General features: G+C 38.7%; 6 protein-coding genes and 1 pseudogene across 6 annotated transcripts; 5 read left to right on the top strand and 2 right to left on the bottom strand.

The window, feature by feature from the left end:
* Positions 1–4,097: 4,097 nt before the first annotated feature.
* Positions 4,098–5,958, top strand: LOC104441284 (probable mannitol dehydrogenase). Its single transcript, XM_010054358.3, has 5 exons — positions 4,098–4,281; positions 4,399–4,512; positions 4,607–5,120; positions 5,214–5,367; positions 5,524–5,958. The coding sequence occupies exons 1-5, from the start codon at positions 4,184–4,186 to the stop codon at positions 5,724–5,726; spliced, it is 1,083 nt and encodes a 360-aa protein (XP_010052660.2). The 5' UTR covers positions 4,098–4,183; the 3' UTR covers positions 5,727–5,958.
* A 21,514-nt stretch (positions 5,959–27,472) lies between these two features.
* Positions 27,473–29,350, top strand: LOC120292878 (annotated as a pseudogene).
* Positions 29,351–33,707: 4,357 nt separating this feature from the next.
* Positions 33,708–35,122, top strand: LOC104442824 (probable mannitol dehydrogenase). Its single transcript, XM_039310814.1, has 3 exons — positions 33,708–33,906; positions 34,446–34,840; positions 34,937–35,122. The coding sequence occupies exons 1-3, from the start codon at positions 33,708–33,710 to the stop codon at positions 35,120–35,122; spliced, it is 780 nt and encodes a 259-aa protein (XP_039166748.1).
* A 3,130-nt stretch (positions 35,123–38,252) lies between these two features.
* Positions 38,253–41,145, top strand: LOC104441283 (cytosolic Fe-S cluster assembly factor NBP35). Its single transcript, XM_010054357.2, has 3 exons — positions 38,253–38,409; positions 38,506–38,607; positions 40,068–41,145. Exons 1-3 carry the CDS (start codon positions 38,373–38,375, stop codon positions 41,003–41,005), a joined length of 1,077 nt encoding a protein of 358 aa, XP_010052659.2. The 5' UTR covers positions 38,253–38,372; the 3' UTR covers positions 41,006–41,145.
* Positions 41,146–51,588: 10,443 nt separating this feature from the next.
* LOC104442822 (E3 ubiquitin-protein ligase BIG BROTHER-like) lies at positions 51,589–52,242 on the top strand. Its single transcript, XM_010056207.3, has one exon. The coding sequence runs from the start codon at positions 51,589–51,591 to the stop codon at positions 52,240–52,242; it is 654 nt and encodes a 217-aa protein (XP_010054509.2).
* Positions 52,243–52,670: 428 nt separating this feature from the next.
* On the bottom strand, positions 52,671–56,710 carry LOC104441282. The gene is made up of 7 exons (XM_010054355.3): positions 56,445–56,710; positions 56,187–56,359; positions 56,055–56,107; positions 55,514–55,628; positions 55,220–55,342; positions 53,877–54,048; positions 52,671–53,701 (listed from the first exon to the last, which is right to left on the bottom strand). The coding sequence occupies exons 1-7, from the start codon at positions 56,562–56,564 to the stop codon at positions 53,516–53,518; spliced, it is 942 nt and encodes a 313-aa protein (XP_010052657.2). The 5' UTR covers positions 56,565–56,710; the 3' UTR covers positions 52,671–53,515.
* A 3,565-nt stretch (positions 56,711–60,275) lies between these two features.
* LOC104441280 (uncharacterized protein At2g24330) lies at positions 60,276–66,174 on the bottom strand. Its single transcript, XM_010054354.3, has 6 exons — positions 65,785–66,174; positions 65,392–65,664; positions 65,144–65,288; positions 62,632–62,741; positions 61,022–61,427; positions 60,276–60,889 (listed from the first exon to the last, which is right to left on the bottom strand). The coding sequence occupies exons 2-6, from the start codon at positions 65,659–65,661 to the stop codon at positions 60,618–60,620; spliced, it is 1,203 nt and encodes a 400-aa protein (XP_010052656.2). The 5' UTR covers positions 65,662–65,664; positions 65,785–66,174; the 3' UTR covers positions 60,276–60,617.
* Between the last annotated feature and the right edge of the window lie 5,168 nt (positions 66,175–71,342).

Genomic DNA, 71,342 nt, shown 5'->3' with positions numbered 1-71,342 from the left:
CCTTGACTTCATAGTGTAGAAACTCTACTACACTTTTCCAAAGTCTCATAAGCGTCTGTTCTCTCTCTTGAGTACAAGTTAAACTTGACAAATGAAATAGCAAAGAACAAGGTAGCTTCAGACTTTGAAATTTTTCTTTCACGCGCTCTATCGAACAACTAGAGAGTCCACCTTAAATACTCCTTCATACCTTCACGGCCGTTGGCACTTTCCAAATGAATTCTTCCAATCTATCCGTTGGACAGAATCAATTAAGGAGATCTCAAGTCATTTTAGGAATGTGATAAAAGCACATCAATCCTGCTCGCCCATACAATCAGGATCTTGGTTTCCATAAATTGAACCTTCTAAGTATACTTCGCATTTCAAGAGATTTGATTATCCGAATTGATTTCAATAAGAATAATTGATCATAAGATGCTATATCCAGCCATAAGATCTTCCACGAACCATACGAACCGAATCATTAAGGATAAAGCCACATCTGGATAAGTCTTCACTCTTCGGTCTGGAATCTGTTAGTTAGGTCAGACTTTAAGATTAAAGTCTAGCTGTTTTCAGACTTTGACAAAAGAGTCTGGAGTTCTTCAGACTATAATACTTGAGTCTGCAAGTCTTCCGACTAGAATTTTAGAAACGTTTTGTCAACTTCAAAATAGTAAATGAGTTTTCTCCAACAGATAGTACAATTAATGTGGAATCATAATAACAATAATTTTAGATTTTTTTATAATAAAGTCAAACTTCTATCACGTAAATATATACATCTCTGCTTGTATAGCATAACACTTAATTTGTGCCCCATATATTACTAATTCACATTTTTGTCTTCATCAAGCATACCCACCTTTCCCGACTGAACTAGATTGCAAATTTTATTAGAAAAAATGAAATAAAAAGCGAGAAAAGAAAACAAAAGCAAGCAGCCGATCGTCACCAACTCAAATCGAACGTGGGGGAGGTGTTCATCAATATCTAGAAAATTATAAGTAAATGTCACGACTCTTGAGTGATTGCATTACTTTGAGTCACAACCATCTAAAATTCATGGTCACTTCCTTTCAAGTCTAATCCTCTTTTAATTATTTAAAACGCGGTAAAATATTCCTCGAGTGAGTCGTTTTGAAAGATGACACAAGATGCATGTGGCAAACGATTGACGCATTACAAAGACACTTGTATATGGACTATGATTGTGCTTGGTGCGGGAGAGTGTATTTTGCTGTGTAATCATACCATTGATCTCACAGTGCTTAAAGATCGTTGGACATGCGACCATGTGGGGATTCAATTTTAGGATGATAATAAAAAGAACCCTTTAGTGTCAGTGCCATAATCATAGGCGCATGTCAGAAGCAAGAATAGGGTCAACATGGGCGAGCATGGGTGCCTGACACAGAGTAGGTGAACAACTCCAGGTTGTGCAAGGGCTGGCCGAGCATTGATAAGGAGTTGGTCACTGGTCATGCAGGGATCATCTCCTGTATTGCGCATGGACGGATCGGGCATTGTTTCATGGATTGGTCAGGGACGGATTAGTGATCGATCAGGGTTGTCCGCAGCAAAGCCCTGGTGCGTGACACGGTCGAATCACGGACGATCTTGGATCATGCTTCATCTGCGGGCCGTGTCACTTGGCTATCGACTAGCATGGGTATAAATGCCTAGTGATAGATGACTAGGCAGGGGATTGCCACGTGTCCAATTATTGAAGTACGATGATGGATCGTGGTCACCCGAATAAGTAATGTGGGCAAGGTCAGAAGCGGTTAAAGGATGATACACAACTACCAAGCAGTTACAAAATTTTTCTATAAATACCACCAGTCATCTGACGAGTGGCCCTCAAAAAATCAATCAAAGTGTTATCTCTTTATATTTCACGTACTACACTTTAATATTCTTAACTGTAGCTTATCGTTGATTAGATTCCTATGTGTATCTATATCCCAGTGCATCGTCGCTAATTAAATTCTAACATTGTGTTCTCCTATTTACACGCATTTCCGTAGATTAAATTCTAGTATTGTATCTCAGTACATTGGAGTAGTGCCATTGATTAGATTCCGGCATTGTATTTAACTATCCTCAATTTGTTTTGTTGATTGAATTCTGACATAGTTCAAATCTGGACATATAATCTTTGGGCATTGTTGTTGATTAAATTCTAACTTAACTCAGTATTATATAGTTTTGTTTGGACCTAAGAAGTAAATTTAACATTACATTTGATATCTTTTGTCCGGAGTTGGTGTAGAACCTTGGTCCGTTCTAAAAAAAATCGAAGAACAACCTTCAATGAAAGATATTTCGTTCTTATAGAAATTCTAACGAAACACGACCTATCAAGGCATTGTAAGTGAACGAACTAGGCTTGCAATCCTGCAAGAGAAATTTATCATGCAATCTACGGGCACCCTCAAGTTTGTCCCGATTCGCAACAGCCATCAACTAACGATGTACCGATCACTTGATATGCTTCGATACCTTTCTCATGCAATGAATCCAACAAATCAAAATCTCCCCACATCAGGATCTAAACCACTTTCTTCCATCATTTTAAGCAGCCTATGAGCATCATCCAGCTCCCCAATTCTACCGTGACCACGAATTAGAGAATCGCACGTGATGAGGGATGGAGGGAGCTAGTGCTCGCAAAAGAGTTCTCCGAAATGATATTCTCCTCCCGGTTCAAAGGTTAGGGCCATTTGACCGGGCGCTATATTGCTTTGTTTTTTATCCCAAGCCTGCGTGTCAGATTTCATTCTTCAGGAGTCTTCTTATTGTGTCGGATATTTCAATACATGTTCAATACTCTCCGATACTCTTCGATGCTCTCTGACAATCGGTCAATATGTGTCAAAAAATTCAACACTTGATTATCTCTCCCGCCACTTAATCAACTCTTGCGACATTTTTCGACACGCGAGTCGAGAATTTCAACATGAGAATTCAAAATTCCAACACGCATAGAGTTGATTTTTAAAATTTTCAATAAATAGATGGTCAAAATGTAAATATGTAAGAAAATAGAAAATAATAAAAATAATAAATAGGGATAAAAAGAAAAACTCGGTATTCTCTTTTCTTCCGACTCTCACTTCCGGTAACAAACAATTTACTCCAAAGTTTGTTTTTTCTCCAAGTTTTATGGCATATTTAAGTGAAGTTGAAATTTTCAAATTAAAACAATAAATGATATTAACAAATAATTTTTAATTTTTTAATGCAAATTCGTATTAGGCTCTTCTAATTATTTATTTATTTTTGAATTTGAATTAAATTAATTTAATTTTAATAATAATTTATCATGTAAATATAAAAATATATGTTTAATATATAATATGTCTCAACGTGTCAGAATTCTCTATTTTTTTAGAAACAACGTATTAGCATGTCACGTCACATGTCGACGTCAGTACTATTGATAGTGTAACATCTAAACAATGTCGGAAGACCGTCTTTTAGGATCCGAGAAGCGGGTTGGGACATTTGTGGTGACACGGAAACCATAATCTCTATCAAGAGGGGCGTGTGCAAAAGCCAGGGTCCGCTAGCCAAGTGTTATTACAAAATACTAGAGTTCAGCTATGTATTGTCATTAATATTGGAAAAAAAATTATCGTATTCACATTTTAGGCAACTTTCTTTCAAAAAATATCGATTTTTCAAAAATCATCCTTTTGGATTTTGTGGAATTCCTACCTTTTGTTGGAATATTTTAAGGTATAGAATTTTATATTTAAAATAAGTAAAAAAGAAAAATAGGCTCTGGGTATAACGTGGCCGAATTTGGCACGTCACAGACTACGCTAAACTTTCATCTATTAATTAATTGGTATGGGAATGCTTTAATTAACTGCGAAAAAAGGACGCCTACAAGATTTTATATATTATCTTCTTGGGCTGCAAGCAGGCAAACGGTTGACTGGTCAACCAAACGGGAATAGATGATGACGCACAACGTCCGCTTCAATTCGCTCACTAAGCACGTCACCACCTGGTTCAGTTCGCTCACCAAGTGCGTCATCACCACCGCTTCCAGTACCGTCACAAGCCCTATATAAGTACCAACGCTTCTCGCCTCCCCTCTCATCAGCGTTCTCTTCGCATCTCAAAACACACAGATAACCCGGTTCTCTTCCAGTTTGAGATTTAAGCCGTGCTCGTCAAGCTCAGTGAAATGGCAATGTCCACAGAGAATGAACATCCAGTGAAGGCTTTTGGATGGGCAGCCAGAGACACTACAGGGCATCTCTCTCCCTTTAGGTTCTCAAGAAGGTAACATCTTTTGGTTTTCTTTTTCTTTTCGTTGATTCTCATTTTGGGTGGTGCACCAAAAAATTCAACAGAGGGGAACATCTTTCTTTTCAAATTCACTGATTTTATGTTTTATAGGGCCACCGGAGAAAAGGATGTAACTTTTCAGATATTGTATTGTGGTATATGCCATTCCGATCTCCATAATATCAAGAACGAGTGGGGAATAACTTCTTATCCTGTAGTGCCCGGGTATGAGTTTTCTAAAACATCATCCCTTTCGATTCTCTTAGATAAATAATACAATTTTAAGCCGATAATGACACAGATTGACCACTGTATGCAGGCATGAGATTGTAGGAATGGTCACCGAAGTAGGCACCAAAGTGAAAAAATTTAAAGTTGGGGACAAAGTGGGTGTTGGGTGTATGGTCGGATCATGTCGCTCTTGTGCAAATTGCAAAGAGGATCTTGAGAATTACTGCCCTGAAATGATCTTAACCTATGGTGCAAAGTACTATGATGGAAGCACCACCCATGGTGGCTATTCAGACATCATGGTATCGGACGAGCACTTCGTGATCAAAATCCCCGACAATTTGCCTCTTGACGGTAGTGCTCCTCTCCTCTGTGCCGGGATCACTGTCTATAGTCCATTGAAGTACTATGGGCTTGATAAGGCCGGAATGCATTTAGGGGTAGTTGGGCTTGGTGGGCTCGGGCATATGGCTGTAAAGTTTGCTAAGGCCATGGGTCTCAAAGTGACCGTCATCGGTACCTCACCTAATAAAAAGAAGGAAGCCATGGACCATTTGGGAGCTGATGCATTCTTGGTTAGCCGTAACACAAAAGAGATGGAAGTAAGTTATAGTCACAACATATTATTTTCTTTGATGATGTATAGGGATGAGGACTGAATGTAGATTTATGTTATTATCTTTTATTAACTGCAGCTTGCAATGGGTACAATAGATGGTATCATTGACACAGTCTCAGCTGTACATGCTCTTTTGCCTGTAATCGGTCTCTTGAAAACTAATGGAAAGCTTGTCATGGTTGGTGCACCAGAGAAGCCACTAGAGCTACTTGCTTTTCCACTCCTCATGGGTAAGCCTAAGCATGTCTTTTGTGTTCTATAGTGCTTTGGAAAAGAAAACTACCTTCGTAATTGGTGTTTATAATTGAAACAATTTTAGTTTTAGTAGAAGACAAATTCAGAGTTTCATGAATGTGAAAAATAGTAACAAATAAGACCAATGACAGGTAGAAAGATGGTGGGAGGAAGTTGCATTGGAGGGATAAAAGAGACGCAAGAGATGATTGATTTTGCAGCGAAGCACAACATAGTCGCAGATATTGAGCTTATTCCCATGGATTATGTGAACACTGCCATGGAGCGTCTATCAAAAGCAGATGTTAAGTACCGATTTGTCATTGACATCGTCAATTCATTGAAGCCTTCTTAATGATGATTTTGATGGATTACTACTTGGCTGAGTGTGGATGAAGATTAGCCTTTGCCTACATTGTTATCTCAAAATCATGTTTTACAACTAAGATTTTGCTTCTACTTAGTATGGTGATATTACTTCATTGTCCCTTTTGGAATAAGGTCGACTCTTTGTATTGATAGTAGCCTTGTTTCAGGTTGTTATCCTCAAAAAGTATGCAATTTACATAATCACAGGAGTTTCTTTATGTGTTGCAAGTAAATTAAGCACTCAAGGTCAGTACCCTTCCTCAACAATCTTTTTGTGACTGTAAAAAAAAAAGCTAAACAATTTCATCGCATAACAATAAGTTTCAAGATCCAATATCACATTTGATGGTACGAGTTGAAGGATGATTAGGCCACTTAAATGATAGCCCGTTATTTTGAGCCAATGATAGGGTCCCGTATTTTCCATACAGGAAACTAGAAACACATTGGCTTGAAAATAATTCAAAGATTTTGGGAACTAGATTTAAGTAGACCCCACAAAAACCAACTTGAACCCGATAGTCCACCCAAACCCGCTTTGAAAATAGGAAAGGGGTGGTCCTTTTCCAATGCACAAAACAACTGAGTTAACGTGCCATGACCTCTAAATTTCCGAGTTGGGTTGGGTCAAGTCAACCTGTGTTTAACCCAATTTTATCCGACATGAAAGTAAGTTTCAGTATCTTTTTCTATTTGAATCATTATTAAAAATTTGAAACATTCAAAATTACACAATATCCCATCTTATTTGCCATGGAAGAAGTATAAAATTTCTATGATGCCGCATTATAAATGCGATGAATGGAAATAATTTCAACATTTAAGACATTACGATTCATCTCCTAAATTTGTTCCTGACAAAATTTGGTTCAGTGCTTGAAAGGCCATTGACTTAAACAAAAACTTACAGAGCATTGCTTCACTTAATAAATTAATTTAGTAGACGAATCTTATTATCTTTGACAATGCTCAAATAATTCACTAGTTGGGTCAGATCAACTATGATTGACCTGAGTTTACCTGAAAAATGAAGATTTTTTTTTTTTTTTTTGGGTGATTTTGCTAGAACCATCACAATCATAGTTGAAAATCGGGAGTAGTTAAAATTATACAATGATTGATATTGCTAGTTAAGATATATTTAATATCACAAAAAAAATATATAATTTATAAAATATCAAAGGATTGTTACTTTTTTGGTTGAAAGCTGAAATTGGATAGAGCTTTATAAGTATAATTTTTTCTTTATTACGAAAAAGTATAACGTTTTCATTGTAAGATACTCTTTACGTGATTCGCCTTATTATGATTTTTAAACATTCTTTTCTTCAATTGATAATTTATATAACCATAGCCATTCTAAGAGTTTTCCAATTTCTGTTTAATCTGTTATTATGATGTATCAAGCAAATTAATTTTGTGGTCATTTAAAAACTTCATAAGGTCGCGGTCATTAGACATGTTAAATTTATTCACTTGTCAAAGATATTTTTCCTAGAAATATTTGCACTTGAAAAACGTGACTCATTTTCTAAAGCGCAAAATAGGGTAAAAAATGCATTAACTTGATTTAACTCGGGATTGTGTCACCTATATAGAACGACTCATTTTTTGGCTTAGACCCAAACACCTTTCAGGATCCGAGCCCGCCAAAATCCATTCGACGTGGAGACTCCATAATGATTCACATCTTTTTATGTTTTTCTAAACATCAGGATCCTAATTGCTGACTTTACAACTTGATAAATCACCATATAGGATTTTTTTTTCACTAAAAAGAACACGAAAATCCAAAATCCGAGGCATCAGAAACCTGCGTAAAAAATTCGATTCTCTATTAGAAATATACTTGTGTTTTTAATAAATTACACGGATGTACGTTATTTTCAATAAAGCTTCGGTCTTCCAAACATTGTTGAACTTACAGAAGAATATTCATTCGTTTGGGCTCCATTTGTTTCATGGAAAATAACTTCCACGAAAACGTTTTCCGAATTTTTCGTATATTAGTTTCACGGAAAATGAATTAATTGTAGAAAACATTTTCCGTGAAGGAAAAAAATCTTCTAAAATAAGGAAAAATGTTTTCCACTTTAAAAGAGAAAAATATTTTCCTCATTCACTTTCTCTTATCTCACACCCACGTGAACCTCTTGCTTGATTGGCAACAAGCTTGAGCCCCAACTTGCCGCTCGCTGCTCGCCCGATCGATGGCGAGCTAGGGCTCCAGGCTTGCCGCTCGCCAAGCTTACTGATTTGCGAGCAACGAGCTCGGGCCTCACCAAATCGACAAGCGCGATCCTCTGGCTCGCCAATCTGGCGGTGATAGCTGGCGACCGATCAAAGAAGAAGAAGACAAAACAAAGAAAATAAAAATTAAAAATTAAAAATTAAAAATAAATAATTTAAAATTGATTTTTAAAATATAAAATATTATAGAAAAAGAATGCATGAAAGAAAAAAATTATTATTGAGCAACATAAAATATTTTCCACTTCTTTTTAGGTTTCAATTGAACACAAAAAAATAATTACATTCTCTTGGAAAATGGCTTATTGGAAAACATTTTCCAAAAACGCAACATTTTCTACATGAATAAAACACACAACTTATTAGACTTGTGTAGAAAAGCTTTATTTTTTACTTATTATCTTCAATTTCACTTTTCAGTTAATCTCTCTCTCTCTCTCTCTCTCTCTCTCTCTCTCTCTCTCTCTAATGATTATATCATGCTATATTCATGAGAATATATTGGGTACCACTTGGATTTCATGCTATCAAAATCTTAGTCCACTCATCCGGCAACACGTGTCACTCGGGCCCCACCATGCCAGAACCATTCCCTTAGTGCCTCGACTTTCCCTTTCCTCTTTTTTTTTTTACTTTGTTTTTTCTTTTCCTTCCCTTTCACTTCGATGGGAATGACAACAGACATTCATCCCCTTCCACCACCACCACCTCACCGCCGTCTCAATCCATCACCTTGCTGCCGTTTCAGTCCTTTTGTCATCAAGCTCGAGTTCAACCGGTAAACTTGGGCCTTAGATTTTGGACTAAGGTCGAGCGAGTCCTAGATTTGTGATCTAGAGCTCAGCTCAACCAAGGTCGGCTTTGGCAATGAACAAGGTGGAGGAGTGGTTCGTTGGCGCGACGTGAGGCCTTGACCTCTTAGTCGACACGGGCACGAACGCAAAGGGCGCCGGAGTAATTGGATTGGAGGCGGCAACGCTGAAGGTTAAAGAAGGAGTGGGCAAAGATGGAGGCAGAGATGGAGGTGATGTGTCAACGGCGGCAAGGGGTCGGAGGTCTGACTCGAGGTTGAGGTTGGAGAAAGGAAAATGGGCCAAGTGGAGGAGAGAGAAAGAAGAAGATCATGGACAGGAAGAAGAAGAAAAAACAAAGGAAAAAAGAAGAGAGGGAAGAGAGAGGTGAGATGATGAGGGAGCGTAAGAGGGGTTATGGTGTGGTGGGGCCCGGGTGACATATGTCGCCAATTGAATGGATAGGGATTTTAACAACATGGAATCTAAGTAATACTCAATATTTTCTTCTATATTCATATAGGCAAGCATGATATTCTTTTGTTTCATCATTAGATAGTATGAAAATAGTAACAAAATTCAAATGCCAAATCAATATTTTCGTTAAATACTTACGTAGGTAAACTTTTATAATGCAATTTCACTCCTTGATAGAACAATTACTATAAACTCACAATAACAATAATTTTAGATTTTATCATAACAATGTCAAAATTTTATTGCATAAATATATATTTGTTCATATAGCATATCATTTAATTTTCACCCCGTATATTAATAACATACATTTTAATCGCATCAAGCTGATCCACCTTTCCTGGTGAGATTGATTACAAATTTTGTCTGAGAAATGAAAGAAAAAGGAAAATAAAAGCAAGCAGGCGGTGTCACCGACTCAAATCAAACGTGGGGGAGATGTTCATCAATATCTAGAAAATTATAAGTAAAAGTCATGACTCTTGAGTGATTACAATTATCTAAAATTCATGGTCACTTCCTTTCAAGTCCACTCCTCTTTTAATTATTAAAAACACGGTAAAATACTCATCAAATGAGTTGTTTAGAAAGTAAGCTATATGAAACAATTATAGACTTTGCGCATGTCATGAGACCCCGATGCTTTTGGCAAAACTTCTATACAAACGATTGACGCATTATAGGCTGGGCTGAACTTTCATCCATTAATTAATTGGTATGGGAATGCTTTAAATAATTGTGAGAAAACGGTGCCCGCAGGATTTTATGTTGTCTCTTCTTGGGCTGCTAGAAGGCAGAGGAGACACAAGTAGAGAGAGAACTTTCGTGCAACGGTTGACTGGTCAAACAAACGGGAATAGATGATGACGCACAACGTCCGGTTCAGTTCGCTCACTAAGTACGTCATCACCGTCTCTTTCTGTATCTCCTGGAACCCGACACATGTACTGACGCAAGCTGTCGGGTTCAGTTCGCTCAGTAAGCACGTCATCACCGCCTCTTCCTGTATCTTCTCGAGCCCTACGTGTATACCGACGCACACTGGTTCAGTTCGCTCACCAAGTGCCTCAAGCCCTATAGCTGTACCAACGCTTCTCGCTCCCCTCTCATCACCGTTCTCTTCACATCTCAAAACACACAGGTTACGCCATTCTCTTCCAGTTTAGTTCGAAGCTGTGCTCGTCAAGCTCAGTGAAATGGCAATGTCCCCAGAGAATGAACATCCAGTGAAGGCTTTTGGATGGGCCGCCAGAGATACTACGGGACATCATCTCTCTCCCTTCAAGTTCTCAAGAAGGTAACGTCCCTTCGTTTTTTCAGTTTCGTTGATTCTTATTTTCGGTGATGCATCCAAAAGTTCAACAGAGGGGAACATCTTTTCCTCAATATGCGTTGATTTTCCTTTTCACACGGCCATTGGAGAAAATGATGTAACTTTTAAGGTGTTGTATTGCAGTATATGCCTTTACGATCTCCATAGTATCAAGAACGAAATGGGATTAACTTCTTATCCCATTGTGCCTGGGTATGAGTTTTCAAAAACATCATCCTTTTCATTTCTCTTAGATAAATAAGACATTTTTGAGCCAATAATAACACAAATTGGACATTGTGTGTAGGCAGGGTCACTGAAATCGGCACCAAAGTGACAAAATTCAAAGTCGGGGACAAAGTAGGTGTTGGGTGTATGGTTGGATCATGTCGCTCTTGTCCAAATTGTAAAGATGACCTTGAGAATTACTGCCCCAAGATGATCTTGTTCTATGGTGCAAAGTACAATGATGGAACCACTATAACATCCTGAAATTAAAATCCTGTTTTTAATTTAATAAATCGGGCTTTTCATCAATGTGTCTACAGCACTATTTTCTAAGCTAATTACTCATGAGATTACTAGACTATCTAGGAAAGCCATTAAAGAATTTTAATGCAATAGATTTGAGAATTCGACCAATAATTGACTGCTTGACCGTGTTCATCTGCAGAGATCATTATGGCATAGTTAAAAATCGATCAAAGATCAGAGATAAGTCATTTCGACTGAGATAGATGATCAAAGTGTGGGTGATGCCACCAAATCACAAAATTCTCGTCGATCGGCACTAGGCCGATTTTTTTGTCTTTTTGGTACCTTGTATCCGTATTTGAAGCCAATTCATTGAAGCCTTTTTGATGATGAGCCCGATGAATTACTATTTGGCTAATGGTGTTATCTCAAAATCATGTTTTACCACTATGATTTCGCTTCTATCTAGTATGGTGATATTACTTCTTTGTCCCCTTTGGAATAATGTCGACTACTTTGTTTAGATACCAGCCTTGTTTTAGGTTGTTATCCTTTGAAAGTATGTAAACTACATAATCACAAGTGTTCCTTTATGTGTTGTAAGTAAATCACGTACTCAAAGCCAATACGCTTCCTTAACAATCTTTTTGTGACTTCAAAAGAAAAAAACTAAACAATTGGATCACATAACAAGAAGTTTCAAGATCTAGTATGTGACATTTAGGTCCTCGCTTAACACAAAACCAATTGCTCTTGGGTACCAAGCTTGTCGTGGCCTCATCACTAAACTCGTCACCATACCACGCCAACCTGCCACACAACGCTGCCTTGCCACCACCATCGTCTCAAGCCCGTGCACGCACCACCAAACCACGTCTTCCCATGGCCGCTCACCCTCCATGACACATTCACAATAACCACATCACTTTCTTCATGAGGCGTGGCTGATAATTAAGGGAGAATGAACCCAAAGTTAGCCACGTTTTTCCCTTCCCCAGCAGGCCAATCCTCCATGTTTTGCCAAGTTGATCAGGACGTGTCACCCAAAACTCAAGTCTGGTCATGCAAAGGCGGTGGCCATCTGCTCTCCCTTGGGAGTGACACGCATGGCCAGCCAGTCCTCTCTCCTGTTGACAGCGTCCAACGAGCCGCTCAAAGTTAACAGCGGTGGTATGCTTGAAGACCATGGCCGCATCACCGAAAACGCGGCTCGCTCATTCATTTTAATCCCAGACGACCATTGTTCCCCCTTCATTCTATGAGACCGAACGTTTGCCTCACCTTACAATTCCCTCCGCTTCATCAACATCTTCAGCGAGAATCACCTCCATCAAGACTCTCACTGCTGACCAGGAACCCCACAGCTGCACCCTCGTTCAGCTCGCGTTGTCTTTTCGCTCCACCACCAGCTCGCACCACCGAGGATTCAAGGCAAGTTGAAGTCCTATTCTTCTATAATATGTGGTGATGTGTTACCTGGGTTTCCCTTATAGGAATAGGCGAACTAGGACCCGAATGTGTCAAGTTGCCGCTGTATCGTAGTGTATCTCTTGTCAACTAAGTTGAGTTCTACCTTGACTAGTATAGTCGTGTACCGCGACGACCATTGGCACGGTCAATGTTGGTTTTGGTTCGGGGGGTTGTGAATCACGTAGATAGCTGGAGAAGCTAGCATCGGACTTCAATAGGTTGTGTTGTTGTGGGTCGGTCCAATGCGGAACCTTTTCAGACCCGAGGTGATGCGTGATGGGGTGAGTGATTCAAGAACGGAAATTTTTATTAGGGGATTTTTGTGGTTAAGTGTATGGAGTAGTGTATATGATAAACACACAAAAAGGAATAAGAAAATAAAAGCAATCTCCTTCCAAGGTATAAAGGCAGCGCCACCAACCGAGGATGAGGATCGAGATCTACGAAGTTCACCACCAAGGCCTAAAGCTTCCACCAGCCAAGGATAAAGGACTTCGGGATAGGAGAAGCTCACCACCAAGGCCTAAAGATTCCACCAGCCAAGGATAAAGGGCTTCTTGGCCACCACCAAGGAGTGATCTACGCTCCAAGGATAAAGAAACCGAAAGGAGTTATCCACTCTCCAAAGGAATTCACTCAAGCAGAGGAAATCTCACCATTCTCATTCATGAAATTCGTATCTCCTCTACATTGGATAGTTTCATCTATTTATAGGAGGATTTCAGCACTAGGAAATATTAAAAACAAATCTTAATGACCTAGGAACTTAAACGTTTGACTCTTCAGCTACATAAAATAAAAACATCTAGGAACTTAATAAAAAGCCATTATTAACACGGGAACTAAATGCCTTTAATCGTCGGCCTTCCACATTCTCGAACCGTTAGCTTTCCGTGTTCTTGAACCTTTGGCTTTCCATATTCTTGAACCGCAGTCGTCACCCTTTAGCCTTCCCAGAATTCGAGCTCCTCCCTTGACCAGAAAATAATCCTCTTGAAACTTCATCAATTGGTCATACAAGACATCTAAAATGGCCACCCATTGATACCTATCGATATACCACAAAGTACCGATAAGTAATTAACATTATTCATTCAAAATGATCCATCGAAGAACATAATGCCCAACTTCTTTATTGGCTTGGATAAGCATCGATGGTTCTGAGTTGGTCGATGGAGCTACGTTGGATGCACCCGCATCATCCTCCCGGGGTTGTTTGAGATTTTTCGTCAAATCTAGAAGGTTTTCATCCTCTAAGTAAGGAGAAAGGTCTCCCACGTTGAATGTTGCTGAAACTCCAAACTCTCCTGGAAGGTCAATCTTGTAAGCATTGTCACCAATTCGTTGAATAACTTTAAAGGGACCATCAGCTCTAGGCATGAGCTTGTTCTTTCGAAGAAATGGAAATCTCTCCTTCCTCAAGTGAAGCCATACAAGATCGCCCGGTTGAAATTGAGTCTTCTTGTGATGTTGATTAGCTTTCTTCTTGTAAGATTCATTGGCCTTTTGAATGTTGGATCGAATCTGCTCATGGAGCTTCTTCATTGATTCAGCTCTTTTCTTACCATCAAAGCTCACTTGAGAGTTAGACGGAATTGGAATCAAATCAATAGGTGTGAGAGGATTAATTCCATACACAACTTCAAATGGCGATCGACCAGTAGTATAACTTGGTGATCGATTGTAAGCAAATTCAGCATGCGCAAGCTTTAAATCCCAATCTTTCAACGATTTACTCACCATACCACGAAGAAGAGTGGTTAGAGTACGATTTGTTACCTCCGTTTGGCCATCCGTTTGGGGATGACAAGCTGTGCTGAATAAGAGCCTTGTACCAAGCATTCTCCATAGAGTCCTCCAAAAGTGGCTTAAGAACTTGGAATCACGATCCCACACAATGGTCTTTGATACTCCATGAATGCGGATAATCTCTTTGAAATATAATTCAGCAATATGAGATGCATCATCGGTCTTGTGACATGGCACGAAATGAGCCATTTTAGAGAACCGATCGATGACCACCATGATAGCATCTTTTCCTCTTTGAGTTTTAGGTAGAGCCACAATGAAATCCATGCTAACATCTTCCCAGGGCTGCAATGGTACCGGAAGTGGAGTATACAAACCTTGATGGAAATGGCTTTTTGATCTTTGACAAGTTGCACACCTTGAGATGATAGCATGCACATCTCCACTCATCTTTGGCCAATAGAAATGCTCTTGAAGAACCTCAAGAGTTTTGTTAATACCAAAATGACCGGCCAATCCTCCACCGTGCGCTTCTCAAATTAGCAATTCGCAAAAAGAACTCTTCGGCACACATAATTGATTTCCTTTAAAAAGAAACCCATCTTGCAAAGAATATATACCTTGAACTCCCGCTTGCAATTGTTGATGATGGATGAGAACTCCGCATCTTCAGAATAAAGTTCTTTCATTGATTGAAATCCAAGAATCCTAGAGTCGAACCGCAAGCATAGAATATCTTCTCGATAAAGCATCTGCTACAATATTAGTGTGCCCCGGTTTATATTTTGAGACGAAAGAAAATGATTGAAGAAATTCTACCCATTTTGCATGTCTCGAATTAAGCTTGCGTTGACCGCTAATAAACTTAAGCGCCTCATGATCAGAATGAAGGACAAATTGCTTCGGCCTCAAATAATGACTCCAATGATCAAGAGCTCGGACAATGGCATAGAACTCTTTGTCATAAGTCGAATAATTCCTTTTGGAATCGGATAGCTTCTCGCTAAAATATGCCAATGGTTTTTGTGCTTGCACCAGAACAGCACCAATACCAACTCCACTTGCATCACACTCAACTTCAAATACTTTATCAAAATCAGGAAGTGCAAGAATAGGGGACTCACAAAGTTTCTGCTTGATTATGTCAAAGGCGTTTTCAGCAGCCTTTGTCCATTCAAAAGCACCATTCTTCATGCATTCAGTTATAGGAGCCATGACGGTACTAAAGTTTTTAACAAAACGTCGATAGAAAAAAACAAGTCCATGAAAACTTCTTACATCAGAAATGGACTTCGGAATCGGCCAAGTCTTCATAGCTTCCACCTTGGTTTGATCAACGGAGATGCCATCTTTGGAAACCACATAACCGAGAAACACAATGCTTGGAGAGAAGAACTCACATTTCTCCATTTTAGCATATAGTTTTCGTTCTCTCAAGACATTGAAGACCTGTTTTAAATGAGAGATATGCTCCTCCTCGTTCCTGCTATAAACAAGAATATCGTTGAAATAAACAATGACAAATCGACCAATAAAAGAATGAAGAACCTCGTTCATAAGTCTCATGAAGGTACTTGGAGCATTAGATAATCCGAATGGCATAACCAACCACTCATAAAGGCCTCCCTTGGTTTTGAAAGCCGTCTTCCATTCATCTCCTTCTCGCATTCTGATTTGATGATAACCACTCCGCAAATCTATCTTTGAAAACACAGAAGAACCATATAATTCGTCAAGCATATCATCAAGTCTAGGTATAGGGTACCTATACTTAATGGTGATGTTGTTGATGGCCCGACTATCAACACACATGCGATATGTACCATCCTTCTTAGGCACAAGTAGAGTCGGAACAGAACAAGGACTCATGCTTTCTCGAACGTATCCTTTGAGGATAAGTTCATCGACTTGTCTATGCAACTCCTTTGTATCCTCCGGATTGCATCGATAAGCTAGCTTGTTTGGTAGTGGAGCATCGGGGATCAAATCAATTTGATGCTCAATACCTCTTATGGGAGGTAATCCAAGTGGCAAATCCTCTGGAAACACATCTGCAAATTCTTTCAACAAGCAATGCATTTTTGGATTTATGGGTCGCTCTATCTCACTCTTTTTCTCGACCACAAACAAAGCAAAAACATTCTTTTGTTTGCTAATGGCTCTCTCAACCCGTGTCTCACTCAAGAACAAATTTTCCTTACAAGTGTTTCCCTCCCCAAGTTGATTATTATGTATCGAATAGGGACTCAATGGTAAAAGAGTAATGCCTTTTTGTTCCTTATGAAAAGAGTATGTGTTTTTCCAACCATCATGCATAGCATTTATATCAAATTGCCACGGTCTACCCAATAACAAGTGGCATGCCTCCATAGGAATCACATCACATACAACCTCATCTCGATAGTTCTTCCCAATCGAAAATGATATAAGAACGCGTTTGGTTACCTTGAGTTCATTCCCTTGATTGAGCCATTGGAGCTTGTATGGTTGAGAATGTTTCGTTGTCGGAAGCTTCAGCTTGTTGACAAGAGTTGTCGAAGCAACATTGGTGCAGCTCCCACCATCGATGATCACTGAACACACTTTTTCGTTAATAGTGCAACGCGTGTGAAATATATTCTCCCTTTGCTCTTTATTAGGAGAAACTTCAACATGCAATGCTCTTCCGATGATCAACAGCTCACCATCATCGGTTTTCTCCACAACTGCTTCTTCCCGATCAAATTCAGAAATATTTTGGTCTTCATTGTCAGCCTCTTGAAGTGCCGAATTGATCTCCTCAATTTCTTGAAGAGTCATAACTCTCCGATTTGGACAATTTGCTTGTAAATGCCCAAAACCATGGCACTTAAAGCATTTCCTTGCATCACCTTCAAACTTCTTTTGGACTTCTTTGGAAGGCTCTGCATTCTTTCCCTTGCCTTTGTCTTTTGTCGACGTACTCTCGCCCTTGCTTGACGAAGCACCCTTAAAATAGGATGTCGCCTTTGTTGAGGTTCTAGAGGAAAACCTCTTGCTCTTCAATTATTTTTCAACTTTTATGGCTAACTTGCATACATCCTCAAAGGACCAATACGGTTGAAGTTCAACCATATCAGCAATTTCTCGATTCATGCCGCCAAGGAAACGAGCAATGGTTTGCTCGGGAACTTCTGGAACTTCACTCCTCATTTTGAGTTGTTCAAACTCACGAATGTATTCTTCAACACTCATCCCATGTTGTCTTAGGGAGTTCAGTTTGAGGAAGAGATCTTGCTTATAGTTGTCGGGCAAGAACCTCTTCTTCATCAACTTCTTGAGTTTTTCCCAAGACTTGATTCGGCCTTTTCCTTCCCTTGCTCGTTGATTCTTTAGGTTCTCCCACCATAGAGAAGCATATTTGGTCAGCTTTAGGACAGCAACCTTACATTTCTTCTCATCCGAATAGGATTTGAAGTCAAAAATTCGTTCGATTTTGTGTAGCCAATCCACAAAGTCGTCGGGATTAAGATTACCGTCAAACTCAGGGACCTCCACTTTAATGTCTCTTTCATCCTCCTTATGCCTCCCTCTCCGTCTTCATCTTCGAATTGGAGATTCAGAATCACTAGAGTGCAAAATCGTTCGGTTGTCTCCAGTGGAATCAGAATCGCCATCAGAATTTTGACAAGATTCAGAATCGTCACGCCGGTTTCGTTCGTTGGGACGCCTTGCTGGTTGTCCTTGTCTCGCTGGATTCTCTAGAAGATTGAGGACTCGCTCCATTTGTTGTTGAAGATTTTGGATTGCACGATCTCGCCTTTCATTGTGCACTTGCTCCAGAGTCAAACCTCTAGGAACTTGTTCAGCCATAAGGAATTTGTAACAAAAGAAAGAAAGGAATCACTCAAATGAGTTGAACCTTGAGCTCTGATACCAATATTTTGATGCGTGATGGGGTGAGTGATTCAAGAACGGAAATTTTTATTAGGGGATTTTTGTGGTTAAGTGTATGGAGTAGTGCATATGATAAACACACAAAAAGGAATAAGAAAATAAAAGCAATCTCCTTCCAAGGTATAAAGGCAGCGCCACCAACCGAGGATGAGGATCGAGATCTATGAAGTTCACCACCAAGGCCTAAAGCTTCCACCAGCCAAGGATAAAGGATTTCGGGATAGGAGAAGCTCACCACCAAAACCTAAAGATTCCACCAGCCAAGGATAAATGGCTTCTTGGCCCACCACCAAGGAGTGATCTACGCTCCAAGGATAAAGAAATCGAAAGGAGTTATCCACTCTCCAAAGGAATTCACTCAAGCAGAGGAAATCTCACCATTCTCATTCATGAAATTCGTATCTCCTCTACATTGGATAGTTTCATCTATTTATAGGAGGATTTCAGCACTAGGAAATATTAAAAACAAATCTTAATGACCTAGGAACTTAAACGTTCGACTCTTCAGCTACATAAAATAAAAACATCTAGGAACTTAATAAAAAGCCATTATTAACACGGGAACTAAATGCCTTTAATCGTCGGCCTTCCACATTCTCGAACCGTTAGCTTTCCGTGTTCTTGAACCTTTGGCTTTCCATATTCTTGAACCGCAGTCGTCACCCTTTAGCCTTCCCAGAATTCGAGCTCCTCCCTTGACCAGAAAATAATCCTCTTGAAACTTCATCAATTGGTCATACAAGACATCTAAAATGGCCACCCATTGATACCTATCGATATACCACAAAGTACCGATAAGTAATTAACATTATTCATTCAAAATGATCCATCGAAGAACATAATGCCCAACTTCTTTATTGGCTTGGATAAGCATCGATGGTTCTGAGTTGGTCGATGGAGCTACGTTGGATGCACCCGCTTCACGAGGAGATTAGCATTGATGTGGTATGGGATTAGTCGGGGCTAAGGTCGATTTAGTGAACTATGTAGCCATGCGAGGTTCAAGTCATATTAGACGTGTACCATTGCGCTAGGACAACTCTACATGCTTGTCTAGTGTTTCGGGTGTTGAAACTCCTTAGCTGAATCAATTAAACTAAGTTGATTTCAGAATAGTGCAAGTTTGGATAGGTTGATGGCCATAGGCTTATGCTCATTGGGGCCGAGACATGGAGAGATCACGATTCTTCCAAAGGAGTGAATGGTCGGCCTGGTTATGCTTCGATGACTTCAAATAGAATCCTTAATTTGCTGTGCCATGGTTTAAATTGATTGGATACCATCGGTCCACCGTGACGACGATGCCCTGAGTGTCGGGATGCTTGGAGGGGTGTGACATAGTGCCCTCTAGATGCCTGGTGAATATACTTGGACCTCGTGATGCTAGTCGGGATGCGAGATGCCTGGAGGGGTGTAATGTGATGCTCTCTAGATGCTTGGAAAATGAAATAAGAGTCTCGGAGGTCCTCGTGATGCCAGTTGGGGTGCGAGATGCCGGTGGGGTGCAACATGGTGCCCTTTAGAAGATGGTGACAACTAGATCCAAACTAGATACGATGATTGAAATTCCCTAAATGTCTATTTACTCCCCTGGTATCATTCCGTGAAACTCCTTTAGAGTCATTGCAAATTGAGCTATTTCATCTCGTATGTTGTATGTTTAGGACTCCGTCGGATGAGTAGTGGTAGACTCATGTGGTATAGTCTAATAGGCATTTTACTTGCTGAGTGGTTGTACTCACCCATTGCGGAACTATTTTTTTTTTAGACACGTAAGTATGCCTTTACAACCCGCGTCCTCCATGATGGTCTATGGCGTCCCCACCAACTCACATGGGACCAAGTGGAGCAAGTCGACCCCGATTTCCCTGAGGTTACATTCATTAGGATCACTGTGATCCTGATGGTGGATGTTGGTCTTCCATCAAGCCCCGTGCTGACAGGGTTTGTTGCACTTTATGCCCGGGTCAATGGGCGCACGGTGGGACCACTTCCACTCCCATACGATGGCGACAATGGTGATAGCGGGGTCAAGTAGGAGGAGGGCCTAGGGGATGGGAGTAGCATTTTTGGGCAAGACCAGGACGTGTTACGCAAATGGCCATGTAGATAGGCAGAAGGATGGTCGGGATAGTGTTTTGGATGTAGCCAGATGAATGAACTTTTGATTTTAATGTACCGACCTAGGTTGTCCACAAACTATAAATAAGTAAAGGTGTCTGGTTCTATATTTTCGTATGCATTGTTTTAAGTTATAATGGAGTTGTCGTTATGTGCTTCCGCATAAAAATAATAGCATTAACAATGGCACATGACGGTAGCCGTAACATGCCGGGGATTGCCACACAATATCACATTTGATAATATGATTTAAAGGAGAATCAAGGTATTTAAATAATAGTCGGTCATTTTTTAGCCCATGATAAGGTTCCATATTTTTCATACTGGAAACTAGAAGCGCATTGGCTTGAAAACAATTCAAAGATTCTGGAAACTAGGTTTAAGTAGATCCCTGAAAAAAGGAACCCGGACCTGATAATCCACCCAAACACGCTTTGAAAATAGGGTAGGGGTGGTCTTTTTTCCAACCCACAAAACAACGGAATCAATGTGCCATGACCTCAAAATTTCCAAGTCGGGTTGGGTCAAGTCAATTTGTGTTACTATCTTTGAATCACTATTGAAAATTTGAAACATTCAAAGTTACACAGTATCCCATCTTATTAGTCATGAAAGAAGTATAAAATTTCTATGATTCAGTATTATAAATGAATGAATGGAAAGAATTTGAACATCACAGACATACTAATATTTTTCTCCTAGATTTGTTCATGACAAAATTTTGATTGGGCGCTTAAAAGGCCACTGATCTAAATAAAAATTTATGCAGCATTGCATCACTTAATAAATTAAGTTAGTAAACGAATCTCAGTATCTTTGACATTGCTCAAATAATTTACTAGTTGTGTTGGTTCAACTATGTTTGACCTGACTTGACCTGAAATATGAAGAAATTTATTAAGAGTTAGCTTTTTAGTTTCTGTTTAATTTGTTAGTATGATGTATCGCACATATTAATTCTGCGGTTCTAATAATTTGGTTCGGTGCTTAAAACGCCATTGACTCAAACAAAAACATACCGAGCATTGCATCATTTAATAAATTAGTTTACTCTTTGTATCTTTGACATTGCTCAAATGATTCACGAATTGGGTGGGGTCAACTTGTTTGACCTGAGTTAACCCAAAAAGTGAAGAAATTTATTTTTTGACTTTGCTTGAACCATCATAATCATATTTGAAAATTGGGAGTAGTTAAAATTATAAAATGTTCGATATTGCTAGTTAAGATATACGTAATATGCCCCCAAAATAATAATTTATATAATATCAAAGGAGTGCAACTTTTTTGGACAGAAGCTAAAATTGGATACCATCATGCTAAATGTTGGAGCTTTATTAGTATAATTTTTTTCTTTATTAGGAAAAAAAGTAGTGTTTTCCTTCCAAGATACTTTTTACGTGGTTTGCCTCATTATGATTTTTAAACATTCTTTTCTTCAATTGATAATTAATATAATCATAGTCATTCTAAGAGTTTTTCAATTTATGTGTAATATATTAATTTTTCAATTATTTAAAAACTATCATAAGGTCGCCTCCATTACACAAATGTTTAATTTATTCACTTGTCAAAGATATTTTTCCTAGTAATATTTGCACTTGAAAAATGTGACTTATTTTCTGAAGAGCCAAAATAGGATGAGAAAAAGCATTAACTTGGTTTAAATATGAATCGTGTCACCTTTTGAATGACTCATTTTATGATTTAGATCCATACACCTATCAGGACCGAACGCGCCTAAATCCATTGGACTAGTAGGTTTACATCGTACCGTACAACTCAAATATGGGGAATGAATAATTAATGCATGTTATAATTAAAGTGTGCAGACTTTGATTCACAAATGTTTTCCATAATGGTTCGGGTCGTTTTTGTTTTTGCTAAACATCATGATCCTAATTGATGACTTTACAACTTGATAAATCACTATATAGGATTTTTTTCCCCTTAAAAGAACACGAAAATCCGAAATCCAAAATCCAAGGCATATGAAACCTACCTAAATAAATTCGATTTGGGCCGCTTTATTCTATCTCTATTAGAATAATAATTTTATTTTTGATAAATTATACGGATGTACGTTACTTTCAATAAAGCTTCAGTCTTCCAAACATTGTTCAACTTACGAAAGAATATTCATTCTTTTGGTGTAAAAGCATAACATTCATGAATAAAACACATAACATATTATACTTGCGTAGAAATACTTTAATCTTTCACTTATTATCTTCAATTTCACTTATTGATTAATAATATAATAAGTAAAATACCTCTCTCTCTCTCTCTCTCTCTCTCTCTCTCTCTCTCTCTCTCTCTCTCTCTCTCAAATATGATTATATCATGCTATATTTACAAGAAAATATTGGGTATCGCTTGAACTTCACACTATTGAAATTCTAGTCTACTCACTGGGCGACATGTGTTGCTTGGGCCCCACCGCGCCAAAACCCCTCCAACACTCTCTCACTGCCTCACCTCTCTCTTTCCCCTCTTCTTTTTTCCTCCCTTTTTTTTTTTTTATGCTTTTGCTTCCCTTTCACTCCAACACAAGGACGACAATAGACATTCATCCCCTTCCACTACCCTCACCTCACCACCGTCTTAGTCCAACACTTCGCCACATTTTTAGTCCTTTCATCATTGAGCTCGAATTTGGCTGGCAAACTTGGGTGTTAGATTTCGAAGCTAAGGTCAAGCAAGCCCTAGATTTGTGATCTAGAACTTAGCTCGACCTCGAATTTGAGTTAATTCTAGGCCAACTAGGGTCGACTTTGGCAATGAATGAGGTGAAGGTGAGGTTCGTTGACGCAGTGTGGCGCCTTGACCTCCTAGCCGACGGGAGCGCAAATGCAGAGGGCGTTGGAGGAGTTGGATAGGAGGTCGCAATGCTGAAGGAAAGAGAAGGAGCAAGCGAAGGAGGCAGAGATAGAGGTGATGCATCGGCGGTGAGGAGTCTAAGTTCAGGCTCGAGGTTGAGGTCGGAGAAGGGAAAATGGCCACGTTGAGGAGAGAGAGAGAGAGAGAGAGAGAGAGAGAGAGAGAGAGAGAGAGAGAGAGGAGAAGAAGAAGAAGAAGAAGAAGAAGACCATGAAAGGGAAGAAGAAGAAAAAACAAAGGAAAAAAGAAGAGGGAACAGACAGGCAAGACGGTGAGGGAGTGTAAGAGGGTTCTGGCGTGTTGGGGCCCGGGCGACAAGTGTCACCCAATGAATGAATAAGGATTTTAACAATATGGAATCTAAGCAGTACCCAATATTTTCTCCAATATTCACATAGATTAGTACAATATCATTTTGCTTCATCATTAGATAGTATAAAAATGATAACAAATTCAAATGTCAAATAAGTATTTTCATTAAATAATTATTGTCAACGTAGGTAAGTTTTTATAATGCAATTTTGCTACTTGATAGTACAATTAATGTGGAATCATAATAACAATAATTTAGATTTTTTTTTATAATAAAGTCAAACTTCTATCACATGAATTAATATTTATCTCTACTTGTGTAGCATAACACTTAATTTGTGCCCCGTATATTATTAATGCACATTTTTGTCGCCATCAAGCTTACCCACCTTTCCCGACCGAACTGGATTGCAAATTTTATTAGAAAAATGAAAAAAATAGCGAAAAAAAAAAAACAAAAGCAATCAGACGATCGTCACCAACTCAAATCAAACGTGGGGGAGGTGTTCATCAATATCTAGAAAATTATAAGTAAATGTCACGACTCTTGAGTGATTGCATTGCTTTGAGTCACAACCATCTAAAATTCATGGTCCCTTCCTTTCAAGTCTAATCCTCTTTAAATTATTTAAAACACGGTAAAATATTCCTCAAATGAGTCGTTTTGAAAGATGACACAAATATAGACTTTGCACATATCATGAGACCAAGATGCCTGTGGCAAACGATTGATGCATTACAAAGACACTTGTACATGGACTATGATTGTGCTTAGTGCGGGAGAGTGTATTTTGCTGTGTAATCATACCATTGATCTCACAATACTTAAAGATCGCTAGACACGTGACCATGCGGGGATTCAATTTTAGGATAATAATAAAAAGAACACTTTAGTGTCAGTGCCATAATCATAGGCGCATGTCAGAAGCAAGATCAGGGTCAGCGTGGGCAAGCATGGGTGCTTGACATGGAGTAGGTGACCAACTCCAGGTTGTGCAGAGGCTGGCCGAGCATTGATAAGGAGTCGGTCACTGGTCATGCACAGATCATCTCCCATATCACGCATGGACGGATCGGGCATGTTTCACGGATCGATCAGGGATGGATCAGTGATCGATTAGGGCTGCCCATAGCAAAGCCTTGGTGCATGACACGGCTGGATCACGGACGATCTTGGATCATGCTTCGTCTGTGGGCCGTGTCACTTGGCTTTCGACTAACATGGGTATAAATGGCTAGTGATAGATGACAAGGTAGAGGATTGCCATGTGTCCAGTTATTGAAATACGATGATGGATCATGGTCACCCGAATAAGTCTTAGTAGTAAACTTTTGATACAAATACTTGAAATGTTACACAAGGATGCCAAAATGATAGGCACTAAAGATTTAAAGGAGTTGTTACCATCTAAAGACCAAATTATGGAACGGCGATCGATAATTATATAACCTCCACAACACGATCGAGCTAGTTGTAAAGGAATTGGGTAAAGTGATCTACGAAGAAAAAGTAATATGGGCAAGGTCAGAAGCGGTTAAAGGATGATACACAACTACCAAGCGGTTGCAAATTTTCTCTATAAATACCGCCAGTCATCTAACGAGTGGCCCTCGAAAATTCAATCAAAAATGTTATCTCTTTACATTTCACATACTAGACTTTAATATTCTTAACCGTAGCTTATCATCGATTAGATTCCTATGTGTATCTATATCCCAATGCATCCTCGCTAATTAAATTCTAACATTATGTTATCCTATTTACACGCATTGTCGTAGATTAAATTTTAGTATCGTATCTCACTACATTGGAGTAGTGCCATCGATTAGATTCCGGCATTGTATTTAACTATCCTCATTCTGTTTTGTTGATTGAATTCTGACATAGTTCAAGTTTGGACATGTAATCTTTGTGCATTGTTGTTGATTAAATTCTAACTTAACTCAGTATTATATAGTTTTGTTTGGACCTAAGAAGTAAATTTAACATTACATTTGATATCTTTTGTCTGAAGTTGGTGCAGAAGCTTGGTCTCCTCTTAAAAAAAATCGAAGAACAACCTTCAATTAAAGATATTTTGTTGTTAGAGAAATTCCGACGAAACACGACCTATCAAGGCGTTGTAAGTGAACGAACTAGGCTTGCAATCCTGCAAGGGCCATCATGTAATCTACGGGCACCCTCAAGTTTGTCCAGATTCGCAATAGCCATCAACTAATGATGTACCGATCACTTGATATGCTTTGATGCCTTTCTCATGCAATGAATCCAACGAATCAAAAGCTACCCACGTCAGGAGCTAAACCACTTTCTTCCATCATTTTAAGCAGCCTATGGGCATCATCCAGCTCCCCAATTCTACCGTGACCACGAATTAGAGAATCGCACGTGATGAGTGATGGAGGGAGCTAGTGCTCTTAAAAGAGTTTTCCGAAATGATATTCTCCTCCCGGTTCAAAGGTTAGGGCCATTTGACCGGGCGCTATATTGCTTTTTTTTTTTTTATCCCTAGCTCGCATGTCGGATATCATTCTTCAGGAGTCTTCTTATCGTGTCAAATATTTCAATACATATTTGATACTCTCCAATACTCTTTGATGCTCTCCGATAATCAGTCAACATGTGTCAAAAAATTAGACACTTGATTATCTCTCTTGCCACTTAATCAACTCTTCCGACATTTTTCGACATGCCCCAGTCAAGAATTTCAACATGAGAATTCAAAATTCCCACATGCATAGAGTTGATTTTTAAAATTTTCAATAAATAGATGGTCAAAATGTAAATATGTAAGAAAATAGAAAATAATAAAAATAATAAATAGGGATAAAAAGAAAAACTTGCTATTCTCATTTCTTCCGACTCTCACTTCTGTAACAAACAATTTACTCGAAAGTTTGTTTTTTCTCCAAGTTTTATGGCATATTTAAGTGAAGTTGAATTTTTCAAAATGAAACGATAAATTATATTAAAAAAATGATTTATTAATCTTTTTAATGCAAATTCGTATTAGGCTCTTCTAATTATTTATTTATTTTTGAATTTAAATTAAATTAATTTAATTATAATTATAATTTATCATGTAAATATAAATAAATATGTTTAATATATAATATGTCTCAATGTGTGAGAATTCTTTATTTTTAAAGAAATGACGTATTGGCATGTCGCGTCACGTGTCGATGTTACTTGTTAGTACTATTGAAAGTGTAACATCTAAACAATGTGGGAAGACCCTCTTTTACGATCCGAGAAGCGGGTTTGGACATTTGTGATGACACGGAAACCATAATCTCCATCAAGAGGGGCGTGTGCAGAAGCCAGGGTCTGCTAGCCAAGTGTTATTATAAAATACTAGAGTTTAGCTATTATTAATATATGCCATCATTTGATGTCCGGTGTATTGTCATTAATATTGGAAAAAAAATTATCGTATTCACATTTTAGGCAATTTTCTTAAAGAAAATATCAATTTTTCAAAATTCATCTTTTTAGATTTTGTGGAATTCCTACCTTTTGTTGGAATATTTTAAGGTATAGAATTTTATATTTAAAATAAGTAAAAAAGAAAAATGGGCTCTGGGTATAACGTGGCCGAATTTGGCACGTCAGAGACTACGCTAAACTTTCATCCATTAATTAATTGGTATGGGAATGCTTTAAATAACTGCGAAGAAAAGGACGCCTACAAGATTTTATATATTATTGTCTTGGGCTGCAAGCAGGCAGAGCAGACCGGAGCAGAAAGAGAGAACTTTCGCGCAACGGTTGACTGGTCAAACAAACGGGAATAGATGATGACGCACAACGTCCGCTTCAATTCGCTCACTAAGCACGTCATCGCCGCCTCTTCCTGTATCTCCTCGAGCCCTACATGTATACTGACCCACACCACCTGGTTCAGTTCGCTCACGAAGTGCGTCATCACCACCGCTTCCAGTACCTTCTCAAGCCCTATATAAGTACCAACGCTTCTCGCCTCCCCTCTCATCAGCGTTCTCTTCGCATCTCAAAACACACACATAACCCCGTTCTCTTCCAGTTTGAGATTTAAGCCGTGCTCGTCAAGCTCAGTGAAATGGCAATGTCCACAGAGAATGAACATCCAGTGAAGGCTTTTGGATGGGCAGCCAGAGACACTACAGGGCATCTCTCTCCCTTTAGGTTCTCAAGAAGGTAACGTCTTTTGGTTTCCTTTTCTTTTCGTTGATTCTCATTTTGGGTGGTGCTCCAAAAAATTCAACGGAGGGGAACATCTTTCTTTCTTTTCAAATTCACTGATTTTATGTTTTATAGGGCCACCGGAGAAAAGGATGTAACTTTTAAGGTCTTGTATTGTGGTATATGCCATTCCGATCTCCATAATATCAAGAACGAGTGGGGAATAACTTCTTATCCAGTAGTGCCCGGGTATGAGTTTTCAAAAACATCATCCCTTTTGATTCTCTTATATAAATAATACATTCTTAAGCCAATAATGACACTGATTGACCATTGTATGCAGGCATGAGATTGTAGGTATGGTCACCGAAGTAGGCACCAAAGTGACAAAATTTAAAGTGGGGGACAAAGTGGGTGTTGGGTGTATGGTCGGATCATGTCGCTCTTGTGCAAATTGCAAAGAGGATCTTGAGAATTACTGCCCCGAAATGATCTTGACCTATGGTGCAAAGTACTATGATGGAACCATCACCCATGGTGGCTACTCAGACATCATGGTATCGGACGAGCACTTTGTGATCAAAATCCCCGACAATTTGCCTCTTGAGGGTAGTGCTCCTCTCCTCTGTGCCGGGATCACTGTCTATAGTCCATTGAAGTACTATGGGCTTGATAAGGCCGGAATGCATTTAGGGGTAGTTGGGCTTGGTGGGCTCGGGCATATGGCTGTAAAGTTTGCTAAGGCCATGGGTCTCAAAGTGACCGTCATCAGTACCTCACCTAATAAAAAGAAGGAAGCCATGGACCATTTGGGAGCTGATGCATTCTTGGTTAGCCGTAACACAAAAGAGATGGAAGTAAGTTATAGTCACAACATATTATTTTCTTTGATGATGTATAGGGATGAGGTTAACTGAATGTAGATTTATGTTATTATCTTTTATTAACTGCAGCTTGCAATGGGTACAATAGATGGTATCATTGACACAGTCTCAGCTGTACATGCTCTTTTGCCTGTAATCGGTCTCTTGAAAACTAATGGAAAGCTCGTCATGGTTGGTGCACCAGAGAAGCCACTAGAGCTACTTGCTTTTCCACTCCTCATGGGTAAGCCTAAGCATGTCTTTTGTGTTCTATAGTGCTTTGGAAAAGAAAACTACCTTCGTAATTGGTGTTTATAATTGAAACAATTTTAGTTTTAGTAGAAGACAAATTCAGAGTTTCATGAATGTGAAAAATAGTAACAAATAAGACCAATGACAGGTAGAAAGATGGTGGGAGGAAGTTGCATTGGAGGGATAAAAGAGACGCAAGAGATGATTGATTTTGCAGCGAAGCACAACATAGTCGCAGATATTGAGCTTATTCCCATGGATTATGTGAACACGCCATGGAGCGTCTATCAAAAGCAGATGTTAAGTACCGATTTGTCATTGACATCGTCAATTCATTGAAGCCTTCTTAATGATGATTTTGATGGATTACTACTTGGCTGAGCGTGGATGAAGATTAGCCTTTGCCTACATTGTTATCTCAAAATCATGTTTTACAACTAAGATTTTGCTTCTACTTAGTATGGTGATATTACTTCATTGTCCCTTTTGGAATAAGGTCGACTCTTTGTATTGATAGTAGCCTTGTTTCAGGTTGTTATCCTCAAAAAGTATGCAATTTACATAATCACAGGAGTTTCTTTATGTGTTGCAAGTAAATTAAGCACTCAAGGTCAGTACCCTTCCTCAACAATCTTTTTGTGATTGTAAAAGAAAAAGCTAAACAATTTCATCGCATAACAATAAGTTTCAAGATCCAATATCACATTTGATGGTACGAGTTGAAGGATGATTAGGCCACTTAAATGATAGCCCGTTATTTTGAGCCAATGATAGGGTCCCGTATTTTTCAAACAGGAAACTAGAAACACATTGGCTTGAAAATAATTCAATGATTTTGGGAACTACATTTAAGTAGACCCCACAAAAACCAACTTGAACCCGATAGTCCACCCAAACCCGCTTTGAAAATAGGATAGGGGTGGTCATTTTCCAATGCACAAAACAACTGAGTTAACGTGCCATGACCTCTAAATTTCCGAGTTGGGTTGGGTCGAGTCAACCTATGTTTAACCCAATTTTACCCGACATGAAAGTAAGTTTCGTTATCTTTTTCTATTTTAATCTTTATTGAAAATTCAAAACATTCAAAATTACACAATATCCCATGTTATTTGCCAAGGAAGAAGCATAAAAATTTTATGATGCCGCATTATAAATGCGATGAATGGAAATAATTTCAACATTTAAGACATATTACGATTCATCTCCTAAATTTGTTCATGACAAAATTTGGTTCAGTGCTTAAAAGGCCATTGAGTTAAACAAAAACTTACAGAGCATTGCTTCACTTAATAAATTAATTTAATAGACGAATCTTAGTATCTTTGACATTGCTCAAATAATTCACTAGTTGGATCGGATCAACTATGATTGACCTGAGTTTACATGAAAAATGAAGATTTTTTTTTTCTTGATTTTGCTAGAATCATAACAATCATAGTTGAAAATCGGGAGTAGTTAAAATTATACAATGTTTGATATTGCTAGTTAAGATATATGTAATATCACGAAAAGAATATAATTTATATAATATCAAAGGATTGTCACCTTTTTGGTTGAAAGCTGAAATTGGATACCATCGTGCTAAATGTCGGAGCTTTATAAGTATAATTTTTTTTTTCTTTATTACGAAAAGTATAATGTTTTCCTTGTAAGATACTCTTTACGTGATTTGCCTTATTATGATTTTTAAACATTCTTTTCTTCAATTGATAATTTATATAACCATAGCCATTCTAAGAGTTTTCCAATTTCTGTTTAATCTGTTATTATGATGTATCAAGCAAATTAATTTTGCAGTCATTTAAAAGCTTCATAAGGTCGCGGTCATTACACAAATGTTTAATTTATTCACTTGTCAAAGATATTTTTCCTAAAAATATTTGCACTTGAAAAACGTGACTCATTTTCTAAAACACAAAATAGGGTAAAAAATGCATTAACTTGATTTAACTAGGGATTGTGTCACCTATTTAGAACGACTCATTTTATGGCTTAGACCCAAACACCAATCAGGATCCGAGCCCGTCAAAATACATTCGACTAGTAAGTCTACATCGTAGCGTACAACCCAAATATAAGGGAATGAATAATTAACGCACGTGAAAATTAGACGTGGAAACTTTGATTCACACATATTGGTTTAATATTCACTGATGTTTTCCATAACGATTCACATCTTTTTATGTTTTTGCTAAACATCAGGATCCTAATTGCTAACTTTACAACTTGATAAATCACCATATAGGATTTTTTTTTTTTTTCACTAAAAAGAACACGAAAATCCAAAATCCGAGGCATCAGAAACCTGCTTAAAAAATTCGATTTGGGCCACTTTATATCTATCTCTATTAGAAAAATACTTGTGTTTTTAATAAATTACACCGATGTACGTTATTTTCAATAAAGCTTTGGTCTTCCAAACATTGTTGAACTTACGGAAGAATATTCGTTCTTTTGGGCTCCATTTATTTTATGGAAAATAATTTCCACGAAAATGTTTTCCGAATTTTTCGATATTAGTTTCACGGAAAATGAATTAATTGCAGAAAACATTTTTCGTGAAAGAAAAAAATCTTCTAAGATAAGGAAAAATGTTTTCCACTTTTGATAAAGAGAAAAATATTTTCCTCATTCACTTTCTCTTATCTCACACCCACGTTAACCTCTTGCTTGATTGGCAACAAGCTTGAGCCCTAGTTTTCCGCTTGCTACTCACCTGATCGATGGCGAGCTAGGGCTCCAAGCTTGCCGCTCGCCAGGCTTACTGATTTGCGACAAGCTCAAGCCTTACTAGATTGACAAGCGCGAGCCTTTGGCTCGCCAATCTAGCGGTGATAGCTGGCGACCGATCAAAGAAGAAGAAGACAAAACAAAGAAAAGAAAAATATATAATATAAAAATATAAAATAAAATGTAACATATAAATAATTTAAAATCGATTTTTTTAAAATATGAAATAATAAAATATTATAGAAAAAGAATGCATGAAAGAAAAAAAAATTATATCGAGCAGCTGAAAATATTTTCTACTTCTTTTCAGGTTTCAATTGAACGCTAAAAAATAATTACATTCTCTTGGAAAATGGCTTATTGAAAATCATTTTCCAGAAACGCAACATTTTCTACATGAATAAAACAGGCACCTTATTAGACTTCTGTAGAAAAGCTTAAAGCTTTATTTTTTTACTTATTATCTTCAATTTCACTTTTCAGTTAATCTCCTCTCTCTCTCTCTCTCTCTCTCTCTCTCTCTCTCTCTCTCCTAGTCCACTCATCATGCAACACATGTCACTGGGGCCCCACCATGCTAGAACCATTCCCTTAGTGGCTCGACTTTCCCTTTCCTCTTTTTTTTTTTTTTTTTACTTTTTTCTTTTCTTTTCCTTCCCTTTCACTTTGATGGGAATGACAACAGACATTCATCCCCTTCCACCACCACCACCTCACTGCCGTCTCAATCCATCACCTTGCTGCCGTTTCAGTCCTTTCGTCATCAAGCTCAAGTTTAGCCGGTAAACTTGGGCCTTAGATTTTGGATCTAAGGTCGAGCGAGTCCCAGATTTGTGATCTAGAGCTTAGCTCGACTAAGGTTGGCTTTGGCAATGAACAAGGCGGAGGAGTGGTTCGTTGGCGCGACGTGAGGCCTCGACCTCTTAGCTGATGCGGGCACAAACGCAAAGGGCGCCGGAGGAGTTGGATTAGAGGCGGCAACGCTAAAGGTCGAAGAAGGAGTGGGCAAAGATGGAGGCAGAGATGGAGGTGATGTGTCAACGGCGGCAAGGGGTCGGAGGTCTGACTCGAGGTTGAGGTTGGAGAAGGGAAAATGGGCCAAGTGGAGGAGAGAGAGAAAGAAGAAGATCATGGACAGGAAGAAGAAGAAAAACAAAGGAAAAAGAAGAGAGGGAAGAGAGAGGTGAGACGATGAGGGAGCGTAAGAGGGGTTATGGTGTGGTGGGGCCGGGGTGACATATGTCGTCAGTTGAATGGATAGGGATTTTAACAACATGGAATCTAAGTAATACTCAATATTTTCTTCTATATTCATATAGGCAAGCATGATATTCTTTTGTTTCATCATTAGATAGTATGAAAATAGTAACAAAATTCAAATGCCAAATCAATATTTTCGTTAAAACGTACTTAGGTAAACTTTTATAATGCAATTTCGTTCCCTGATAGTACAATTACTATAAACTCATAATAACAATAATTTTAAATATTTTTATAATAAAGTCGAACTTCTATCACGTATATATATATATATATATATATACTTGTATAGCATAACACTTAATTTGTGCCTTGTATATTACTAATGCACATTTTTGTCGAAATCAAGCTTACCCACCTTTCCCAACCGGACTAGATTGCAAATTTTATTAGAAAAATGAAAGAAAAAAGCGAAAAAACAAAAAACATAAAAAACAAAAAAAAAAAAAAAAAAAAACAAAACAAAAGCAAGCAGACGATCGTCACCAACTCAAATCGAACGTGGGGGAGGTGTTCATCAATATCTAGAAAATTATAAGTAAATGTCACGACTCTTGAGTGATTGCATTACTTTGAGTCACAACCATTGAAAATTCATGGTCACTTCCTTTCAAGTCTAATCCTCTTTTAATTATTTGAAACACGGTAAAATATTCCTCGAATGAGTCGTTTTGAAAGATGACACAAATATAGACTTTGCACACATCATGAGACCAAGATGCATGTGGCAAACGATTGACGCATTACAAAGACACTTGTGTATGGACTATGATTGTACTTAGTGCGGGAAAGTGTATTTTGCTGTGTAACCATTGACCTCACAATGCTTAAAGATCGCTAGACATGCGACCATGCGGGGATTCAATTTTAGGATAATAATAAAAAGAACACTTTAGTGTCAGTGCCATAATCATAGGCGCATGTCAGAAGCAAGATCAGGGTCAACATGGACGAGCATGGGCGCTTGACACGGAGTGGGTGGACAACTCCAGGTTGTGCAGGGGCTGGCCAAGCATTGATCAGGAGTTGGTCACTGGTTGTGGACAGATCATCTCCTGTATCGCAAATGGACGGATTGGGCATGTTTCACGGATTGGTCAGGGACGGATCATTGATCGATCAGAGCTGTCCGCAGCAAAGCCCTGGTGCATGACACAGCCAAATCACGGATGGTCTTGGATCATGCTTCGTCCGTGGGCCGTGTCACTTGGCTATCGACTAGCATGGGTATAAATGCCTAGTGATAGACGACTAGGTAGGGGATTGCCACGTGTCCAATTATCGAAATACGATAATGGATCGTAGTCACCCGAATAAGTCTTGGCGGTAAACTTTTGCTCCAAATATTTGAAATGTTACACAAGAATGCCAAAATGATAGGCACTAAAAATTTAAAGGAGTTGTTACTATCTAAAGACCAAATTATCGAACGGCCAATAATTATATAACCTCCACAACATGATCAAGCTGGTTGTAATTGATGCATGATGGGGTAAGTGATTCTGTGCTTCGATGGATCAGTAAAGGAAATGGATAAAGTGATCTGCGAAGAAAAAGTAATGCAGGCATGAGATTGTAGGTATGATCACCAAAATAGGCACCAAAGTGACAAAATTTAAAGTCGGGGACAAAGTAGGTGTCGGGTGTATGGTTGGATCATGTCACTCTTGTGCAAATTGCAAAGATGACCTCGAGAATTACTACCCCAAGATGATCTTGTCCTATGGTGCAAAGTACAATGATGGAACCACCACCTATGGTGCTTACTCATACATTATGGTATCAAACAAGCACTTCATGATCAAAATCCCTGACAACTTGCCTCTTGATGGTGGTGCTCCTCTCCTTTGTGCCGAGATCACTATCTACAGTCCATTGAAGTATTATGGGTTTAATAAGGCTGGAATGCATTTGGGGGTCGTTTGGCTTGGTGGGCTCGGACATATAGCTGTAAAGTTTACTAAGGCCATGGGCCTCAAAGTGACCGTTATCAGTACCTCCCTTAACAAAAAGAAGGAAGCCATGAACCATTTGGGAGCTGATACATTCTTGGTTAGCTGTAACACAAAAGAGATGGAAGTAAGTTATAGTCACAACATATTATTTTCTTTGATGATGTATAGGGATAAGGCTAACTGGATGTAGATTTATGTTTTACCTTTTTATTAACTGCAGCTTGTAATGGGTACAATGGATGGCATCATTGACACCGTCTCAGCTATACTTGCTTTGTTACCTTTGATCAATCTCTTGAAAATTAATGGAAAGCTCGTCATGGTTGGGGCACCAGAGAAGCTCCTGGAGCTACTTGCTTTTCCACTCCTCATGGGTAAGCCTAAGCAAGTCTTTTGTGTTTTATAGTGCTTCTTGGAAAAGAACTGCCTTCATAATTGGTGTTTATAAATGAATGATTTTAGTATTAATAGAAGATTCATTTTGAGTTTCATGAATGCTAAAAATAGTAACAAATAAGACCAATGACAAGTAGAAAGATGGTGGGAGGAAGTTGCATTGGAGGGATAAAAGAGACGCAAGAGATTATTGATTTTGCAACGAAGCACAACATAGTTGTAGATATTGAGCTTATTCCTATGGATTATGTGAACATTGCCATGGAGCGTTTATCGAAAGCAAATGTTAAGTATCAATTTGTCATTGACATCGCCAATTCATTGAAGCCTTTCTAATGATGGGTCTAATGGATTACTACTTGGCCGATGGTGTTATCTCAAAATCATGTTTTAAAACTAAGATTTTGCTTCTACCTAGTATGGTGATATTACTTCTTTGTCCCCTTTGGAATAATATCAACTACTTTGTATAGATAGCAGCCTTGTTTTAGGTTGTTATCCTTAGAAAGTATGCAATTTACATAATCAGGAGAGTCCCTTTATGTGTTGTAAGTAAATCATGCACTCAAAGCCAATACCCTTCCTCATCAATCTTTTTGTGACTTCAAAAGAAGAACACTAAACAATTTGATTACATAACAAGGAGTTTCAAGATCCAATATCACATTTGATAATATGAGTTAAAAAATAATTAGGGTATTTAAATAATAGCCGGTTTTTTTTTTAACCCGTTATAGGGTTCCATATTTTTCATACTAGAAACTAGAAGCACATTGGCTTGAGAACAATTCAAAGATTTTGGGAGCTAGGTTTAAGTAGATCCCTAAAAAAAGGAACTCGAACTCGATAATCCACCGAAACCCCGCTTTGAAAATAGGGTAAGGGTGGTCTTTTTCCAACCCACAGAACAACGAAGTCAACATGCCATGACCTCTAAATTTCCAAGTCAGGTTGGGTCGAGTCAATTTGTTTTAACCTTGTTTGACTCTACATGAAAATAAGCTTCTTCTTTTGCTTTTTCTATTTTCGGGGAATCTTTTTCTGTTTGAATCATTATTGAAAATTTGAAACATTCAAAGTTACATAATATCCCATCTTATTAGTCGTGGAAGAAGTTTAAAATTTCTACGATTCAGTATTATAAATGCAATGAATGGAAAGAATTTGAACATCACAGAAATACTAATATTCGTCTCCTAGATTTGTTCATGACAAAATTTTGATTAGGTGCTTAAAAGGCCACTGATATAAATAAAAACTTAATAAATTAATTTAGTAAATGATCTCAGTATCTTTGACATCGCTCAAAAATTCACTAGTTGTGTCAGGTCAATTATGTTTTACCTGACTTGACCTGAAATATGAAGAAATTTATTAAGAGTTAGCTTTTCAATTTCTGTTTAATTTGTTAGTATGATGTATCGCACATATTAATTCTGCCGTTATTTAAAAAACTATCATTAAGTTCGCGATTATTACACAAATATTTTATTTGTTCTCTTGTTAAAGATATATTTCTTAGAAACATCCGCACCTAAAAAGCATGACTTATTTTCAGAAGAACGAAATAGGGTAAAAGAAGCGTTAACTTAGTTTGAATAGGATTGTGTTCGGGTTGATCAAATTTAGAATGACCCATTTAACGACTTAAATCTGGACACAAGTGATGATCCAAATTCGCCTCAATCCATCCGATTGCTAGGTCTACAATTAATCATGGAACCTAAAAATAAGAGAATGAAATGATTATTGCACGTCAAAATCATGGTTCATATCTTTTCTTGGCTAAATCTTAGGACACAAATGCCGACTTTAGAGTAGGAATAGAGTAGGACCGACCAAAAAAAAAAAAAAAACCATCGTCAAATGGGATTTTTTTTTTTTACTAGAAAGAACACGAAAATCCAAAATCCAAGCAAGCTCAACGTACCTGAATAAATTTGGTTTGTGCCACTTTGGGCGCACATGATAATTATTCTTTTCTTTTTTTCTATTCTCATAAACAAATTTAGAATATAAATCTATTGGGTAATGCAATTTTATTTTTCAATTTATGGAACAAATTTTTACTCTAGAAATAAGTTTGGAACATAAATTAAAAGTAAATTTTTTTTTATTATTCTTTTTGTGAAACAGAAATTGAGAAATAAAAACTTTTCTCATCACTTGTTCTTGTTATTACGCCACCACCTGCCACCACCGATCGTCATCACTCAAGAGGAATAAATTTTATATCGTTATCAAATGAATCTCTAATCTGGGAAAAAAAAAAATTGTATTGTTATCAAATGCCTATTTTGTCTCGGAAATTTATTCGGGAATAGAAATAGAAAAATTAATATCTTGCCAAAATTGATTTGTGGAGCAAAATGGCTAGCATTCATGCCTTTTATATCTATCTCTATTAGAAAAATAATTGTTTTTTGATAAAATTGCACAAATGTACGTTATTTTCAATAATGCTTCAATCTTCTAAATGTTGCTGAACTTACATGTATAAAACACAAATGTATTACACTTGCATAAAAATACTTCTAACTTTTTATTTATTATCGAATATTGTCAGTGATCAATTAATGATATAATAAGCCAAAATACTTCATATATATTAAAGATACGATTATATTATGCCATATTCAACTAAATAAATATAATATCCTTTTGATTTATCATTAGATGGTACAAAATAATAACGGCATTCAACTGTCAAATCGAAACTTTCTAGTTGAGTAATTACCATCAAAATGGGTAACAAATTATATGCGATTTTGCTCCTCCATAGTATATAATTAAGGTAAACTCACGATAACAATATATTTTAGATTTCATTATAAACTTTTATCACGAGGATGGGGTACCGTTTAATTTCCGTTCCGTACATTGCTAATAGACATTTTCCTCGCATCGGGACCCACCGGCCTTTCCCGGCCGGACGGATTGCAAATTTTATTTAGGAAAGAAAGAAAGAGGAGAAAGGCAAAAAACGAAAAAGAAAAAAAAAAAAAAAGAAAATGATGAGCAAGTAGGCGACGTCATCGTATACGTCACGATTTTCTATGGGGTCCGGGCTTACCGCACCGATTGTTTCGGACTCTGCAGGAAACGGCGTCGTTTCGGGCAGAGAGAGAGCCACGCCGACTCGACTCGAATCGCGCGTGGGGAAAACGTATAAAGCCGAAACACCGAGCGACGCGCCGCCGTCGACCGAGCGCTCGAGCCTTCCTCTCTCTCTTTCTTCCGGTCGGAGCCTCTTCGCAGCCATGGAGAACGGCGACGTCCCCGAGAACGCGAACGAACGTAACTCTCTCTCTCTCTCTCTCTCTCTTTGCGGATTCTTGAGAAGAAATATGCGATTGATCGATGGTTGATTTTCGAGGTTTTCGTTCCGTGCAGAATGCCCAGGCACCCTGGCGGAATCGGCTGGAAAGGCCGATGCTTGCCAAGGTTGCCCCAACCAAGAAGCTTGCGCCACTGCCCCTAAGGGTCCCGACCCAGGTCCCCCTCTCTCCCGCTAGGTTTTCTTATCTTGTAGCTCCGTTTGATTGTGAACTTCGACGATTGTGTCGAGCGAGGTTCCTAGCTTGACGGCCTCTTCTGTTTGTGACTGTTTTGCGTTCTTGGGTTTTGCATTTCTGGGTTTTCTTTTTCGTTTCTTGTCGGGGTTATGAGTTGGGTGTTGGGGTACTTGAGGTGGGGAGGTGCGTGTTTTGGGAACGGATCGGTTGTTGTTCGTCCGGTGTGAAAATAGTGTACGGTGTCGACCATGGTGATCCGGTGGCGGCTATGTGCAGCGCTCAACCCCTTATTAGCTGTTTCTATTGCGGAGTTTGATCTGATTGTCTTGGAAAAAGAAAAAATTAATGTATTTATAGCTGCATAGTCAAGCTGTTGAAATTTCATTAATCCCTTGTCTTCATGGGAAAGAAGAGGAGAGGGATAGAAGCTACTTCTTCGTATAGAGATAGGGGAGAGAGGACAGGGAGGAGGGTGCTTTTTGAGATATGTTTTTAAGTAGTGGGAAGTTTGTATTTGCGTGAATATCGATTGCTCTCGATTAGAACAATCTTTCCTTAGGACGAAAAGTAGGCATCTTGAATGCAAGAACGTCCTTCATGCATAGAACCTAGCGGCAAAGCACCTGTTTCAATGGCCACGTGAAACATTTTAGTTGGACAAATCAATAGTCTCTTTTACTTCCAATTGGCATTCAATAAATGTATGATGACTCCCACGGTACTGCTATTACACATTTCTGTTCCTGTCACCGTGTGCCTGTTGACATTGGAGTCATGCCTTTGTTAAGGTAACAGTCAACTTTTTCTCTTTTGAAGTCGTCCCAGGACCTTGGGCAAATCCCAAATATATGTTCGCCTATGGGAATTGTAGCTGGGAAAGCTCGTGTCATTGGCCCATTGGGCATTGGTTTATGCTCTGTCAGTGTCAGACAAATCCATGATAGAGCTCTAGTGTGACTGCTTTTCTATATAAAAGTTCAATATGCACTTGGCAGGATTGCAGCATGAAACAGAATCTAAGACTGTACACTTGTTTGAATGGAATTTGAGATTATATAAGGAATCTTTTTTTGGGAATTATTTTCCTTTTGACATTATATTACCGTCATGGTGAAGCCGAAAAGAACATTGAATCCAGACAAAGATTTGATGCAAAAAGATGACTGCCGTGTGATGTGACTGGTTAAAATGAGGGATGCTGTCTCTGAGCTTTGTTTTCTCTGTGATGCGATTACTGGTTACATTCAAGTTGCAGTGTGTTTTTCTATGCTATAATTGTTTAAAATGCTTTTTTGGCCCCACAAACCATCACTAATTGCTGTGTTTCAAATTAAAGAATTATTTCTTTGCATTCATATCCACCCTTTTATGGTTGGCTGGACTGAGGCTTTGGTCTCCAGAAACGTAGTGTAAATACCCTGCATTTTTCTTATCTGCCAGACTTGGTTGCAATAGCTGAAAGAATGGCTACTGTCAAGCATAAGATCCTGGTCTTATCAGGCAAGGGTGGAGTTGGTAAAAGTACATTTTCAGCACAGCTTTCATTTGCATTAGCTGCCTTAGATTTCCAGGTTGGTCTGCTCGATATAGATATCTGCGGTCCAAGCATCCCAAAGATGCTTGGTCTTGAAGGTCAAGAGATCCACCAGAGCAATCTCGGGTGGTCTCCTGTGTATGTCGAGTCCAACCTTGGTGTCATGTCCATCGGCTTCATGCTCCCAAATCCTGATGAAGCTGTCATTTGGAGGGGGCCACGTAAGAATGGGCTGATCAAGCAATTCCTGAAGGATGTGTACTGGGGAGAACTTGATGTGTTAGTGGTTGATGCACCACCCGGCACCTCTGATGAGCACATCTCAATTGTTCAATGTCTTCAGGCAACTGGCTTGGACGGTGCAATTATAGTCACAACCCCGCAACAGGTTTCATTGATTGATGTGAGGAAGGAGGTCAGTTTCTGCAAGAAAGTGGGAGTTCCAGTTCTTGGGGTTGTGGAAAACATGAGTGGCTTGGCTCAGCCCTTGAGTGATTTCCGCTTCTCAAAGATCACAGAAACGGGTGAACAGAATGACGTCACTGAGTGGGCATTGCAATATATGAGAGACAAGGCACCTGAGTTGCTGAATTTAATTGCTTTGAGTGAAGTGTTTGACAGTAGTGGCGGCGGTGCGGCGAAAATGTGCAGGGAGATGGAGGTACCTTTTCTTGGTAAGGTACCGCTGGACCCTCAGCTTTGCAGGGCGGCTGAAGAAGGTAGATCATGTTTTGTGGATCAGCGATGCACTGCTAGTGCACCAGCCTTGAAGAGTATCATAGAGAAACTGTTGCAGAATCAGGCTCTTTCCCAAATGGCCGTGGCCGTGGAGAATGGCGCATAGAGGAGGGGCTTCAGTCTCCTGATGGAAGATCTTGTTGTCTACCTTTATTTTTTTTCTTCTTTAAACAAGACTGCATAATGTGTAACTTTTACCATTTCAAATTTTCAAGCAACTGAAAGATAAAAAGAAGCTTATTCTCACGCTGGGTCAAACAAGGCTAGGACAGGTCGACTCGACTGAACCCGAAAATTTAAGGGTCAAGGCAGGTTAACTCGGGTTGTTTTGCATGTTGAGAAAAAGGTCCATCCATACCCTGTTTTGCAGAGATGGTTAGGGTGGATTATCGGTTCTAAATTCGTTTTTGCCGGGTCTAATGAAATGGTAAGTTGGTAAGTATCTGAACGCCTTCGTGCGCACTTTCAATCTAGTGGTTTTTTTAACGCTTGTATAAAATTGTGGAACTAGAAGTGTTGTCAGCCGATTCCTTCTAATTGAGAAAATTAAGAAGGCAGCAGAGTTTGATTACGATAGGTTTCGTGCGAAGGACTTTCAACAGTCGTGGTATTCGGGGCTTAGATGTCATTTTATGGAATTGCCAGTTATTTAGGCTGAACCTAAATAATCGAGATGCCATTGGCTTACACTGCGGAAGTTCCTGTTAATATTGACTAAGTGTAAAAGTTACTTTTCGATAAAAACATTTTTCAGAAAAATGATTAGTTTTGCTATTTTATAATTATGACCGAACACGTTTTTTTAATTTTTGGATCTCATTTGAAAAAATAATTTCAACTTTATTACTTTATCTCATGTTAAAAATTGATTTTTCAAAAAAAAAAAAATTGATATTTTTTATTTTTTTGATTTTTTTCTTCCTCGTCTATTGGTTGCCGAGGCTTGGCGATTGCTGATGTAGGTTGAGAGGCTTGAGCTCACCACGGCGAGGCTGGTGAGCGAGTTTGACCTCGCTCGAGGCACAAGAGTCCTAAACAAGGACAAATTTGTGCTCACGCTAAAAGAAGATGCCGGCATAGAACGGAGAAATAGCAGAGCTCCCCTACAAGGCAAACAATGGCAAAGGGAGAACTCGACATGAAAGGTGACGGACTAGAGATCGCGGTAGGCTGAATCATTTCGAAGGTGGAAGAAGATGGGAAAAGAAAAAAATAAAAGATAAAGTAAAAAAAATTAAAGTAAAAATAAAAATAGATCATAGTAGAGATTTTCGCTCTTTTTTTCTGTTCGTAACGTTGATACCTGGATTTTAACGATTTAAATTTTAGTTTCTCCCTGCTTTCTTTCCTGTTTAATTATCCTTATTAAAATGTAAATTCGGCCGCATCAAAACAGGAAACAAAGATCAACGAAGAACAACGGCTATATATTTAAGCGTGCTCTAGCGCCTCCGACGGAAACTGGATCTTTTGCATACACCCACCAACTTCTTCCTCGCAATCTCTGGCTTGTTTCGTCTTCTGATCGCGCTGAGATCTTCTGATAAGAAAATTCCTTGCTTTCGTTCTTGGGAATCATGCCTTCCGTGCTTGGTATTTGGGATCTAAGCTTGACGGGGACAACCCGGACCAGCGACGACCCTTCGGCTGTCGTGAATCTGTTTGTCAGACAGCAACTGGCCCTCCAAAACCTCGGTAGCGGCACAACGACGTACGGGGACCCCGCTATCGTAGCAACGACCAGGATGGTCCTTCCACCGGGTTTTCTTCGATTGCCGGTGGAGACCAGCGTCCACATCGGATATATGCTCGACCAGTTCGGCGTCGACCATCGGGACCGGTCCTCCTTCGCGATGCGGATTTTGGACGCCGCCCGTAATTTGTCGAGGCTTCATCCACATGGTGTCCGTGTGACCGCGGACCGACGATAGAAATCTCAGTTGGGGACTGGGTTGCATGGGGTAATGGAGCAACCCGACTCAGAACCGGGTCATGTCATGAGGGGCGCGTCAAAGATGGCCATTCTTGGGCTGAAGGAGAAGTTCTACGCTGCCGATAATTGTTTTTGGAAGATTTTCACAGGGCGGAAAAGGTCACGGAACTCCCTTGTTCCCATGTATTCCACCGCCTTATTTTTTTACTCTTACTGTGTCGCCAAAAAGGTAAAACCTGGCAAATTCAAATTAACATTCATCAACAATGCGGCATAGTATTGAGTTGCGATAACTGACAACTATAAATATCCCAACCAAGAATACATATTTAGCCCAAAAATTTAAGATGACTTAATAATAAAAATTTTGTTCTCTTTTCTTTGTTTTCTGCACTGGCTTCATTGAGATATAGAACAAGATGGAAAGTTCTTGTAATCAAAGAAAATCTATCTTTAATATTCATAACACCATGAAAAGAGAAATACAAAATCGTTTTCGAAGTGCATTTGATCATGAATAGTAAATCAACTGGGTCGAGGAAAACAAACAACGCAGAAACAAAATGACAAGTGCCAACTTAGTAATACTTTCTAACTCTTCAAAAACTTCTACCATTTGACACAAATTGAAAAGATAAATCTCAATCTTTGACTTTATAACCATCAGCATTTTGCAGGGCTAGATAAATGCTATGGAAGTTCATTAGTAAAATACAATTAAACCATAAAAAGTTCAAAATACTTAATATAAACCATGAATATATAACTTCACATTTTGTTAATTCACTTGAACTTCTAAACATCCATTTTGGGAGACAAGATTTAGAGAAGAAAACAAAATAAACGACACATAATTAATACTCAACAAAAGTTTTAAATCTTCTGAAATTACTATTAGTGCTAATGATAGAACCCATTCAATATAATATAAAAACAAAAATATAAGAGATATTCTTTTTTTTCTTAAGTTTTGAATATATCAAAATAAAAAGAGGGGAAAAAAATTATAAATAATTTAATAGACAGCCCAGCAGTTCGGCCATTTATCCATTTTCATCGGCCCAGGTTAAGCCCATATAAGCCCGTCGGCCTTGTTCACGTAAGCCCATAAAAAGAAGAAAGGCCTCTTTCCTGTTTAATGATTCTTCTTATAATTGTAAATTCGGCCGCATCAAAAAAGGAAACAAAGATCAACGAAGAACAACGGCTAATACCCACCAACTCCTTCCTCGCAATCTCTGGCTTGTTTCCTCTTCTGGTCGTGCTGAGATCTTCTGATAAGAGAATTCCCTGCTTCCGTTCCTGGAAATCATGCCTTCCCCGCATGTCATTTGGGATCTACCTTGACCGCTGCTCACCCCTAGCGACGACCCTTCGGCTGTCGTGAATCTGTTTGTCAGACAGCAACTGGCCCTCCACGACCTCGGTAGCGGCACAACGACGTACGGGGACCCCGCTGTCGTAGCAGGGACCAGGATGGTCCTTCCACCGGGTTTTCTTCGATTGCCGGCGGAGATCAGCGTCCACATCGGATATATGCTCGACCAGTTCGGCGTCGACCATCGGGACCGGTCCTCCTTCGCGATGCGGATTTTGGACGCCGCCCGTAATTTGTCGAGGCTTCATCCACATGGTGTCCGTGTGACCGCGATTCTAGACCTGACGATCTTAGAAATCTCAGAAGTGGGGGACTCGGTTATGCATGGGGTAATGGAGCAACCCGACTCAGAACCGGGTAGTGCCGCGAGGAGGGGCGCGTCAAAGTCGGCCATTCTTGGGCTGAAGGAGAAGGTCTATGCTGCCGAAGGCGGGGATTGTTGTTCGATTTGTCTGGAAGATTTTCACAGGGCGGAAAAGGTCACGGAACTCCCTTGTTCCCATGTATTCCACCGCCGGTGCATCATTAAGTGGTTGGAGGGCCGTAACTCCTGCCCACTGTGTCGCTATCAGTTAGATACTTAGGATCATCGAGCTTCATTGCATAATTTTGCTTCCAATGAGTGTTATAAATACTTAGCCAACATAGTTTGACTTTGTCAGATATCATCATCATAGTATTCTGGCTGAGTTGTTTACTCCTGTCAATAGTGATGACGTCTCAGATACGAAGAAAGTTAGTTGATTTCTTGTGATATTCTCAACCAAAAATTTGGCTCTGTGATGATTGTACATGCCCAAATTCACATTGTCAATCAACATGTTCTTAGAGAAATAAAATTGTGAATACAGTGAACATTACGGACTGCTTTTCTTTCAGTTCATGTTCTATTTTCTCTGTTTTCTGCACTGATTACTTCCTGTTATTTTGATCCACTTGTTTAACTTAAGACAAGTAAAACAGAATGATGCGAATCATCATCAGAGTTGTGTAAGGTCCTGCTGTAGTTAGTCTGCAAAATAAATTCCAAAGAGTTGAGCAGACATTGACTAACAATGCGTATTTGCTTATATGCCTATAAAGAGAGGTGACTATGTCAATAAAAAAAGACGACGAACCAAAGACATCCTTTTGAGCACATTCTATAAATATATGAAAAAGCTTCTCATATCATTAGAGGAAATAGCACACACACTAATACTCGCGGACTAGATGTTTATTTGGAATATGTAGGTACAGTGAGTAGTAAAAGTCCCATTTCCGGACTACTCTCGCAATACATTGGACCACAATGGAGGGAAAAAAGAGTAAAATTCTCTGAAGCAACATGACATCTTCTGTTTCTGTCTTATCCTTTATCCTCTTGTACTTTCAGGCCTCATGAAGCTGCACGGTCTTCTAATAGGCTGAATATAGGCAAGTGTCCCAAGCTGAAAGTTAAAAAGAGCACCTTAAAAGCTGTTGTGTCAGCTCATTGTGTATGATCTAAATCAAAAACTTTAAACAAGGAATCGTGCTGCTTACATGGATCCTGAGAAATGAGTAAAACCATTGTTGTTGAAGTAGCAATGGCTGGGTGAGTGGGCAGTGACTATTAGTAGAGGTTCATGTAGAATGATGCTCTGAGACCTTGTTTCCTAGAGTATAACAGCAGCGCTTTTTTGTGTGGGTACAGTCCATAGCATGGGGGAGATTGCTTGCTAGCGAATCTATGTTGTCCTGGAATTGATCAAAATCAGTTGAAGGCTCGCGATGCACCAAAGTTTTCTTTTTAATGGATCAAGCACCACTGACTTGGTCTCTCATTCACTAAACCAATGGCAAGAGTCTATGTTTGTTGGAGAATTAAGCGAAAAAATGCCGAGTGCGATTTCTAATTTTGCCATAGCTTTGTAAGGCTTTCATTTAGGGGAAAGTACGGGAACATACAGACTACAGCTGTAAAAACATGAACCTGAACCTCTTTCTTTGTTCATCATTTCACTCTTGTTTTCAAATAAACATATGTGCAATAAAAAAGAGGTTTTGGAAATGATAATCTGATCTTTCTTCTATGCTCTGCAACAGCTACGTATGCTTTGCTTAACTTCATTCGTCAGTTCAAGTAGATCACTTGTGCTTCAGGTTACGGAAGTCATTGCATTTGATGCTTCAAACTGCACAATTACTGGGGAATATTTTCCTTCTATGTCAGGATGAGACAGAATTGGCTGGTCATAATTGCCAAGTCGAATGATAGGCTCATGTGTTGCAGAAGATTGATGATACCCTCGTACATGTGTGCACTTCTTTCAGCTACATTTCCCTACTAATCCTCTTTGGGACCAAAAGAGAAGTCATACTACTTGAAGCATTACAATACTTTAAACTCTATCGATCAATGTTGTGGACCTTTGGGTAATGAGACCATACCTATAAAGCTCAAATGCCTTGTGGCGTTTCTTCATTTGCCGAACTCTTTGCCTCTAAAAAACACAGCCACTCCATTACAGATGATGTCAATATACAGTAGACAAGAGATGATGGTGTATTCTTGTAGTTTCTTGCAAATTCTATTTACACTATCGTTGCTAGTTGGTGTTGCAATCCTCATTGCTTCATCAAAGGAAGATGTATGTTTGGAATCAACTAAATATCAAAAGTGAAGTGCATATTTGGTCTGCATTCTGGTTGGAGGGCAAGAGACAAACGAGAGCAACAAGAATGATGGCCAAAATGTGTTTCAGCATTGCAGTTAATAGTCGAAATTGATCGAGCACTGTGATCAAAGGGTTGAGAGAGACAAAGTTATGGCTTCTTAAATAGATGATACTGTACAACTCCTATTGGTGATATGCCTCGTAAAAAAGGGCAAAGCATTTGCTAGACAGACGGACTTGACCAAACAAGAAAGTAAGTATCAAATGCCCGACTCATCCGGCCTACCTAGAAATCAAGGCTCTAATGTAGAAGGGCTTAAAGCTTACGCTTGGGTTGTCACATACTTCTACAGGCTTGATTGCAATTGTTAATATGTGGTCCTTGCATCAAATTCAAGTGAAAAAAAGAAGCAAATTTATCAAAGCAATATGAATTTAGTGGCCTAATCACACCGTGTCCTCAGAGATATTCTGTTTTGTCTCTAACTTTTACAAACGTGGTGAGATTGAAAGCATGAGCATTTTATTCCTCACACCAGTCCGGTGGTAGGGAAAGAAGAACAAGCACCCATCTTTCAGCTAACCATCTTACTCAATCTATGTAAGGTAATAAATAAATAAATAAAACTTGATAACAAGTAATGAGCAGGAAAAACCATAATGTGGGTGCTTATTTTACACAAGCTCATAGGAGATTGAATACCTACCTCCAATCTGGTAATGAAGACAGGCTGTCCTTGTCTTTCCCCCAGATAAAATTTCCCTGCTCGCATATTTTGAATGAGGATAAATCTCAGTCAATGATCTTTGACTTTATAACAGTCAGCATTTTGCAGGGCTAGAGAAATACAATGGACAACTAGGTAAATAATTAGGGAAAAAGAAGAAGAAAAGATCCGTGATGACATTCTCTTTTTGTAAACACTTGTACCCAGGTATTGGTTTTATTGCGACATTCAAAGTTTTGGCACATTATCAACCAGGCTACTGAATTTTTCTTTTGGTAATGTGCCACAGTTACAAGGGAGAATGCTCGGAAAGTTCTGTAAATCTTCCTCCACTTAGTTACACCTTTTCATGCACCTAAGTGCTAGCAACCCATCCATTTTGGGAGCCAAGATTTGGAGAAGAATATGGTTAGGAGCCTCTCAGAGAAATCTAATCTAGGCTAAACAGGCCAGATGATTTACCTGGCCACCTTTTCAGAGCTCGTCAGCAGCAAGTATTAAGCTCAAAGCTCATCTTCTGGAGAAAGTGATATCTATCGCACTTATGAAGAGAGCCCCCATAGAAGTTCTATTCACCCAATCTTAAAAGAAACCATTAACGGATGATTCCCCCAGATAGAGGAGCAAATTATCGTACTTACATATTTAGACAACAGATGTAGAGCCGAACTTTGAATGATTCTTCCCACTCAACGTTAAAGCGCACGCTATGTGAAAAAAGACCATCATTTGAAAATACCAAAGAAAAGCCATTGTTCATTCGCAGTTTGAAAGCCCCACAAGAGTCAGAATCATGGCCAACAAAAGGAAAGGTTATGATCCTAACCGATTCACAGTTGGTTTCTTTTCTAGAGGACTTGTTTCCGGAAAAGGGCTTTTGGATCATATCTGGAGAGGAACAGTGGACCAAGGTACGAGCTCCAGCCACATCCAACAGCAAGAACGCTGAAGTGGAACTGGGAACAAAAATAGAATAGCCAAGAAAGAGGACCAGTGCAAAACCAAGACTCAATGCCTTGCTGTGTCGTAAGCAGATAGAAGACAAAAGTTAAGAATTACAGAGAAGGAATGACATAAAATTGCAGATAAATGATCTTAGTGAAATCGCGAACATAACATACTCCATATCAGGGATAGCCATCACACATATTAAACGTCCTGACAAAGATAATAACAAAAATACCGACAAAGAAATGAAATGATGACCCCATGAAATCTATAAACTTGTTTTGAACCGAACCAAACCAAATTAATCAAGAACCTGAGATCATCCAGCAATGATCAATGGAGAATGCAAAATGCAAGAGGTTTGTAATCCTGTTATCCAATGATGTTTTCCTAGAAAGAACATACACTCGAGTTCATACCTCCCAAACTTTCACATATTTTGTGCACTTTGCAAAGCACTTGACGATTGCCGTGACAATGGCAAACTTGCTCCTGGATTGTTGTTACCATTAATTGATGGCATGCCGGATTGTCCTTGTGAAGGCATTCCTAGCATAGGTATCATTGAGCCAGTTCCAAAAGAGGAAGCTGTTGGACCCAGGGCACTCTCCATGTTAGGGTTTGTGCCAACTCCAATCTGCATAATTTGTGATCCTGATAGGCTTCCCTGGCTCATGCCTGGACCAGTTTCACCTATATCAGGACCAACTTGAAGATTGCCAGTTGGTTGGGATATTCCAATGTTTGAATTTCCGGTATGGTTGCTAGTTGCTGGAGCAAATGAACCAAGGCCTGGGTTTTGTGCAGATGGCATGGTCCTCGAGAGAGTGCCAGGACCTGTCACTGAGGTGATGCCCCATTGGGCTGAAGAATACCCCGTTTCAGCTACAGGCGCAGTAGACTGCATCCCACTAGAAATCATATTTGACATATGCATAGCCATTGGATTTTGACCCCTAGGTTGAAACCCTATTGAAGTCTCTCCAGTCAATGCTGCAGAATTGATGACTCGTCGTACTTCAGAGAGGTCGTTTAGTATGTTTGAATTTGCAGGACCCCCAAGTTGTAATGGTTGTGAAATGCCACCAATCACCACTGGCTTCAAATTCTACACGCTTTCATTGTCTGTTGCCATGTCTTGAGATACAGAAGAAGGTGAGAAAGTCTGCAAGGCAGAGACTCCTTGAGCAGCAGGTCGTGGAACGGATGGAATGTGAGGAAACGCGGGGCCAGCTACCAAAGAAGTCATTGTAGTTGGTTCCTGGAAAAGTAATATCCAAGTCCATGCAGCGAAAGACAAAAAAGTAACCTTCATTTTTTGGAGGCATTAACCCGACATTTATCTGGAGAGTGATTGGAAGACTCACAACTTTGACAATGGCAGGAGGGCCATTTCCCGCCGAAACTGCTTGTCCGTTCAGTAAAGGGTCCATTTACCACAAACAAATTGGTAGGGAAAAATCAAATTACCATTATGACCTAATTGTCCTGCACTTACCACTCAAAACACAAGCTCAGGCAAAGGATAGAAACTGTATCCCTAACATAAAGATCTGCCACAGATATTGCCCCTGGTGACATTAAGCACCTTCCATCAACTGAAAATCAAGATAGTTTAGGACTCCCTCACCGCTGGCGGCTCCTTCCTAGTAATTACATTTTGTGCGGGGACAATTACAGTCTAATTACGGAATAATATGACTCGACGACGGGGGGTGGGTGGGGGGATAAATGTATATCAACTTCCGGCCTCCAGAAATATAGGCATATTTTCAAGAGATTCAGGCTTCTTTATAGACCAATAGTTTATCTACTACGATTGCCATGATTCAGGAATTTGTCCCAAAACAAGCAAGCTCTACAAGTGGCTAGATGACACCTTAATTCGGATGAATGGTAATAACAAGCTATAGAATGAAAACAGTGTAAAATAATTAATTGTTTGGCGAATCCAGCAATAAGGCCTCCTAGATGCAAGATAGTATATTTATTCACGATTCACCATTTACTAAAGAGACTACATTGAATTGTATAACCATAACTTTCATTCTGCTACAAAACTAATTAAATACATATTTACCAAGTGTAAAAATTACTTTTCCATAAAACATTTTTAGAAAAATGATTAGTTTTGCTTTATTTGATAATTAGGACCGAACACGTTTTTTTAATATTTGGATCTCATATGAAAAATTAATTTCAATTTTATTACTTTATCTCAAGTCAAAATTTTGATTTTTAATCATTTTTTTTTTTTTTTTATTTTCTTTCTTCCTCCTCTGTTGGTTGTGGAGGCCTGGCGACTGCCAACGCAAGCTGAGAGGCCCGAGCTCTCTGCGGCGAAGTTGGCGAGTAGCTTGACCTCTCTTGAGGCATAGATGTCTCAAACAAGGACGAATCTATGCTCGCACTAGATGAAAACACAAGCATGCCAAATGGAGAAGCAGCAAAGCTCCCCCACAAGAAAAACAATGGTGAAGGGGGAACTCAATGCAAAAGGTGACGGGCCAGAGCTTGCGTAGGCTGAACCATTTCGAAGATGGAAGAAGATGGAAAAAGAAAAAAATTAAAAAAAAAAAGTAAAAACAAAATAGATCATAATAGAGATTTTCACTCCTTTTTCTATTCGTAACGTTCATACCTGGATTTTAACGATTCAAATTTTCGTTCTTAAAAAAAGGGAAAAATTAATAAAAATAGATCATAATAAATAAAAACACAGCCCAGAAGTTCGGCCATTTATCCATTCGCGTCGGCCCAGTTCACTGAAGCCCATATAGACCCGTCGGCCTAGTTTGCTCCGAGCCCTTTTTGGTTCTCCCTGCTTTCTTTCCTGTTTTAATTATTTTTATTATAATTGTAAATTCGGCCGTATCAAAACAGGAAACAAAGATCAACGAAGAACAACGGCTATATATTTAAGCGTGCTCTGGCGCCCCCGACGGAAGCTGGACTTTTGCAAATACCCACTAACTTCTTCCTCGCAATCTCTGGCTTGTTTCATCTTCTGATCGTGCTGAGATCTTCTGATAAGAGAATTCCTTGATTTCGTTCCTGGAAATCATGCCTTCCGTGGAACGTATTTGGGATCTAAGGTTGACGGGGACACCCCGGACCAGTGACGACCATTCGGCTGTCCTGAATCTGTTTGTCAGACGGCAACTGGTCCTCCAAAACCTCGGTAGCGGCATAACGACGTACGGGGACGCCGCTATCGTAGCACGGACCAGGATGGTCCTTCCACCGGGTTTTCTTCGATTGCCGGTGGAGACCGGCGTCCACATCGGATATATTCTCGACCAGTTCGGCGTTGACCATCGGGACCAGTCCTCCTTCGCGATGCGGATTTGGGACGCCGCCCGTGATTTGTCTAGGCTTCATCCACGTGGTGTCCGTGTGACAGCGATTCTAGACCTGACGATCTTAGAAATCTCAGAAGTGGGGGACTCGGGTATGCATGGGGTAATGGAGCAACCCGACTCAGAACAGGGTCGTGTCGTGAGGAGGGGCGCATCAAAGTCGGCCATTCTTGGGCTGAAGGAGAAGGTCTATGCTGCCGAAGGCGGGGATTGTTGTTCGATTTGTCTGGAAGACTTTCACAGGGCGGAAAAGGTCACGGAACTCCCTTGTTCCCATGTATTCCACCGCCGGTGCATCATTAAGTGGTTGGAGGGTCGTAACTCTTGCCCACTGTGTCGCAGTCAGTTGGATACTTAGGATAAATGAGCTTCATGGCATAATTTTGCTTCCGATGAGTATTGTAAGTACTTAGCCAACATAGGTTGACTTTGTTAGATATCAGAGTATTCTGGTCGAGTTGTTTACTCCTGTCGATAGTGATCACAACTTTGATTTCTTGTGATATCCTCAACCAAGAATTTGGTTCGGTGATGATTGTACATGCCCAAATTCACATTGTCGATCTTCGTGTCCTTAGAGAAATAAAATTGTGAATACAGTGAACATTACGAACTGCTTTTCTCTCGATTCATGTTCTCTTTTCTCTGTTTTCTGCACTGATTGCTTCCTGTTATTTTGGTCCACTTGTCTAACTTAAGACAAGTAAAACAGAATGATGCGAATCATCATCAGAGTTGTGTAAGGTGCTGCTGTAAGTCTCCAAAAAAGTTTCCAGAGAGGTGCGCTGACATTGACTAACAATGCTTATTTGCTTAAGCCTATAAAGAGAGGTGACCATGTCAATAAAAAAAAGAGGACGAACCAAAGACATCCTTGTGAGCACATTCTATAAATATATGAGAAATCTTCCCGTATCACCCCTTAATCTCAGGATTGTCACCCTAACTCCACCGGATTTGGAAATGAAGCTGCGTACACGTCTTGAATCCTAAATAATGACGGCCTTTATTGTCATAGCGAGATCACAAATGTGTATTTCTTCTGCATTCTGCTAGAAACCGAAATTAAAATTACTGCAATGCAATTGACTCCCGACTCAAACTAGACACCCAAAGTTCTTTAAGACGAGCCTTTTAGTTTTTGCTCCCTTTTTGTTTTTCTTCTTTCTTTTTGGTTATTTATAAAGTAAACATAATCACACGACAGGCAACAATACATAACCTATCATATCAATTCCAAAAGACCTGGTAAGACAAGCCCCGAAACCAAGCTTTGTGAAGGCAGCATTTCACGAATCTTTGATAGCGACTTCCTGGAATAGGAATTTGCTTCCTCGTAATGCCAGTTTCAGCTTGACTAGAATTCTAACCAACAACAAATAGGTCAACAACAGAAGCATTGAGACGACAACTGACCATATGGTAGTTGCCCCATTTCAACAAAGAAAAACATCCCATGCTACACTGTGATATACAAATAATGGACATATGAGATAACAAACCCGCAGCTATCACAGAAAATTAAGTGACCCAAGCAATCAGTTAACATCAATAATAAATCATATCTAGAGTTTTCCTAAATTTATGTGGAGGCTTTCTTTGCCTATTTTCCTCAATTGATGGGATTAAATTCAACTGAGGAGGTGCTCTATCCATTTTTCGACAATAGCTGGAGAACCATACCATGGTCTGGAAACATCATCAGAACCGACAGGTGAATGATAAACCCCATCTAAGCTGATGTTAAGCGCGCCCTCCAAATGAGCTGATACTTCTGGCACAACTCCATCTCCCCATACATCTGCTTGCCCGCATACCTGCTCAAATGCAATAATTTCAACCACTCCTTAGCAACATATAGCTCCACTATGTCTATCCATCGTGCCAAGTTTCAGAAATAGGCCTGAAGAAGAACTTGAATAAAAATTCTAATGGATTCCTCCACAAGTTATTCCAGAGATGAATGGTTCAAGGCACCAAAATTAGTTTTACCTGCTTGTACCCCTGCCCAACAAAACGGGCACGCCAAGTGGAGGCGTTTAATGTTGAACTTTCTACATCATTGGCAATAGCAACCTCAGAAATCACTTGATCTCCATCAACTGGCATTGTGGACACAACATTAATTTCTGAGCCACCGAATATACGAGCACCTTGTATATACCTGGACTTTGCACTGTCAGTTTAGAGTCCAAATCTCAGATGCTAATAAATTGCTACATGAGTCTCATACTCATTAAGTGGAGAGATAATGTTCCAACTCGCACAATACTCAATTCTGCAATCCACATGGTGCTTTTCTGGGTGCTAGCACTCTTCAGATTCTTTTTCTCTTTAAAAAAATTTAAATTGCATGACTCAACCGATTTCTTGCCCCTGTTGGTTGGCCATTAGATAGGCACATAAGAGTAACATTTCCAGGGAATCTGTTCAATATGTTTAGCTCTTTATTTTTGCACCATGACAAGAAGACTCCTCGCTTCTGTTTCCAAATGAAGTATTCCGAAAGGAAAATCAAGAGGCTTAGCAGTAAAGCATCTGCTCTCACTAGAGAAATGTCTATATATCTGATCTGAATCACACAATGTTTAGATGACTTTAGGGGCCACATTATTTTGCTCATAGTTGTGAAACAGATCACAATATTGAGCAGCAAGTAATTTCCTCCAGAAGTGCATATGCTACTTCCAATTTCCAAACCGAAAAAGAGGCATGACAAACATGCACAAACAAACCACTATTCTCATACATCCTAACATAGGTGCATGCACTAAAAACTTAATTCTACTCCACAGCTGAAATTAGATAATGAGTTCTTTCTCTTTTCTTTTTTCAACCCAAGAACTCTGTTAATATAATAAGATAAATTCTCTAGCTGGATAGACTAGAACTTTCTCTTAGAAAATGCTAGAAGGATATGGGAAAGGTTTTCTCAAATTCAGGCTCATCAAGAAAGATGGAGAACAAGAGACATCTTTGGTCGCAAAGTCTTTGAGAAAGGTAATTATTCTGTAGGATAGTAAGTTCTAGCCAGTCTTCCAGGTGCCTTATACAACAAAACTTTCCAAATAAGCGAACAACAACAAGAGTAAAAAAAAAAATACTATGAAAGGAATCCCTGGAGAACAGAATGTCAGCACCATCCATGGGATGAACCCCTAAAATTTTCACAGCAAGATTAGTCCAATCGCATCAATCTCTGTATTGTAGCATCTTATAGTGACAATTAGCTAATCACTTTGCTTTTACATGAACATACAAAAAGGAAGCAGCTAACCAGAGATTCTAACTATTTTAGGATAAAAAGAAAAAAAGAGCAAGGTGATGAGATGTACCTCCCTGCGATGCATACGTACTTCAGCTCTGGAGTATACACAGCGTTTCTGCAATTCTTCTCAACATAATCCAAGAGACCCCTGGTTTGATCTATAACCCCAGAAAGTCCTTTAGGAGGTGGCCTGATTAAAAAGGTGAAGCAATTGTACTGTTTCCTTGAGTTCCAGACTGAGATCTAACAAGTAAATCAGTGTACAGATAATAGATATACAGCACGTCAAAGCCATAGGCAAAGAGCCAGAACAAGGTATAAAGGGACATAGAGAGATCAAGTGAGAAACTTTGAAACCTACAAGTGAGGAGTGCCCAGAGTCAATAACAGAGATACATCGCACACTCCAAATTCTTCCATATAGACCCGTGCTAACCATCCTCCTGCTGAATGTCCGATCAAAGATAAGGAGCCGCCTAAAACGAGAATGAGAAAGAGCTCCCATCATGTAATTGAGAAGGAGAATGTAATCCTTAAGCGGAAAATGAACAGTGGAAGGATGCAGGGAATGTAAGAAAAGAGATTTCCCATGATGAAGAGTTAAGCCACGAGGAAACCCCATATTTTACGTCAGAAAGGGTTCGACTGGGTTCGGCTAAGGAGTTAAGCTTTTAATGTTACAGACTGCTCTAAAGAAGCGATTTGCGCAGCTCACAGTAAAGACCACTTATAAATTCAAATATCTTGAAGTAGTCAAATTTGTTGTCACGAAAAATTACTGCCCATGCTCATCTGCTCTTAATTACCTTTCTAATGGGATTGTTGCGGGAACGTTTGCTCCTCCAGATCCCACCACATTAAGGAGACAGTATACGAAAATGCAAGAAACGAGCTGATAGTACCTTGAGCCATCTCCTTCGCCTCTCGCACGGCCTCATCGACCCTCTTCAAGTACCTGTTTTCCCCAATTCTGATTACGCCCATCGAAATTGCCTAAACCGAAACCAAACCAAACATCAAGGAGAGGGAGTTACCAGTCGAGGACGGGGCGAGGGCGGAGCGTGCCGCGCCAGTAGTTAGGGTCGACCAAGCCGGCGGCGTTCCTGAACCAGTCGAGGCGCGACACCTTCGCGGCCACGCTGGGGACGCCGTGGCCTTCGAGAGTGAGCCGCAGCTTCCCGTAGTCCCCCGTGTTGTTCCCCAACCCCTGGAAAACTTCAGCCGATCAGCGACAGCGACAGCAAGTTGGGAGCATGCATTCACTCCCGAATTACACGCGCGCGCGCAGAGACCGGAAGAATGACGGCGGGGCGGCAAGTCGCGGCGGCGGCGGCGGCGGCGGAGGCGGAGGAGGCGGAGGAGGAGAGGAGGGATTTGGAAGGAGGGGATAGGACCAAATGCATGACCGCCATAGAAATCTCCTCCTCCTCCTCCTTCTTCTTCTTCTTCTTCTTGTTGCTCGAGTGGTCGTCGTCGCTGCTCGCCACTTCGCTGCTTTTGCGCGCCTTAAGCGACGGTTAAGACTTAAGAGTACGGTTCGAAGAGGCGAACGGTACGGATCGCCCCTCGCCGTGAATTATTCTTTTCTTAATTGCGGTCCTCGACTTCACACGCCTCGCGCTCCTCGTTTACGAACGTACGTTCTTAAATTCTTATTTTGGCTTGTGCGTTCGAGTCATTCGATTAGTCCATTTTTTTTTTTTTTCAATCAGGTCCCTCGCTCTCTGACTCTTGACATAAACCTAACACGTCACCCAATTTTAGCCGACAATATCTGATCAATTGAATTCTCGATATATCTTGTTTTGTATGTCACGACCTGATTCGACTAGGTGAAATGAGGTCTGTTTGGGTTGAGTGAGAGTTATTGTGTGAGGAGCACACATGAGCAAGATGTGAGATGCATTGCCGTGAATTATTCTTTTTCTTAATAAAGCAAAAATTGCGGTCCTCAACTTCATATGCCTCACGCTCCCTTATTTACCAACGTCCATTCTTGAATTTTATTGTGGCTTGTACATTCGAGTCATTCGATTAGTCCATTTCTTTTCAATCGAGTCCCTCACTCTCTATTCTTGACATAAACCTGACCCGCCACCCAATTTTAGCCGACAATACCCGATCAATTGAATTCTCGATATATCTTGTTCTGTACGTCATGACCCGATTCGATTAGGTGAAATGAGGTCCGTATGGGTTGAGCAAAATTATTGTGTGAGGAATGCACGCGAGCAAGATGTGAGATGCAGATGATTGCCTTCACCATGATTTATTCTATTCTTAATAAAGCAAAAAATTGCGGTCCTCAACTTCACACACCTTGCGCTCCCTCATTTACCAACGTCCATTCTTGAATTTTATTGTGGCTTGTATGTTCGAGTCATTCGATTAGTCCATTTCTTTTCAATCGGGTCCCTCGCTCTCTATTCTTGACATAAACCTGACCCACCACCCAATTTTAGTTGACAATATCCAATCAATTAAATTCTCGATATATCTTGTTCTGTATGTCATGAACCGATTTGATTAGGTGAAATGAGGTCTATATGGGTTGGGCGAAATTATTGTGTGAGGAGGAGTGCACGCGAGCAAGATGTGAGATGCATGTGGCGTGTGCATGAACAGATTAGTCTTCTAAGTATTGCCTTGTGGCTGGTTGGTGGACTAGGACTTTAGCCATAGTGTGTTCAAGAAGTGGGGGGGAACAGACCTATTGAATGGACTAGGATTTATCCTTTGAATCTTGAGTTTTTCATTTTAGTATTTCTTTCTCCCAAACTTGTGTGATCTTGGAGCGCTACTCTCTTGGGTGAGTGAGTGGGAGGCTTGTGTCCTTGGAAAAATTACCTTAAAATCCTAAACATATTATAATTATATAAATCCAATCCTAAATTTTTTAATTATACCAATTTAATTCGAATATTTTTTCATATTTTGTCTAATGGATTTATCGGATCAATTTCGATTGGAAATTATTGTCGTCTAACTATCTTATGTGAGACAATTGACACCAACGTAAAATCTTTTTAATAGTATTATAATAATTTTTGATTTTTTTTTTTAAATTTTAATTTTTTACTCTAATTTTTTTTTTTTTTTTTTGGAATCGAAAGCCGACAAGGGTTGTTGCCCATAGGCGAGGGCAGCAACACCCTCAAGGATTCCGCGCTGTTGATTTGGATGGCGAGGCCATCATGTCCCTCATTAGTGAAATCGAGGGCCTATGAGCTCTCATTTAGCATCCAACAAGTATTTGACTCTCAATTAAAAAAAAAAAAAGTAAAGAAAAAGAAATTAATAAATGAAAATTAATAAATTATTAAAAAAGCAAAGTCCGTTTTCTTAAAAATGGTCCGAGTCAGACGGAGGATTCGGACCAGGTCCACTAACCCAGTCCAAAGTCCATTTTCTTAAAAGTATTTGATTAGTAAAATCATACAAAATTTGATAAAAAAACATAAAATCATAAAAATTAAAAAAATCATAGAAAATTAGAAAATCAGAAAAATCAGAAATCTTTGGAAGGATGATCAGCATTTATGTCGGTGTTTTCTAGCCAAAATTGACTGGATGTACTCAATTGATAATATGTAAAAGATTTAATTATAAATTAATATAATTGAAATTTTAAACTTGAATTGGAATAATTACATTAACTTTAGGATATATATATATATATATATATATATATATATATATATATATATATATAGACTCAATTAACTCGGGTAAGAGTGAAACATGACAGGAAAGAGGGTGGGGTGGGGAACACGAGTGAAAGTGAACAACCCGGTTGGTGGTCGGAAGGGTAATTGTGTCGAAGATTGCATCGCCGCATGAACCAAGCATTGTGTTCTATGACATAGATCGGTGATAATTATTTCAATATCAAATATTTGGTCGGCACCAGTCAAGTGGAAACGCGAGCTTCAATTTGTTGGAGTTGGCGTGGTGATAGGACTTATTAGAAAATTTTTATGCATAGTTCTTGACGATGTTGACAAGTTTAGTACAAACCACTCGCAGGGTTCGCACGCCACCCTTCCAACTGGAAGGAAGGGAGGTGAGGATGTTGTAACAAGTTTAGTACAAGTTCAAGTTTAGTACAAGTTCAAGAATTAGGTGTGCATTATTTTCCTACGCATACAAAATATATATGTCCCATCTCAAAATTTCTTATAATGCTAACTACTTCCGTCGTATTTCATGTCAATACATGTGCATATGTACTTTCGAATGGTTAGTAGGGTCAGCAATGTGATGGTAACATAAAGAAATAGATTATAAATGTATGTATCATAAGTTTGTTAACTTTAAATTTTACTATAATTTGTAAATTGAATGAATTTTTTTAATTTAAATATAGGGAGTAGCTTTCAAAATGAGCTAAGTTATTTTGAGACATTGGAAATGCATTCATTTCCTTAGCCTAAACTAGGCCTATTAAATTGTGCATGCTCAGCGTTTCTCCTGTGCTTGCCTATGTATTGCATCTACCAGATAAGGATGTGACTATTTAATAAGATTACGTCGCAATGATCTCTCTATATAAGGTTGGAGAACTTCGTGTCTATTTGATATAACTTTATTGTGAAGTGATGTATTCTATGTGTCTGGTAATATATGGTTTACAGCTCCAAAATCCCAAAGTTATGTTATGTCGCTTGTCTAATGAACGGTCCACTTGGACTTAGGTGTAAAGACGACATTGGTTTTGATACTCTATGGTTAATTTTTCAAAGTCAATACAGCTCAAAACTCAATCGGGTCGGCCTATCTTCAGAACGAGCTTTACGTGAGCCATGGGTTGCAGCAAAACCCTAATTCGACGACATCTCAAATCTTTGAACAAGAGTTCAATTTTACCTCGGAGCTCCCCGCTTCTAAGCCAAGGCAAAGCTAAGCCCTAAGAACGCAATGCAAAGCGTCGATTCTTCCGATCATACATTTCTTAAGGGATGTGCCTAAAGTCTATGCAAGTCTAGGCAAAAGTCTATGCTTGCCAACAATTTAATCCAAATTCACGGGTCGGGATCAAAAGGATGGCCAGTTAGATCATACTTTGATCGATGATGAGTCTTGTCATGTGGTAACATAGTAACATCAAAGAAGCAACTCAAAACTAAATTGAAGCATCTTTTGGACAACAGTCTTAGTCAATACTAGGTTCATGGTTTGCCTCATGCTAATGTCCTTGTGTTCCAGATAAGGGCCTTGCTTCTAAACATTTCCATCTAAAGGCAGTCTAAAGGCAGTCGGGGTAACATCAATTCCAAAAGTTGGGATGCACAAATCTCATAACCACTCCAGGTGACCTATGTCTCCTGTCCAAAAAGGGGTATACATTCCGAACTCTCGACCAAGTGAGACACAAACCCACACAAAATCCATCTAGTCGCAGGTCAACACGAACACAGGTCGTAAAGGGATTAAAAAGAACAAAAACAGAAGCAGCGCATATCTTACTATCCCTTAGCAGCCGGATCACCAGAGGCAACCTTTTCCGGTGCTTCCCCTACCTCGGTGGCCCCTATGGTGGCACTCGTTGTGGCCACACTGTTGCTCACTGAACCAGCGGCATTGTCGATTGTGTCTCCTCCACTACCCATCCTCGAGGAACCCACGTCTGGGGATGGAGACCCAGAGACAAGCTCTTCTGACTGTTTTGGCTGATTAAGGGCACGGCAGTGTGGGCAGTAGTAAGTGATGTATGGGAAATCCTCCTTCTTCACAAGCCCTGCACAGAAGCAAGAATGCCATGCTGTTACTCCCAACCAAATGACAATGCAGTCTAAAAAAGAACGATCACTGCCTGCATTTGTAAATGAAACGAGTGTAGCAAACTATATAAACAAGAGAGCTCACTCACCGTTGTGCATACGGCAGTTACCACATATGAGCGCATAAGACTGCGTTGGATCCTCACCCACAAGCAATGCTGCAAGTCGAGCGATCCATCCATTGTTCTGCATCGATGATCCATCTGGATAGTAGTGGTCAACAACCAATTGCTCATGCTCTGCTGCTGAAGTGGGTGTTCCTCCTCCATCTGATTGACGCGTCATGGTACTCCCTTCACTGCTAGCTCTAGTGGGCAAATCTTTTCTATTCCGTAGCCCACTGGACTGCACAAGCTCAACATCATTGCTCTTCCCTGTAGAAGCAACGGACTGAGATTCATCTCCGACAAACACCTTCAAGCCAGAATCTGCACCCAATTTCGATGCCAGGACAGTTGCAGCAGCTGCCTTGGCTGCTGGATCCGGATCATATCGCTGTAGAGAAAATCAATATTTAAGTATGACGCCTTGACTTTGCAAAAGATACAAGACCATGCCCAAGAAAAGATGCACAAACTTCAGGAGGAAAGAAAAGTACATGAAACGAAGCACAAAGCTCAAGGAATGGCTAAGAAAATAGATGTAGTTCCAATTGTTGTGGTGTACCTCTTACAAGACTACTGCACTACCTAATCCTAAGCGAGGAACGGTGAATATAAACAAGAATTAAAGCTGATGAACATAAAACACGATATGAGCACAGCAAATGATGTTTTTAGCAAAAGCTCCTTTCATCTATTTCCATTTCCAGATACTATATATTAAAGTCCCCAAGCCTTGCACCGATATAAGACCCAAGTACTTCAGTGATCCTTTTTGGCAGCTCAATACCACAATTCGCACTTGGGTGTCAACCACCCAACCAATAGTACCAAACTAACAAAGCTAAGTCTCAGCTAGAATTTTTGGCCCAAAAAAAACTCTCAGCCAAGATTCACAATGAATATGGCTCAATGTTAAATAAACACACCCTCAAGAGCTACTTGACAGTTGAATATCCACACAGGTCCCAGAAATTAGGTGTTTGTAAACTGTTTAGCAACAGGGAGTCCATTCTTTTTATAGTTAGTCTACCTTGCTTTACTAGTCTTTAATATCAGATAAACATGTAAATACCCAGAGTTCTACAACCCCCCCCCCCCCCAAAAAAAAAAAAAAAAAAAAAAAGAAAAAAACAAAGGCAGTAAAAGAGTGGGAGAGTGGAAAAGAACCTCAAGGGAAAGGAAAAAAAAATTCATCCTACCAATATGTAGGGTAGTGGGATCCAATTAATTCTTACTTTAAACAATGGACTCATGTTTCAGATAAGGGGGTAATGGAAACAACAGGAGTTACAATGTATGAAGAATTATGATTATGCAATTTAATTTATTGGTTGGCAGTCAAATCTCATTGCAAAAGAACCTCAACCCGACTTATTGGCCAACCATATTGCATCACAATTCTGCAATTTCTCTTCCTGACAATGACATAGCAATTTAAAACAAAAAAGGGGCAGAGTAATAAACACCTCAAGCGACATCACTCGTACTAAGTCTTTTACTTCAGACAGCAATTCTTTCAAATGCCTTAACAAAGCAAACAAATAGCAATAGAATACACCAGTGTGGAAATGCCCCACAACCCCAAAAGACGTCACCTGAATTAGCTGCTGAGTAGTATAATAGTTAGTCCTCTCTTTAAGTTCATCAATTTTTGCTTGCCTCTCTGCCCGAAGCCGCTCAAGATTTTTTTGGTCCTTGCGATCACCTTTAAAGTCAACACAATCAAACAGTCATGCAATCAATAGACATCAAAAATCTCAATTCAACAAAATGAACAAGAAGTTAGGAATTTGGGCCAATCAAGATAAAGATGAACCTATAACTTATACAAAATAGATCATGCAAGGCATAGCCACACATACTAACACATTCTGACCAGAAACAGAAATGTGCAGATGTAACTTTCATCCCATTCTCTGAATTCAAGATGCATAAGTTTGCTAAATAGTAAATGACAACACCAACAGTCATCTGCACTTTAGTAGTGGATTTAATAATCAACTCAACCAGTTATCTTCAGACAATATGTTTAACAAAAATGGACCCTGAATGATTGACAATAAAAAGGTGCCATGCAATCATCAAAATGAAAGTTCCATCCCTGTAGAGCTAACAATTTGACCTAGTAGATTAGATGCATAGCCTAAGAAGGCTCAACTGATTTTACTTATCCAATGGCAATGCGTAATTAAAAGGTGCTCTTTAGCTAAGCTGCGATACAGTTTCAACGTCAAAAGATCATCTAGATCTTCTGCACAACTAGCTGTGACCAATGACACCCAGCTTCCAGTTTCTGGAAATACATTGCGAATCATTATCTAATGTTGCAGCTGGTGACCCCCATACTAACTCTTAAGTCTACTTTGAATCAAAGAGAGCAAATGAGAGTACCTTAGAGGCCAGACCTCAGGTGTGAAAAACTACTCAGCAAGTTTAAAGAAGCACCAGTTACGACATCACCACACACTCTGCGCGCCTGTCCTCCCTCTTTAAGAATGAGATCAACACTAAAAGGTGCCTCTTTTCTATAAACAAGCTCTCCCAAGTAAATAACTCTAGACTCCAGAGCCTCAAGGTCTCAGCAGAAAAAGAACTGCCCCACCATCAAGAGTTGCATGAACATAAGGTAGAATTTGATTAAGGGTAACAGTGTCCAGCTAGGGTAATAAGTTCTTGTCAAACAGGCCATTAAAGACTAAAAAGAAGAAAAGGCAACCTCTCTAGGTACTACATGCATGCTAGAGAAGACAAAATAGCACCTGCTTGGACATGTTCCTAAATAGTAACTCAGTGCTTGGGGCAATAAGGTTAACTTCAAGAGAGAAAATGGAGGTCATGCTGTCTCTACCATTATCCTTCCTCATTTTTTAATTTTGGAAGGAGGGTAGAGTTTTATTTCCACAATTAATTTGGTGAAACCTGCTTAATAAACTATAATAACAAGAGGACACAAACCCTGCTCACATTGTGCACATGGCAATGGTAACATGAGGGCGTCATATAGTGTTGAATCAATTCTAATTTGATATTGTCTGCCTCTAGAATAATCCTAAATCAATTTTGTGTTTCCAACAACAAAACAGAAAAGATTGGATTTTGTTTGCAGCCTTACTTGCCTATATCACATAGCTTAATTTGTTCTACCTGTTCATTCTCAAAAGTTTGAGAAAAAACATGCAAGAAGAAAAGCTACACAATTTAAAGCAAAGTTATACTAGAAAATAAGCAACTTAAAATCATGTTAGAAATTTGGAAATCAAATCTTTAGCTGTGATGGCCTTATTGATTCTTGAAACACCTAGAATATTTATCCATACCTTATCTTGCAATGCACAAGAAAGTCCATGAAAAGATTGACCAAAGGGATTTATCTCGTTAACTAAGTCCCAGGCTCTTCTGCAATTCTATAAATTGTCCTCATTTTCCCACACCAATAACCTCTATTTAGAAAAAATTATATGTTCCACGAATTTACATTCATGATCAAAGGAATAATAAAAATAGCATTAGGCATATCCACATAGACAGAATCAATCAATGACATATAAATTATGAACTTCGAAGACTCTTGCAGTGGGGGAATAAATCACAACAACATAACAATTGACAAAGCATTCTTCCTCTTCTCAATCCAGGGAGAAGACTCCATCTGTAGACCAAATAATATGCAAAAGACTACCAACAGATGCATAATGCATCTCCCACCAGAAAAACTAAACAATTGTCACCTCCCACTACCACAATCTTTCTCCTACTTAGTCCCTAATTTCTGCATTTGGATGGGGAGGGAGGCCTACTGAGTTGAATTACTGAACTTCGTCACATAATTCAGTGCAGTGCCATTTCCTAGCTTCATTTTAAATCAGGATTATGCCCCAATGTTACATTCGTCATTCATGCAGAAAATAAACACCATCAGGAGATATCCATATACCAACTGCTACAACAACTGCTTCCTAGTGAACTTTGCAAATCAATCATGTACATTTTCTCAAAACCAATGCAACAAGGACAGTGCAAAATCTGAAGCCGTATGAAAACAACGAAGAGTAGTCTACAAGAATGAGAAGCTATTTACAAGACTATCATTTGGTTCGAGACACTTACACATTCTTGTGAAGCTAACAAGACCAGTATAAGATGCAAATGATAGAGCAGGCAAGAGGAACATGGGTAAGACCCGAAAAGCCCTCATTTTCCAGTCGAGATCAACCGACCTAGTTGTCATGACGGCATAACCCACTGCAACAATCTGGAAGAGCCATCGTCACTCAGTCAGTGTGAATGTGTGATCTATATCATCGTGTGTGCAAGAATAGCGAATGCCCACAGCACAAATCTGCATACATATATACCTCGAAAAGGAGGGAGAAGAGAATGAGATGACGGGCCATCCGGCGCCACGACTGCGATCGCCTCTTGATACGGGAGAGCACGGCGGCTTCCTCCTTGGATATGTTCTGCAGCCGCTTCTCGAAATCGTCGCTCCGGCTCTTCCGGAAGAAGCCGAAAATCCGGGACACCAGCCCCTTCCCCTTCTTCTTCTTATTCTTCTGCTTCTTCTCATCGTCACTGTCGCCATCGCCCTTGTTCTCCATCTCTGCCTCTCTCTCTTTTTCTTTCATCCCCTAACAACCCATCATCGAGAACTCATTCAAGAACTCAGCCGAACAGCAACCCAACAAAATGGGATCATACCCAGATGACAGAACGTTAAATTAAAAAGAAAACGAGGACGAATCACACACCCTGACCACTCAAGATTCGCAGCGACTACGATCCGATCTGCTGGTTCTGCCCCCTTCTTCTTTAGAGATCTTCAACGTTTTTCTTTACCCGATAAAGGGGTCGGCGGGGGGCGGTCTCCCAACCCTCGAATCTCTCTTCTTCTTCCTCTGCTTTTCCGTATCTCGGCTTCGAATTTTGCGAGAATCCCGAGGATCGAAGCCACCCAAGACGTGGATCCCACTTTTCGATCAACACGACTGAAGAGGATTAAAGTAAACCGCAGGCGTGGATAGTAATAGAGAGGGGGAGAGAGAGGGATTTGTCAATGGAACATAGAAGATGGTTCGATTTGCCTTGCCGCACATGCTTTTGCTTAAACCCGAACCATCAAACGCGTCCTCGCTCCGTCTCTTTCCTCCCTTTCCCTTCCAAGAAGTCATCATATTTCTATACACTGAAAAAATGGACGCTTTATTATAAAAGTGCTTTTTGGAAAAAAAAATAAAAAATAAAACATAAAGAGAGTGGCGGTTGGTTGGCTCAAATAAGAAAAGGGTAATTATGAAACTGTTTATAAATTTAAGGAATAAATATATTGAAAAACCCTACAACTTATCGTAAAAGGGTAATTATGAAACTGTTTATAAATTTAAGGAATAAATATATTGAAAAACCCTAAAACTTATCCTAAAATTTTTCATGATAATACAATTGAGCTATGAAATTTTCAAAAAGTGCTGAGTCATAAAACTTTAAAAAGATTCATTAGATTAATTTGACAAATTTTGGTACTTAATCGTGTTTTCTGAAAGTTTTAGAACTCAAATTCACTTTAAGACAAGTTTTAGAATTTAGTTTCACTTTTTGAAAATTGTAATACTCAATTATACTTTCTTTACAGGTTTTAAAACTTCTATAATACTTACTTATAAATTGAATTAATTGAAATATGCAATCAATAGAGTCGAGTTGAAACAATTGGTCGCCCATAAAATGGCTTGATCTCGTACCCTCAATAAGCTTTACATCTTATATTCTATTTTTATTTTAAAATAAATTAAAAGTTCATGAAACAACATTACACGTTGGGTCAAAATTTAGGTATCATTTATGCAATTATCTTATTAGACAACAATTACTCCATTCCCATCCTAGTTCTTGATCTATCACATTGCCCATCCCGTGAAAAGTCTATTTTGATTCCTAAATTGTTCATCCTGGTACTACATGTCTAATGTCAATTGACATTTATTGAATTTCACCACCTACAAAATGTCCTCACCAACATCCTCCTTTATATATTGACAAAAAATAAAGCAACCGACATGTTCGATTGAAATCGAATAAAGGAATTCGAGTGCAAAGCATTTAGATTTGATCACTTGGGCTATGTTTGACAGTTAAGATAAAATTCAGGATATGATGATATTTGGTACCTACTCAAAACAAAATAAAATCGGATATAATGGGATGTAAAACAGAGAAAATTATCACATAGAAAATGTGAGATAAATGTGGATAGGATTTCTAACATCCATAATAGGAAATTTACTTTTCTCGAATAACAAACTTCTTAAATTAACAACATTAAAATTATATTTCAATATGAATAATATTTAAATTATAATATAAGAAATTTAAAATTTAAAATAACAATTTACGAATTTTAATTTAGCATTTTTATTTGTATATATGAATTCTATTTTATAATATAATTTCAATATATATAAGTATATATTCATATTTATTATGTATTTTAGGAATATCTATTACACATTTTAGGCATTTTAGTATTTTAGGTATATTAGTGCTGTTAACTATTTAATAAAATTTCCTTAGAGAATGATAGAAAGGGAAGAAAGAAATCAAAGAGAAATTAATTTAAAAAGTATAAAATAAAATAAAAAATAAAATAAAAATAAAGTATGCAAGAATGTCGCAAAATATCTTACCATCTTTGTTTGATTTTTTTTTCTATTCATTTATACTAATATGCCACTTATTAATCAAATGATGTATACATATTTGACTTTATTACTGCAATTACCAAATAGTAGATAAGATATATAGCTAAATCCCTAGATTTCATATATTATCCTATTTAATTATATTCTAGTTAGAACTCCGGACAACCAAACGTAACCTTAAAGAACATAAATTTAAGTAGGGCTAGTATTTTATGTTCAGATTTGGATTATGAGATTTGACAATTCATGTCATTATAAAGTATTCCATCTACATGCTAAAAAGTTCTCCAGTGGGCAACGAGTACTATCATTGCAACATGGATAAAAACTACTTTTCATTTATATTTTCATGGCATTTTCTTAATAAATTCTTATGCTTTTCGTTTGTCTAATCAAGTCATCCCGTTTTCACAAATTTCAATCCAATCCTTCAACATCAAATTTGACCACTAACTAATAGTGTAGGTGAACAGTGTCACGCCCTGCATCAATGGCCAAATTGGCTAAATTTTATTCACATCATATTGTTCAACATTGGCTAGGTTTTACTGTGGTGGTGTGCACATAAGTATCCTCATTAACTAAAGTTATGCACATCGTATGCTAACACCGTAAATATACAGGGATAAAAAGTAAGATTTTTTTGTTAGAACATTCAATGCATCCTAACTATCACCAAGTTTGTCTAGACAAACTTTATTGAATGTTGACAGGGCTAGAAATTTGTGACATGTCATGTTGAAACCGGGGTATAACGTGAAGAAGTTGAATTGGAGCACGACACATGTAACATAGATGTTCAATTGCCTCCATACGAGCACAATACACATAATAAAGTGGATTACACGACACGACTAGCATAACTCTCAAACGTATTATCATGTTAGATGTTGATGTGATACAACAAGTTAACATATTTACAAATTTACACTAACCTGTGTACACAATAAACATATAAAACAAGCTTATATTTGATAACTTATGAAATAAGATGAGTAATTTCACTTCACATTAATTAAAAGTGGACCAACGACTTAGGTTTTCCTATTGCTCAATGACTTTAATAACAAGAAAATTGTCCAAAAAGTCTCAATCTTATTGTACGGCGACTAATTCAATCCTAGAAGAACTAAGTTGGCAAGTTGTGAAAAAGTTCAGACTAAATTGGAAAATCAGAATGTTCATGACTAAATTAGCATTTTTGAAAGATTTATGATTGAATTGGCCATTTTGAAAGATCGGTCGCTATATAATCGAAAAACAACATCAAAATCAGAGTCATACACTAACTCTAACAAACGCCTCGACTGAACTACACTTATTCATTGACTAATCAACTCCTACATGATAATGAAGAAACTCATTTATAGCAAATGTTCATCTTTGTTTGTTGCGTGCACTCTACACACAAAACTTCAGAAATTCATTCCAATCAAACCATAATTTGGAATCAACTTTCTAAGCCCTACAGCTCTACAATGCCTTAAAGTATCATTCTATATAGTTCTATAGCTTTGAACTTCATAGCTCAAAATTAGCATACACTCCGAACTTACTACCTAACTTCAAAAATTACTCCAATTAGACAAATACTAGGCTTGAATAATTACCAGGATTGCGAAACGGAGTTGATTCGGCTTGTTGGGTTGTCCGGTTCATGTACACACAAATATTTTCTCTCTCCTCTCTCTCCTTCACGGAAAGCTCAAAATGTTGAGAAGCGAGCTGCTTGCACAATTTAGATGAATGAGCATGAGCTGCTAATGGAAAGACTCGTCGGTCTCTTTTTGTTGCTTCTACTTAGAGGGAGGTAAAGAACCGGAAGTTTCAATGCTCTCGGAAAGCCCTTCACTTTGATGTGGTTTCGTATGCCTTTGTTAAGATCTGACAATTATATGCAGTTTTTGATTTTGTTCAGAATTTGACCATTTATTTTGCTCATCATACCCAGATTTTAATGGCAGATTTTGTTATTTAATGAGGACAGATTGGCATTTTCAATTAGTTTGAACTATTACCGGGGTGAATACCTACTTTAAAGAAGCATTTTGTTACCAGTGCAATTTCTAATGAATCCGTTCTGGATTAAACTGAAATTTTGTGTTGACAATGAAAGCTAAGTTATTGTAGGTCAAGTGTTGTACACTAACATTCTGCCATTTTCGTTATTTAGTCTCCAACTCTTTTTTTTTTTTTTTTTGCTTTTATCGCCTCTAACCACCTTGTTCATTATTAAATTCTCACACGACCTTACTAATGTGATACAGAAAGTTCTCTAGTTTAGTCTAGCAATTTCTGGAACCGGTCCCATATGTAATTGAGATTAATGGTTCAAAAGAAAAAAAATTACTACCATTAAATGAGTGTTTTTATTTAAAAAAAAAATTATAACCACATAAGGAAAATTATTGACTATAAGAATACCAATATTACTGATGGTCAAGGATAATTATGATATACAATGAAAATTACTGATTGATAGGGTTTTTAAGTTTCCGAATTACGAAAGATTATAAAGGTAAAATACTAAGAAAAAAAGGATTTTACGGTAAATTCATATTGCTGACCATTTATGGAAAGTCATTCATGCTTCAATGTTCGACCTTGCGAGACATTGAAAGTAAATGACGAAAAGGGAATGATTTTGACATATGACATGAATATGTGTTCATAAAAGAGGAAGGGAGAAATATAAATATGTCCTCAATATGGAATCATGAACTATAATACATATAAACTCTTATATATACGTATTGTAGCTCAAATTTCATATGTAATGACAATGTGTCTACAAGGTATTTAACGTGGTAATGCTCTAATACTTTGATTCCGATATCTGTGTAGGCAAATTCATGCATGTAGAGTTGATGTCAATTATCACTTTGATAATTTTTTGCTCTGATATTATCTTTTTCTACTCTGAAATTTGGAGAGGAAATTGTGTTTGAAAAGAACATATGCTAATAACTATCTTTTTTTATTTTTGCTTTGTCACTCATGAAAGAAATTAGGAGCATAACCTATAAGAGTGTTATATTTTGTTGCTCTGATATTTGAAAAGGAAATTAACTTTGCGACAGAGGAGCATGAGCTAGTAATCCATATCTCTTATTGCTCTGATACATTCAGTCGGAAGTGTACTTGCAAGTTACAATTCAAAAGCATATGCTTGCATTACATATCTTTTTGCTCTTATGATTGTACAAGATAAGTCATCTATAAGCTTATTTCCATTTTTCTTTAAAAAAAAAAGAATATTTACAGCGACTCATCATTTATTCTCTGAAATTATTGCTCTGATATTTGCTATAATTCTTGAGAGACATACATTATCTACCATGTTTTGATGCTTGAATAGAAGAAATTGACCCTACAAATGATGTATTTCCTATTTCGTCTAATTCTCTAGAACTTATTTTATTGTAAACTTGCTTTCTTTGAAGAGTTTATGCTTATGACTTTATTTCCTACATCTATTCATTCCATATCTCACTTAGCAAATACGTCATACATGACAAGTGCTATGATCTAAACTGTACAAATCAGTTCGACATTAAGACAGACACTTTTAGTTTATAAGCACAAGAATATTTCCAAAATCTTGCGTGTGT

The sequence above is a fragment of the Eucalyptus grandis genome, chromosome 4, assembly GCF_016545825.1.
Source record: "Eucalyptus grandis isolate ANBG69807.140 chromosome 4, ASM1654582v1, whole genome shotgun sequence".
Taxonomy (NCBI): Eukaryota; Viridiplantae; Streptophyta; class Magnoliopsida; order Myrtales; family Myrtaceae; genus Eucalyptus; species Eucalyptus grandis.
This window is presented reverse-complemented; position numbering and strand designations above follow the sequence as displayed.

What these genes read in the sequence shown, in the direction of transcription:
- LOC104442824 (XM_039310814.1), top strand. Translation starts at nt 33,708, where the DNA reads ATGGACGAGCATGGGCGCTTGACACGGAGTGGGTGGACAACTCCAGGT. An exon ending in CTGTCCGCAGCAAAGCCCTG is followed by an intron (nt 33,907 to 34,445) that starts GTGCATGACACA and finishes CAAATTGCAAAG; the next exon opens with ATGACCTCGAGAATTACTAC. An exon ending in GTAACACAAAAGAGATGGAA is followed by an intron (nt 34,841 to 34,936) that starts GTAAGTTATAGT and finishes TATTAACTGCAG; the next exon opens with CTTGTAATGGGTACAATGGA.
- LOC104441283 (XM_010054357.2), top strand. Translation starts at nt 38,373, where the DNA reads ATGGAGAACGGCGACGTCCCCGAGAACGCGAACGAAC. An exon ending in CCCCGAGAACGCGAACGAAC is followed by an intron (nt 38,410 to 38,505) that starts GTAACTCTCTCT and finishes CGTTCCGTGCAG; the next exon opens with AATGCCCAGGCACCCTGGCG. An exon ending in CCCTAAGGGTCCCGACCCAG is followed by an intron (nt 38,608 to 40,067) that starts GTCCCCCTCTCT and finishes CTTATCTGCCAG; the next exon opens with ACTTGGTTGCAATAGCTGAA.
- LOC104441280 (XM_010054354.3), bottom strand. Translation starts at nt 65,661, where the DNA reads ATGAAAGAAAAAGAGAGAGAGGCAGAGATGGAGAACAAGGGCGATGGC. An exon ending in TCTTCTCCCTCCTTTTCGAG is followed by an intron (nt 65,289 to 65,391) that starts GTATATATGTAT and finishes TGGCTCTTCCAG; the next exon opens with ATTGTTGCAGTGGGTTATGC. An exon ending in TAACTGCCGTATGCACAACG is followed by an intron (nt 60,890 to 61,021) that starts GTGAGTGAGCTC and finishes GCTTCTGTGCAG; the next exon opens with GGCTTGTGAAGAAGGAGGAT.
- LOC104442822 (XM_010056207.3), top strand. Translation starts at nt 51,589, where the DNA reads ATGCCTTCCGTGGAACGTATTTGGGATCTAAGGTTGACGGGGACACCC.
- LOC104441284 (XM_010054358.3), top strand. Translation starts at nt 4,184, where the DNA reads ATGGCAATGTCCACAGAGAATGAACATCCAGTGAAGGCTTTTGGATGG. An exon ending in TCTTATCCTGTAGTGCCCGG is followed by an intron (nt 4,513 to 4,606) that starts GTATGAGTTTTC and finishes CACTGTATGCAG; the next exon opens with GCATGAGATTGTAGGAATGG. An exon ending in GTAACACAAAAGAGATGGAA is followed by an intron (nt 5,121 to 5,213) that starts GTAAGTTATAGT and finishes TATTAACTGCAG; the next exon opens with CTTGCAATGGGTACAATAGA.
- LOC104441282 (XM_010054355.3), bottom strand. Translation starts at nt 56,564, where the DNA reads ATGGCGGTCATGCATTTGGTCCTATCCCCTCCTTCCAAATCCCTCCTC. An exon ending in CCTCGCCCCGTCCTCGACTG is followed by an intron (nt 56,108 to 56,186) that starts GTAACTCCCTCT and finishes TGGGGAAAACAG; the next exon opens with GTACTTGAAGAGGGTCGATG. An exon ending in GGCGAAGGAGATGGCTCAAG is followed by an intron (nt 55,629 to 56,054) that starts GTACTATCAGCT and finishes TTCTCGTTTTAG; the next exon opens with GCGGCTCCTTATCTTTGATC.